The 63,480-nt window shown below is 33.5% G+C and overlaps 3 protein-coding genes across 3 annotated transcripts; 2 read left to right on the forward strand and 1 right to left on the reverse strand.

Annotated features, from left to right (window-relative positions):
- Nucleotides 1-5,337: 5,337 nt before the first annotated feature.
- Nucleotides 5,338-6,139, forward strand: LOC131657052 (uncharacterized). Its single transcript, XM_058926561.1, has 2 exons — nucleotides 5,338-5,937; nucleotides 6,023-6,139. The coding sequence occupies exons 1-2, from the start codon at nucleotides 5,338-5,340 to the stop codon at nucleotides 6,137-6,139; spliced, it is 717 nt and encodes a 238-aa protein (XP_058782544.1).
- Nucleotides 6,140-21,126: 14,987 nt separating this feature from the next.
- Nucleotides 21,127-22,033, forward strand: LOC131654773 (dehydration-responsive element-binding protein 3-like). Its single transcript, XM_058924704.1, has one exon. The coding sequence runs from the start codon at nucleotides 21,210-21,212 to the stop codon at nucleotides 21,807-21,809; it is 600 nt and encodes a 199-aa protein (XP_058780687.1). The 5' UTR covers nucleotides 21,127-21,209; the 3' UTR covers nucleotides 21,810-22,033.
- A 33,111-nt stretch (nucleotides 22,034-55,144) lies between these two features.
- LOC131660077 (uncharacterized) lies at nucleotides 55,145-59,441 on the reverse strand. Its single transcript, XM_058929208.1, has 5 exons — nucleotides 59,313-59,441; nucleotides 56,492-58,224; nucleotides 56,195-56,399; nucleotides 55,702-55,865; nucleotides 55,145-55,610 (listed from the first exon to the last, which is right to left on the reverse strand). The coding sequence occupies exons 2-5, from the start codon at nucleotides 58,218-58,220 to the stop codon at nucleotides 55,429-55,431; spliced, it is 2,280 nt and encodes a 759-aa protein (XP_058785191.1). The 5' UTR covers nucleotides 58,221-58,224; nucleotides 59,313-59,441; the 3' UTR covers nucleotides 55,145-55,428.
- Nucleotides 59,442-63,480: the final 4,039 nt, after the last annotated feature.

Genomic DNA, 63,480 nt, shown 5'->3' on the forward strand with positions numbered 1-63,480 from the left:
ATTTGCTATAGGGGTAACTTGTGTATAGTGAAAGTTTGATCGTTTCCCAGCCTAGTTCGACGTTTGGCGTTTTCTTGAGTTCGGTAACATCCGAGGTAAATTTCTTTCTCAAATTACTGGTATTATGATGAATTTGTCTGAAATTGTGTGATTATATATGTTACGTTTTATTGCTTCGGATTCATTCCGTTTATACTTTGCGTTTTGACAGAAACACATTAGTTTTATGTGTTTAGAGAGTTAATATAGGAGGTACTTACTAACTTTGTGAATTGAATTCGCCATAGGGGTTACTTGTGAAGAGTGGAAGTTTGACCGTTGTTGTTTAGCTTAATTAAGACATGGATAAGACATGGATGAATTCAAACCGATTGTCGAAAGAGTACGAGAAAGGGGTATGGGAATTTGTTGAGTTTGCGGTTGCGAACTCCAAAGACCCGCTTCGAATGCCGTGTCCTTGCTTGGGTTGCTGTTATGCCGGGGGTAAGGTTGACGGGAATCAGTTGGGATCTCATTTACTACGGTTTGGAATTGATAGAAGTTATACATGTTGGACAATGCATGGTGAGAAAAGTACCGGGAATGCTGGGTCGAGGTGTAATAGGAAGTATGCTTCAAACGACGATTGCACAGACACATACGATTGTGATCGAGTCGAAGAGATTGCAGAAGCGCTGGAAGAAGATCTAGCGGATTGTCCCAAAATGTTTGAGAGGTTGGTAAGCGATGCAGAGAAACCGTTGTATGATGGTTGTTCAAAATTCACAAGATTGTCTGCGGTGTTAAAGTTGTACAACTTAAAGGCGGACAATGGATGGTCGGATAAAAGTTTCACAGAGTTATTAGCCCTTATGAAAGATATGCTACCAGAGGATAATGTTCTTCCCAATCGAACGTATGAAGCCAAAAAGATGTTGTCTTCTATTGGAATGAGCTATGATAAGATACACGCATGTCCAAACGATTGCGTTTTGTTTCGAAACGAGTATGCAGCGTTGAATGAGTGTCCTAAATGTGGTGCCCCTCGATATAAGAAAAAGTTGTCTCCTTCTAAAGTCTTATGGTATTTTCCTATAATTCCGAGATTTAGACGCATGTATCGTAGTGAGACCGATTCAAGACACTTGACTTGGCATGCAGATGAAAGAATTATTGATGGAAAGTTGCGACATCCGGCAGACTCACCACAATGGAGTAAAGTTGATACTGAATATCCTGAATTTGGAAAAGAAGCAAGAAACCTTCGGTTGTCATTGTCTACTGATGGAATGAACCCGCATGGTATTCAAAGTATCTCGCATAGCACATGGCCTGTGATTCTTATGATTTATAACTTACCTCCGTGGCTATGTATGAAGCGTAAGTACATGATGTTATCTATGCTAATTTCTGGGCCTAAACAACCAGGGAATGACATAGACGTATACTTGGCACCCTTAATCGAAGATTTAAAGTTTTTGTGGGAGAGAGGTGTGGAGGTTTACGATGGGTATAGGAAAGAAAGTTTCAACTTGAGGGCGATGTTGTTTGGAACAATTAATGATTTTCCAGCATACGGAAATCTATCCGGGTACAGCAACAAGGGTCAAAAGGCGTGTCCTGTTTGTGAAGATGAAACCGATACGACACGATTGGCGCTTTGTCAGAAGAATGTCTTTCTCGGCCATCGTAGATTCTTAAATTCTAATCATCACTACCGTGGGTGGAGAAAAGCATTCAATGGAGAGGCCGAACATCGTACAGCCCCGCCTTTTTTGTCAGGTGATCAAATTTTTGAAAAGGTGAAAGATGTGAGCACTCAGTTTGGCAAGCCTTTTGCACATTCAATTGTCAAGGGTGGGTGGAAGAAGAAGTCAATTTTCTTTGAACTTCCATATTGGAAGTCGTTGTACGTAAGACATTTCCTGGATGTTATGCATATTGAAAAAAATGTATTTGACAGCGTTATAGGTACGCTACTCAATATACAAGGAAAGTCTAAGGATGGCGTTAACATAAGGAATGACATGGTAAACATGGGGATGAGAACTGAATTGGCGCCCGTGACGAAAGGAAGACGAACATATCTGCCACCTGCTGTTTACACTCTATCTAGAAAGGAGAAGAAAACATTGTGTAAGTTCCTCAGTGAAGTAAAAGTTCCAGAAGGCTACTCTTCAGATATTAGAAGACTTGTGTCCATGAAAGACCTCAAGTTAAAGAGTTTGAAGACGCATGATTGCCATGTTATAATGGAACATTTTTTACCAATAGGTATACGTTCTATTCTGCCAGAAAAAGTAAGAAGCGCAATAACTAAGCTGTGTTTCTTCTTCAGGTCTATTTGCAGTAAGGTGGTCGATCCCGCGATCTTACCAACATTGCAAAATGAGATAGTTGTTACTTTATGTGATCTTGAAATGTATTTTCCTCCCTCGTTTTTTGACATAATGGTTCATCTAGTCGTTCATCTTGTGAAAGAGACACAACTGTGCGGACCAGCTTATATGAGATGGATGTACCCTGCTGAACGTTATATGAAAATATTAAAAGGGTACGTGAAAAACAGAAGTCGACCGGAGGGTTGTATTGCCGAGCGATACGTTGCTGAAGAAGCGGTTGAGTTTTGTACTGAATATCTGTCAAATGTTCAATCAATTGGACTCCCCAAATCTCATATTGTCGAAAAAAAAGAAGGAAAAAGGCTAATTGGAAATAAAGTTGTGACAGTATCAATGGTCGAACGGGATCAAGTGCACTTGTATGTTCTGCACAATGAGATTGAGGTTGAGCCGTTTGTTGAAATGCACAAAGTTGTTCTCCGAGATTTAAATCCAAATAGAAATGAGAACTGGATAGTACGAGAGCACAATCGAAGTTTCATACCGTGGTTTAGAGATCATATTTATTTAAAGTATCGTTCAGATCCTGCTTCAGTAACAGAAAGGTTGAGATGTTTAGCCTATGGTCCATCTGTAATTGTACTTTCTTATAGCGCATACGCAATTAATGGATACACATTTTATACCAAAGAACAGGATGATAAAAGTACTATGCAAAATAGTGGTGTAACCTTGGTAGCTGAAGCTATGCACATATCAAGTGCGAATGACTTAAATCCGAAATTTGCAAATTTGTCATATTTTGGGGTTATCGAGCGCATTTTGGTGTTTGATTACGCGAAGTTTCAGATTCCTGTATTTGGTTGCAAGTGGGTTGAAAATAATAGTGGCGTACGAATGGATAAGTCAGGATTTTTGCAAGTGGATCTCAATAGGGTAGGGTACAAAGATGAGCCTTTCATTCTAGCCTCTCAAGCTAAACAAGTGTTCTATGTCAATGATCCGACAAGTACGAAATGGTCTATAGTGCTTTTATCTAACAAAATAGTTGATGAAAAAATTGAAGATCAAGGTGATATTGGTGTTGGCATTGAATCTTGTACAAGAAACGATCAAAATGAGAATGAATCTTGTATTAGAAATGATCATAATGAGGGTATTTGGATCAATCCAACCGTCCGCATTGTTAAGAGACGCGTAGTACACAAACCTACCAAGAAAAGAAAGAGACGTTAGTGATAAAGCGCTCTCATAGGGGGGCCTACCAGAGCGCTTTCCAAAAGCGCTTTTGTATGCTGCGTAATTTTTTAATTTTTTTTGCTTTTTTACTGGTCTTTGCCAGCGCTTTTACTAAGAAGCGCTCTTAAAGGGGGGTCTACCAGAGCGCTTTTTCCAGGAAAGCGCTCTAATAGGGGGTCCTACCAGAGCGCTTTTTCCAGGAAAGCGCTCTTAAAGGGGGGGTCTACCAGAGCGCTTTTAAAAGCGCTTTCGTAGCCTACGCCAGCGCTGGCTATGGCAGCGCTTTAAAGCGCTGTTAAAGGCCAAAAAAAGCGCTGTGAAAGCTGTTCCGTGTTGTAGTGATGTCTATAATAAAAAAAACACAATAGATCAAACCACAAATAGTGAAAACAGATTTTCAATAGCTGCTTTTTGTGCAACAATTTCTAACTCAATACATTACAGATTTGATTTAATTGAAATTGACTTGTTATTTTTTTTCTTAAATTTGCCTTAATAATTTTATTTTAGTGTATTTAATATATTAAATTAGAAAGTGTTGTCGAAGATCTACTTTCACAAATAATAATAAATAATATATTCATTATAAAAATTTGTTAATAAAAAAAACTGCCACGTTTTTTTACTCAATACGCCATGCTCTAGCCTAGAGCTGTTAATATGGGTTACCCGGCCCTAAATGGGCCGGCCCGAGCGAGCCCTGGGATTTTCAGGGCTGAGTCAAAAAGGCCCTGGATAATATGGGCTCGAGATTTACTATCCGAGCGCAGCCCTAGATGGGCTTCGGGCTACCCGGCCCTAAATCGTTTTTTTTATTTAAAAAAATTAAAATAAAAACTCCATAATATTTATCATAAATAAAATTAAAAATTATGTTAGTTTAAACATAATACATTTTTAAGTACTATATTATCTTTTATAAATACTATAATGTGTTTCTAAATACAATATATGTCTAAATTGTATAAAATAATACTTGAATACTTATTATAAGAGAAAAACTAATACAATATGATGAAAAATATTGATTATATTAATGTATAATATTTAAAAGAGAAAGATTGAATAAAATAGAGATAAAATTTAGTGAAGTGAGAAAAATCAATATGCTATTTTGGAGTAAGATAATATAAATATTAATATATTTTTTTTAAAATTTATAATTATGCGGGCCTGATGGGCTACCCACGACCCATATGGGCTAGCCCTAATGTGTAGCGGGCTTTTCAGGGTTGGGCTAAAAAGGCCCTGAAAAATATGGGCTCTTATTTTAAGGCCTAAGCCCTGTGATTTTTCGGGCCTGGCGGGCCGACCCATAAAGCTCCCTAAGATATAATAAATCACACAGCCACAATAACTTTTTTTTTTATATATTTTTGAATTTTGAAAAAAAAAGCCATAACTTATTATTAAAATCGTGTAATTCTATTTGAGCTTCAAAATAGTTTTAGCATTCGTCAGAACATATTGGTCGAAGCAGTTTGCAAAGATCTCAGGATTCGACTGAATTCAACTACTTCATAGGCTTAATGAATCTTATCGACTTACCAACGAGTCAAAGGAAATTCACTTGGTAAAAAGGCGGTGTAGGGGGCGCAATGAGTAAAATTGATAGGTTTCTCCTATCGGATGGTATGGTTGTATTATTGTCTGCTGAGTGTCAGGTGGTTAGCCCAAAGGATGTGTCGGATCATAGTCCGATTTGGTTGGATTGTAATTTGAAAACTGAGGACCAAAACCGTTTAGAACTTTGAATTCTTGGTTGAATCATCCAGGAATGTTTGAATTTGTCGATAAGGAGTGGAAGGCTTTGAAGATTAAAGGTTCTTGTGCTTTTGTTATCAAAGGGAAATTTAGGAGACTTAAGGATTGTTTGAGGCGCTGGAATGTGGATACTTTTGGATGGATTGATTCAAGGGTGGAAGATGTTGCGAAAGATATAAACGTATGTGACGATAACTTTGTAACCTTATTCGGGGTCAGTGATGCTCAAGGGGTGTTAAGTGTAGCGTTGGAGGTGGAGGAGTTGGAAAAGAAACGTATTGAAGCTTCGCGTTCTTTTTGGAACAACCTACAAAGACGTGAATGTATTTTGAAGCAAAAATCAAAGGTGGCTTGGTGTAAGGAAGGTGATCTAAACACTCGATTTTTCCACACCTCATTAAAGGCAAGGTGTAGGAGGAATTTCCTGGGTAGTATTGACACGGGTTTGGGCAGAGTAGAGCATGTCGCAGGTGTCAAGGAAGCAGTCAAATGTTTCTTTAAATCTAAATATAGGGAGTCGGGGATTCGGAGGCCATGTTTGGATGGCGTACAGTTTGATCAGCTTGATAATAGGGAGGATTTGGAGCTGGAAGACATTTTCACGATGGAGGAGGTGAGAGACGTTTTTTTGGGAATTTGATGGTAACAAATGCCCTGGTCCGGATGGTTACAACTTTAGCTTTATTCGCAAATGCTAGAATACTCTTTCAAGCGAGATATTTGCCTTCATATCAGAATTCTACACCAAAGCGAACCTTCCAAAAGCTATATCGGCTTCCTTTATAGCATTGATCCCAAAGGTGGATAATCCCTGATCATTGAGTGAGTATAGCCCCATTAGTCTTATCGAGAGTATGTATAAAATTATTGCTAAATTGCTTGAGAATAGGTTAAAGAAGGTTGTACGTAAGTTAACTTCCAAGTTCCAAACCACTTTCGTACCAGGAAGGCAGATTCAGGATGGTATTGTGGTGTTGAATGAATTGACAGATTTTGCAAAGAGGCATGGGAAGGCATTCGATAATGTTAACTGGGTTTTTTATGTACGTCCTTAGCCGGTTTGGCTTTGGCACAACGTGATTAAGATGGATGGATTTGTGTGTATGCCACGCTTCACTATCAATACTCGTCAATGGTAGTCCAACTTTAGATTTTCCCATGGTGTCTTTGTTAGGTTTAATTTGAATGAGAATTTGGGGTTCGAGCTTTTGCAATTTGCCAATGACACTGTCATAATATGTGAGCCATCTTGGAGTAATGTATGGTGTGTGAAGTGCATTCTTAGAGGGTTTGAATTAGTGTCGGGTCTAAATGCCAATCTCTTCAAAAGTAGTTTATTAGGTGTCAATGTGGATGGAGACTTCTTATTGGCAACCTCTACCTTCCTGTGTTGCAATGTGACTTAACTTCCTTGTATTTTTTAGGCATACCAAACTGCTGCAATCATAGAACTCAATCCTCTTGGAAGCCGGTGGTTCAAAAATTAAAGAACAAACTCTCAGTTTGGAAAGGGTGTTTTTTATCAACCGGTGTTGAATGCAGTATAGGGCAAGCAACAAAAAAGATTTGGAAATATTGATCCGGGAATTATCGTCCTCAGAGATGGAGAGATGCCATTCAACAGTTTCTACGGTTTCGAGCTTGGGTTTGAATGAGCAAAAAGTAAACAAAGATATAGACAAGAAAAGAATAAACACATTCTTAGAAGAGAAATAACTTATCAGGAATGTAAATATATTCACTCTTCACAAACATACACTTACCAACCTGTTATACTCAACCCACGATACTCATCTATGTCATCACGTATCTCTCACATAAGCTTCCATCTATGGAGCACAAACGAGATCATCTCACAACTAAGGTTATCTCTAATGCGAAGTCGCGAGAACATCCGTATTCTCGCGTCGGCGATCTCTCGCGCGCCGCTCAAACACGAAAGCATTAAGCACAAATACCCACAGTGAATGCTAGCTCTAAATCTATCTCTAGAGTTCAGAACCAACAGATTATCATCCTAGATAAGGATTCAAGAAGTTTATCTCTAAAGCAACCCAAATCCCCAGCATAGAGCAAAAATCCAGGATAATATCAACACAGATTTGTAAAGCAAGTTAAACATAACATTATAATCGGTAAATATACATAAGATTCAAGTAAATATACAAACAAAACCCAACCAAAGAGAAATACACAAAGAAGAAGAGAAATGAACCGAAAACCTCCCGGTTTTTCAGCTCCGTTCGACGCTCAATCCACCCCCAATCATCCAAATGCAACCTCCGAAGTTGTTTTCTAAGCTAATCTACCCTAAGAATAAAGGTTTGATGATTTGGGAACAATTACCCCAAAACATAACCTAAAAATGTGATTTTTACCCCTATTTAACGAGCTGATATCTGTCATGGTCGCTCAGCGGAGGTACTCCCGCTTAGCGGCTGACAGCAAAAGTGAAATCTTGTTTTCGCCATAAGTTGAGAACCGTAACTCCGAATTGCGCCCGGTTCGAAGCGTTGGAAATCTTATTAAATGCTCTATCCAATAATGAATGAATGGAAACCAAAATGGTTATTTTTTCATCCTTATTTTGAGCCTATGGAAGTCCGCTTGACGGTGGCTAAGCGGGCTTGCACCAAAACTGCAAAATCGAAGCCGTGCCTTTGACACTTTATTCCTCAAGGATTCAATAAGCATGAATACCTATAAAAACAAAGGAAAAACTATCAAATGGTATAAAAGTATATGAAAATACAACTATTCACGAAGTATACGTATTTATACACAAAACGGAGAATTATTCAAACGGTATTAACAAAAGTATCGATAAGTGCCACTATTTACATACACAAAATAAGTACATTTTGGCACTTATCAAACTCTCCCCAACTTGAAACTTTGTTTGTCCTCAAACAATGTTAAATAAATCAAAGAATCAAAAGTAATAAACCAAAGAATTGTGAATCAACAAGTTTTGAAAACCAAAAACAAATGTATGGCTCAATACAAAAACGTATAGACAAAGTAAATACTTACCACTATACTACAACGACAACATGTAAATGAAACTAATCCTAAGCACAAAAAACATATAAAACATTCTAACACAATACATACTCACATCATAAATCACACCTAGCAAAAATTCATCAATGGATGAAGAACACACAAAGGTGAAGGACTTTTAACACTCATCCAACAATCTTGCAAACAAAAGATTAAATTATGCATTCATCCAAAAATCACATTGAAGATACAAAAGCAATAATCACAAGGGCTTTTCAAGGTTGTAATGTGGCTTGGTTAACAAACAAGGGATAAGTCCTAAGGCTAATCGAAACAAAAACTTGCCTAAACCTAAGGGAGTGATCAATCCACCAAAGATTCAAACAACACAATTCCGATCAAACTTCTTCCTTAACCACAAGTTTCTCAAACCAATCACAATACTTATTAGCACAATTATTCGCTTCTCTTTTCTTTTTCTTTTTCAAAACTTTTTCACATTTTTTTCTTTTCTTTCTTTTCTTTTCACATTTTTTTCTTTTCTTTTCAACCTCCTAGCAACAACCAAATAAGTAGCAACCATTTCTCTCCCCAACTTGAATTCAACCACACCATCATATGAATACTCCCTACTTTCTAAGGCAAGGTAAAAATTCATACCAAAAATCATGGTTGAGGTTCAAGAAAACAAAGAATCAATCATCCATGCAAAAAATGAGAACTAAACACTCAAAGATAAGCATTTAGCAAAAACAACATGGACATTGACAAAAAGGCTCAAAAGGGTTAACAAATGATCACACACTCACAAGGTGAATTGACTATTTGGTTATGGTGGTTGTGCTCAAAATGAAACAAAATGCCTTGATCCTTTTCATGCTTTCATAAAATCAACATAAACAAAAGATTAAGCATAATAAAATCCAGTTAAAATAAAGATTGTGGCCTCCAGCATATGTGAATAATGGAAAGCTTCCTCACATTTATGGTTTGGGAACTAAAGTGATTCAATCAACAAGCAAGTAATGCAAAAGAATGAATGGCATGGTAATTGTACAAATGAAAAGTTTCCTAAACATGCTATGCTATAGAAAGCGATAAATGAGTACCTTGAATGATACAACTTCAAAAACAATATCCTACCATACATCCGCAAGTTGAAACACTCAAGCTCTGGAAAATCACCTCAAAAATATTCGAATTACCGACAAAATTCGAGTACAAACAACCAATAAAAGAATTAGAAAAACAAAACTATTATCTACTACTAATTAGCCTTGGTGAGAGTGGGAAAAAGGAGAGAACCAAGTGGAATGGAATCCCACTGGTACAAAGCAAGAAAACAAAATTTGACTGTCATCGCTTAGCGGAGCTAGGCTCGCTTAGCGGATGACAGAAAAACCTGAAAAATCAAAACAGAAACAGTTGTTCCAACTTTCCTCCACTTCACCTAAATACTTCTTAATCCTAATTATAAACAACATTTACAACCGTTGGGGTGCCTCCCAACAAGCGCTTGTTTTACGTCGTTAGCTCGACGCCTTTATTGTTTCGGTGTTTGGAAAATAGCTTCATTCCGTCATGCCATGGTGACGTCTCACCGCGCAAACCTAAAGAAAGTTTCCTAACCAAAACACTCAACAAACGTTACGGGTACAAATATATACAATGATTAAACGAACATAAAAACGAAAGTATACAACTATATACACAAACAAACACGTATATACAAGTATGGAACAAATACAATTATTATCATACAAAAAGAGAAAGTTGGTGAATGTTGGATTCACAAGTTGAAAAGTGAAGATTTTGAATAACGAACTGGTCTGATCGCAACGTGTTTCACCAACATTCACCAATAAAAATATACATATATGTAACATATACAAGTAAACTTATATGGTGAACATAAACAAGTAAACATGTACAAGTAAATATATACACGTGAAACTATACAATATATATGTTATATACAAAACTCAAAACCACGGAAACTATTGCGATGCAATTCACAACCATCCCCGGCAACGGCGCCATTTTGTTGAATGCAGTATAGGGCAAGCAACAAAAAAGATTTGGAAATATTGATCCGGGAATTATCGTCCTCAGAGATGGAGAGATGCCATTCAACAGTTTCTACGGTTTCGAGCTTGGGTTTGAATGAGCAAAAAGTAAACAAAGATATAGACAAGAAAAGAATAAACACATTCTTAGAAGAGAAATAACTTATCAGGAATGTAAATATATTCACTCTTCACAAACATACACTTACCAACCCGTTATACTCAACCCACGATACTCATCTATGTCATCACGTATCTCTCACATAAGCGTCCATCTATGGAGCACAAACGAGATCATCTCACAACTAAGGTTATCTCTAATGCGAAGTCGCGAGAACATCCGTATTCTCGCGTCGGCGATCTCTCGCGCGCCGCTCAAACACGAAAGCATTAAGCACAGATACCCACAGTGAATGCTAGCTCTAAATCTATCTCTAGAGTTCAGAACCAACATATTATCATCCTAGGTAAGGATTCAAGAAGTTTATCTCTAAAGCAACCCAAATCCCCAGCATAGAGCAAAAATCCAGGATAATATCAACACAGATTTGTAAAGCAAGTTAAACATAACATTATAATCGGTAAATATACATAAGATTCAAGTAAATATACAAACAAAACCCAACCAAAGAGAAATACACAAAGAAGAAGAGAAATGAACCGAAAATCTCCCGGTTTGTCAGCTCCGTTCGACGCTCAATCCACCCCCAATCATCCAAATGCAACCTCCGAAGTTGTTTTCTAAGCTAATCTACCCTAAGAATGAAGGTTTGATGATTTGGGAACAATTACCCCAAAACATAACCTAAAAATGTGATTTTTACCCCTATTTAACGAGCTGATATCTGTCATGGTCGCTCAGCGGAGGTACTCCCGCTTAGCGGCTGACAGCAAAAGTGAAATCTTGTTTTCGCCATAAGTTGAGAACCGTAACTCCGAATTGCGCCCGGTTCGAAGCGTTGGAAATCTTATTAAATGCTCTATCCAATAATGAATGAATGGAAACCAAAATGGTGATTTTTTTCATCCTTATTTTGAGCCTATGGAAGTCCGCTTGACGGTGGCTAAGCAGGCTTGCACCAAAACTGCAAAATCGAAGCCGTGCCTTTGACACTTTATTCCTCAAGGATTCAATAAGCATGAATACCTATAAAAACAAAGGAAAAACTATCAAATGGTATAAAAGTATATGAAAATACAACTATTCACGAAGTATACGTATTTATACACAAAACGGAGAATTATTCAAACGGTATTAACAAAAGTATCGATAAGTGCCACTATTTACATACACAAAATAAGTACATTTTGGCACTTATCAACCGGGGGCAGAGTTAAATTGATTAACTCTGTTCTGAACTCAATTCCAATCTATTACTTATCCTTCTATAAGATGCCTAAAATTGTGTTGAAACAACTAGTAAAGATCCAACGTGAATTCTTGTTGTGCGGCGGTTCGGATAGACGAAGAATCTCCTGGGTAAGCTGGTCCGATGTGTGGAGAAGCAAGGAGGCAGGTGGATTAGGTATAAAATGTTTAAATGCTTTCAACGAGTCGTTAATTTACAAATGAAAATGGCGGTTTCTTGTGGACAAAGATGCACTATGGCGTCCCTTTTGGAATTTAGATATGGTTTGCTGATTGATAGTGTTCTCAATGATTCCTCCCTGATGGCCATCTCAAAATCCTCTTTGTGGTGGAGCGATATAATCTCAAACATTTTGGTTGTTTCGGAGGCATATTTTTTCTTAAACGGTATTTGTTATGTTTTGGACGATGGTGGCAGAATTAAATTCTAGAAACCCAAATGGTTCGGGCCCTAACCACTGAGCAACTTATTTCCTCTAGCTTTCAATAATGCCTCCAATAAGGACGTCGTAGTGGCAGAAATGTGTGGTTTCGAGGATAATGAGTGGCATTAGATTTTGCAATCAGAACACGTTGTTGGAGAGGTTGGCACAAATTCAGAGAACTTATTGTTCTACCTAACTGGTACTGCCCCAAGGAGGGGTGGAGGATAACTTTAAATGGTTCAAGAATGTTGGTGGTTTGTACTCGGTGAGTTCTAGTTATGAATTGTTTTCTACTTCTGCTATTCACGATTCACTCGGTGTGGATACTCTGGCAGCTTTTGGCTTTATTTGGAAAATATTAGCTCCCTCTAAAGTTCAAGTTTTTGGTTGGACGTGTGTTTGAGATAGCTTGGCCACTAGGGAGCAGCTGGCTAGGAGAGGGATTATAACCGACAGTAGGGACAAAGTTTGTGTATTTTGCTTTTTGGAAATTGAATCCTTGGTCCATCTTCCTTTATATTGTCCATTCTCAAGAATTGTTTGATGTAAAATATCGAATTGGCTTGGGGTGACTCCAGTTGTTGCGGTTGGTGTTTTGGATCATTTATTGGGTTTTTGTCTTTCCCTCAATGGGAAACTCCCTCCAAGAAAGACGCCGCTTGTTTGGTTGGCTACCTGTTGGGCGTTATGGTGTATGCGTAATGAAATATTGTTTAACTCCAGTATTTTCAATGTGGGAGATGTCGTGTATAAGATTAAATTGCTCTTTTGGCTTTGGAACGTTATAGGATCCAACTTTAACGTCAATTATAATTTTTATTTACGGTGTCAAAGCCCTTTGGAATTATTGAATTCCCCAATATGTATTGTTCATGGTTGAGTACCCTTGTACTCCTTATAATTATTGAATTTCATTGCTTATAAAAATATTATAATTATATTTTTTCCATTAGGGATATGGTGTTGTGTTTTTAAATAATGCAATCAAATGTATTAAAAGTTTTGGAATAATATTAGATAAAATGTTTGAGTATGTTTCCTTCAAAATTCAATTAAGAATATTGCAATTGATCAATTATTCGTTGGTGAAGTGTTAAGGGAAGACATTCAAAAATAAAAAAATGACCCTACTTAAGATGATAAATTTGTAGTTATGTGTAATGTGTAGGTGAAATTCTTCTAAAATTTTTTATGATGACAACTGAACAAGAAAAAGTTAAATCACAAGTATCATATTAATGAAGCAAGCTAAAAGAAAAGTATCCAAATTCCTCTACGAAAATATAAACAGAGATAAATCAATCAAACAAAAGGAACTGAAGATGTGAGAGTTTACCTAATTTTTCACTTTGTGTTTTAATCTTGTATGTGATCTTTTGTATGTAATTTAAGAAAGATTAAATCTTGAGGTAAAAAGGAGATATAAACAGACTATGTAACACCCTTCTAAAACCCCGCGGAAAATTTAACAATAATCAGAGTAAAACATGAAATCAAGAGCGTTACAACTACTTCATATAAAACAAAACACCTGTCATGCTATTCCGAGGAACATAATTAACTTCAAACATGTTTCAAACACAGCGGAATACTTCATTCGGTTGAATAATCAAAACAACATCTGCCATACTCAAGGCACAAACAATATTATTCAACAATAAAACCAAAATGAGAGTTCATATCCAAATCTAAAACAAATGTTTCCCAGTGTTACAAGACCAGAGCATAACACGACTCTAAAACTATCGAAAACAGCCTACGAGCTATCCTCACCAAGCAAGTACGGCTACACTTCAATCTGAAAAATAACAACAATAAGGGTGAGTCTCATTCACAATTAAACAGTGTTATCAGTTCATAAACGATAAAACATCAACTGTATAATATTCACCCAATATCAAATACATTCAGATTATCCACACATTCACCAATCCCAATCATCAATCACACACAACATTATAACATTGGAACACTTCCATTCGTGTTATAATGATTCACACACCTAATGCAGTGCAACTATATGCATGTTGTACCAATCATGAGTTTCTACTCATCTCACCGATCCACCATCATCAAGGATACGGCTACTTCCTCTCACTAATTCCACACAATGGGAATTAGCGACCACTGATCCATCTACGTCGGGATTCAGCCACCATATGATTACAAAATGCATGCATCATCTATCACATGCTAACCACCACTTTAATCATATGAACACACCATCACAAAACAATCTATCACATAGTCCATATACGACAATAATGTCTATCACCATCATGTAACAAGTACATCAAACAACACAACAACAATACGGTATTTACATCATTTCATACCACACCCAACACATCCAACACGATTCATCATTTCCAAAGAAATATCGAGTTATAAAATAAAATTGAGCTACTGCTCTTTGAATTATTTAGATATATAGGAAATAAAATTATCGACTCAACACCCAAAATGGCACCCAAAACGGACTCATGGTTCAAAAGATACGAATTTTTGAAAGTAAATATTTTTCACAAAAGCTACAGCGTAACGGCTTACAGAAAAAGCGTAACGGGTTATGATCAGTGGTTTTCACATATATATTTACCATTTTTTTAAGTATCTTTAAGTTATATTATTTAGTGTTTGATGTTATTATTCGTCATTTTATGCTTTGGTTGTGTGTTTTAATATTTTCAGGCTCATATGGATAAATCGGATTAAATCAGTGCAAAACTCGGAGTTTCGAGGAAGTTCTGAAAGCATAATTCAGGAGGCCTGACACGGGTGGTCGTGTTACTCAACACGGGCCGTGTCAGGAAGAGCGCTGGAAAGAAGTTTGGAAAGAATGAAAAACAATGGTGCAACACGGGTGCCCGTGTTGTTGCTTAACACGGCCCGTGTTGCTAAGCCTGGGACTTAAAGCATGAAAAATAAATAACAGGGGCCAACACGGGTACCCGTGTTGCACAACATGGCCCGTGTTGGGTGATGACGCTGATTTCAGTGGTTGGCCTGCAAGGGTGTTTTTGGGATTTCCAACCAACTTAAGTGAGACTGCACTATTTAGGAGGGTTTTCAAGATGAATTAGGGATCTTTTTGCCACACGAAGAATTGGAGGATTGAGAGGAGAAGCTTATGCAATTGGAGAAGAACAGAGAACTCTCATGAGCGGAAGCCATTGAAGATCAAAGTTCATCATCTCTATTGTAATGTCTTTATTTGATATCTTTGTAATTTCTTTGGATAATATGAGTAGCTAAACCCCCTAATGCTAGGGGGTGTCCCTGATTAACATTTGTGATAATTTTGAATTCCGAATTTTAATAACATATTTCTCTTTCACGTTAATTTAATGGTATAAGGTTTTTAATGCTTTCCTCGTCGGACCAACTGGATTGATTTATGACTGACAATTAGGATTGACCTCCATTGTTAGGGTTTTTATACCATTATACTATAGTAGATATCACCTAGGACTAGGAATACCCTATAGTAACCGGAACATTCTTGATAATAATAATGCTTGAATTCATCACTAATATCAAAGGACTTTGGGATTATGATTGAATGTTCAAAGGTTTGCCCACTAAGGAATTAGGAGCAAACACCCTTAAGAACTGGTAATTGATAAGTTGAATTTTGTTATGAAACAAGGGTTCAGAATTGTTACATGTTAATGCACACACATACCCTGGCAGATTACTCATATTTGGCCAAATACATCTTTTACTTTTATTTTATTTGCAATTATAATTTCCAAACCAAAAACCCCAAGGCTTTTTGTTTAATTGAATTCCTACTAACTCTATAATATCACGCAGTCCTTGAGATCGATATTCGGGAAATTTTCCCTATATTACTACAGAGGCAAAATAGTACACTTGCTATTTTACCGATCAGGTTACGAAAACAAATTTTCAAAAAAAGCTTCAGCCGTAACCGGTTACAAGGAAACCGTAACCGGTTACGCTTGACGTAACTCTATTTTCTATTATTTTAGTTTCAGCCGTAGCCGGTTACGAACAACACCGTAACCGGTTACGAACTCGCAACCAGTCCAAAAACTTCATTTTTCACAACTGTAGCCGGTTACAAGCCCGACCGTAACCGGTTACATCACCTGTAACAGCAAAAAAAAAACACTTTTGACAGCAACTTATTTTCATCCACACAACCCAATCGAATCATTTCGACTATACATGGAAAACAGAGTCAATTCCCAATTATTACATGTTATTTCATAACTCCAACAACACCAATAACATCCACAAACATTGCAAACATGTATTATCACACAATTCTGTCAATTTGAACCTAATTGTCAAAACCCCAACTTAGAACCTACTTCTCTATTGAGTCAATACCATACAAATTTTAATCCTATCATCTACAACCCGATAATAAAGGTTAATCGGAAGAGCCCCCCTTACCTTAGAGTTTGGGATCTTCGAAGCTCTCTTCCTCTTCTTCTCCTCTGTCGCACTTTCACGTTCTCTGTGTTCTGCCAAATGCACTTGTTTTTCTCTTCTTCCAATAAAACTCTTGTTTTATGAAAACACAACACAACTTTAGTAAAGGCCTTATTTCGTGCACCCCTTTCTCACCAATTACAACAATGGCCCATTACCATATATTCCAATTTTATTATTTTAATCACCGCGTAATTACATAAATCCAGATTAATTAAATTAAATTCAATTAAATTAATTCGCGAAATTACGGGTGTTACAAACTAAAATCGTTTTAAACTCTTCATCTATTACTCATTTATTCTAAAAACTAATATTGGCAAATACTTAATAGATTAAGAAACAATTCTGATCAATTAGGTAAGTTATACTCATTGTCTAATTGATTTAAACTTTCATCCACTCGATTAAGATGCGAGTTTGGCTCCTAATTGATTAGGAAGCTCTTTAATCAATTAAGATACAAAGCATATGAGGTTTTCTTTTCTGGCTTAGTGATCAAATCGATTAGCTTGTCATTTATAATCGATTAGAAAACGTCAAAGCCATGTATTGCTACCTTTTTGAACTAAATTTTTCTAAAATAAAAAAGTGTTTTTTCACTTTTAAAGCACAAATTTTTTAAACTATATATTCTTATATCTCACTCATTCTCCTTCCCTTTTTTATTTTATTCAATAGAAATTGCCTTAGTGCTGAGAGATTAAAAAGCTTAATCTGAGAGTTGTATTTTTGTTAATATACTGAATTTTTTATTTAAGAGTTTACGCCAATTGTACTTCTGTAATAGACTTGAAAGTTGCAAGCTAAATCTATAAAAAAAAATTTTGGTGTAAGGTTGTTGGGTTGAACTTGTGTAAAAGTTGAAGTTATTTATAATGAAAATCTCAAGAAAAAACTCAGTGACGAAGTTGCTTTGACTACAGAACCATGTCTGTCTGTTGGAGTGAATTGGATGATCGGGCCTTAAGTTGTATGATTTAAGATCAAACCAAAATATTGTATTGGTGTTATATCTTTAATCTTTTTAACTTCTATATTTTATACTTTACGCTATTTAGTATATGCTTCTACCCTCTTTTTAATCCTAAAAAAAAAATCGTTTTCTTAAAAAATATAATTCTTACAAGTGATCACACATTAACATAATAGTACAATATCCCTACCCCTAAAGTTATGGTCATGAAAACCACAGGGAAACTTTTTTCTTTTTAACTTAAAAAGCCAATTAAACTGAGAATATAAAAAGTATAGTACATGTTCATGAATAAGATCCTAATGTGACTATTAGCGGGTCCTTACCACTCCATCAACAACCTTTATAAATCCCACTAACTAACCAAACTTATTAATACCATTATGTACCATTGTACCATAAAATACTCATCATATATATGTAGCAAAACTTAAAGTGACAAATTGGTGATAAACTAGAATTACATTGCATCCATTTGAACAAAGCAAGAGAATCCAAATCCTTTTGGTTCTGCTGAAATTGGTGAGATATAGTTATAGATATAAATATATAGGAACATGGTAATATGGGTGAAGAAACAGAGACAGTAGTTAAAAAAAATAACATGAAGCAAAACAACAACAGTACATATATAATTAAACAGCAAAATTACAGAGAGACCAGAATTTGTGTGGCACAACATGGGTGGTACGTGTACCACTTGTTGTAAGCTTGCCGGGTGTGGTGACCCATACATTAAAAGTTTACAAAACAAAATCAATTACAATCATAAATATAATATTAAATATTTATTGTAAATATTATTTAAATTCAAATTTTCATATGATTGCAAAATAAATAAATTATTATTATTAATATATAATATTTTTATTTAGTAATATTTTTTTATAATAATGATTTAATATTGTGATTATTGACAAACATCTTTGAGAAAGTTAATGGATGATTATTAGTGATTGTAGTGTTATAATTGTCAAGGGCCTCGTCTAGGGCGGCGACTTTAGACCGTTCAATAAGAGACAATTTTGGAATGTTGTTCAAAGGGAGTATCGCCTCGTTCCATGATTTTTCTATCGTCCGACAATGAAAAATATGAGATAAGGCGTTTTTGGGACAGAGAGTAATCAGGGTCAATAACTGACCCACGACTTTTTGGGAAATAAGGATTCAATAACTCATCATTGATTGAGTGGGTCGTGACCATTTCAAAGAGAATTCTAGCTCCTAGAAGCCTCTATAAGTACATATCCTATGCAGGAAAAAGATAAAAGACTATAAGTCATACACATTCTTACACCCTAAAGAGCACAACAGTAACCATGTGCTTGCACCCAAGTATCACCAATAATCAGCAGAGCCTCTCACCTCGCATGAGTTCTTTCCGTCGTGGCTAAGCCCTAATAACATTATTATTTTATAAACATACTAAGGCGCATAAGTCTCTCTGTCTCTGCAGTGGGAACATGCACACCTACACGTTTTGACCAGTACAGTGATTGTCAAAATGATGATCTGGTGATAATAGTTAATGGTCATGATAAGAACGACTTGATTGACTTACGGGGCCTATAACCAAGTTTATTTAAGTTTGGTTTGACATGTTTAAAAAATAATTAGGTTTAGACTTTTAAAATTAAAACTTATTTATTTAAATAGATCAAACTTAAGCTATTAAAAAAACCTATGAAATCTAATAAATAGACTCATATACGCATATCAATTAGAAAATAGGCTAAATAATATATAAAATGTCATGTAGTCTATTTAAAAAATATTAACTATTTAAAATATACTTTTAAACCGACTTTAAGTCACTCCATACTATTTGAAAGACTTAATTATAAATAGACTTTTAAACAGACTTTAAGTAATGCTTAGGTCAGATTCATTTTTTCACACCTCTAGTTAGTGATGATGATCGGTGGAGGTCAGAATAATGGTTATAGCAGTAGTGATTAAAGTGCAAGTTTATCGTGGGAAGTGATCATACTAATTAGAGTAGTGATATATTAGCGATTAGAGTGGAATTGATAGTGATTAGAGTGATAACAAAATTAGATTTGCGGTTGAAGTAGTGGTTGGCGATCATTGGTTGTATAAACCTATTTATTTGTTTTAAGATTTAGTCAAGTCGTCTATTATCATAAATTTAACCCTTTAAAAATGGATATGTGAGATGTCGTGGATTCAAATATATGCTTTTCAAATTGTAATTTTAAAAATTAATTTTGGGTGAATGGGGTATCTCAAGTCATTTATTTATATTTATGCATTATGGTAAAAAAAATGTTTATATTTAAAAATCAACAACTTTTTTTAAAAATAAATTGTGATCAATTTTTGAAATCCAAATATTAGTTTTGAAATTTAACGTGTGTTTGATCCTATGGTGGAAAAAATTATTTTGAATAAATTAATTATATAAAATTAATTTTGGTTGAAATTAAAATATTAATGTTTGAACCTATTTTATAAAAGTAAGTTGAAAAATATTTTTTATTGTAAAAATAACATTTAAACTAAAAGAAATTACAAATTCTAACTTGAAATAAAATCGATTTTAAAAGTCACAAACAATTATATTATCAACAAATGAAACAAGTTAAAATCAATTCTTCCAATCAAAATTACTTTTGCCTCTTTGATACCTTTTTGAATTTATCATCTAAATCAAATAATGGTATTGAGTACCGCATCCCTTATTTTAAAATAAACTAAAATATTTAAATCAAACCATAAATACAAATGTCTAATCAAAACACGAGGATGCCAAACAATTTCTCTTTCTTACCGGAATGAAATGTGATTGTTTGCATGTGGGTATGAGTCTAGACTCCCCAAAGCTTAAATCAACGAGCACAATTAGAGGTGACAAAAAATATTCCATCTACCGAACATCCACCATTTTACTTTTTTTATGAAACAAACCAAAATTTTAGTCATAATTTAAAATGCTTAAATCAAACTACAAATACAAATGTCTAATCAAAATACGAGAATACCAAAGAATTTTCCTTTAATACACGAATAAAATGTGATCGTTTACATGTGGTTTTGAGTCTAAACTCCCCAAAACTTAAATCAATAACCACAATTAGAGGTGACAAAATATATTCCATCTACCAAACATCCACCATTCTGTTTTTTTATGGAACAGACCAAAATTTTAGTCATGCATCCTTTCATAGATATTGATAAAAAAAATTGCAATTATATTGCAAAGAGTAGCATGTCCCCCGCTCCACTCTCAATACTATTTCCCTAACCATCATATTGAATTTTCTACATCATACTATACAATACGTAAACCAATAGATTAATAGAAAGATATGATTTCTCTCTCAATTACTTTTTTCTTAATCTAAAGTTCTACAGTCCATTCCATACAATACACAGTAATACTGGTTGCATGGGATCTGGTTTCATGACCCATTTTCCTTACGTGTGGGTCCGTTTAGTCCTTTACACTCAACTCAACCTTTATAAGTCTCATTGCCAAGTGACACAAAAAAGGGTCACGCCCCATTAACTTCCCTTTATTTCTTCTCTTCTTTTTCTTCTCTTCTCTTCCCAAACCAAACTATGAGTACTACTATTCAACAACAACCTCATAACTCAGAAACCACAACCATCTCAAACAATTCACCACAACCATCATCACCATCACAATCACAATCTCAAAAAATCAAACGCATTAGAGACACAAACACAAACACAAACACAAATAAGCATCCACTCTACCGCGGCGTCCGTATGCGAAACTGGGGCAAATGGGTGTCCGAAATCCGCGAGCCGAAGAAGAAATCCCGAATATGGCTCGGCACATTTCCAACTCCTGAAATGGCAGCCCGGGCTCACGACGTAGCTGCTCTCAGCATCAAAGGAAATGCTGCCATTCTCAACTTCCCCGAGCTAGCAAACTCGCTCCCCCGGCCGGCTTCTGTCTCTCCCCGCGATGTCCAGGCCGCTGCTACAAAAGCCGCTCACATGGAGTTTCCTTCTTCGGCTGCCCCGTACGAATTGAGCGAGATTATCGAACTTCCTAGTCTCGGAAACAGCGGTGAGTTCGAGAAGGAGTTTGTGTTTATTGATTCTATCGACGCGTCGTGGATGTTTCAGCCTCCCTGCTTGCACACCATGGAAGATTTTCTTTGGAGTGAAGTTTATAGTAACTATGGCTAGTACTCTTCAGATGAGTTTGGTGATTTTACTATAAAGTCCTTCACCGTTCTCTATTCTTGTTCTGTATAAATCTCTTCTTTTTGTTTTCTTAGTTTTGGTCTGTGTCTCTGCAGCCACTTGTGGTTTTTCTGTTATGAGTATGCTGCTGTGTCTTCTGTTTCTGTGTGTTTTTTTTTCTCTCTCAATTGAATTGTAATTATTGCTATAAATTAATAAATAAATAAATAAGAGGGAAAAAAGTCGTTTTGTTAGTATTTTTTTTCTTTTGTGAGAGGACCGAAGAATCACGTTCTTTTCACTTCTTTATTTTTGTCTCTGCACAACTATCAACTGAATTAACATTAATATATTAGTAGTTATGTTATCGTTTTTTCCTACACAATTATCAACTAAACTATTAGTGATATGGAATAAGTTAGTTGTTATTTTATTATTTTCTTCTTCGTCACGTATCAAATCCAGGTCATTTAACTCTTTCACTCCCGGTGACTTTGCACATCTATCAACCGAGCTGGCATTTGTGACGCAAAAAGTTGTAATTTAATTATGAGTTTCACTTTTCCTGTTTTGGCAACGAATGTTTTAATGACATGCAGGTGGTTAATTGCCTCGTTTGTATGATGAAAAAGTCCTTGTTTTAGTTGTTGGTTAAATGAAAAAGAAAAAAGAAGGAAAAGTATAGAAAGGGAAATATTGAAAATAATGATATGATGTTAATAATTTGACGATAAGCTATCTAACCAGTTCCAATTAATAATGTTGTTGGTGAAGTGATTAATGGAGAAGTTAATTATGTGTAACCCCACTATACCACTCCTCTCACTCTCAATTCATATTGGTATCTTGTTGATCACAGAAATTTGGCAAATGGTGGGTGATGATTGGTTCTCTATGGTGTGATGTGTATATGTATATTAAGATGAAGGTTTTAAAAATCAGTCGCAATCGCCTAAAGATTTTTGTGAATTCAGTCCGTACATGTGTTATAAAATTAATTGCTGTCTTTACTGAATGAATTTACCACAAATTGTTCTCTAATATAAAAACAATAATACCGTAGTAATATTGGTACCTACCAAAACTATTTTGTCACGGCGATTTTCACGATAACAGACAATTTTTTTAAATCCTGATTATGACATGTCAAATTTGACATTAAAAAAAAAAAGGAAAACACACGTAATTCACATGTAATGGAGTGAGTGAGAGTGGTTTTGAGGAATGTAATGTAATGAAAATTCTGTTCCTTGGATGGATAGTAGAATGAGAATAGATGGTTTTGGAGGTTCATGAATAATGAGTTACAGTTCACATATGTACTAACTGTCGTTTTGTCAGTTGCGATTTGACTCCAAGGACTGATATTTTGTGCTAAATAATGTAGATTCCAAATCTAAATTATTGGTTGTTTTATATGTTCTTGAGTTGGACGGTGGGTGCATCATGCAAGCAATGTGCCTTGATCAAGACCCAAAGTTTTTTTATGCTTCAACCTCTCATCTGTATATAGCCAAGATCAACACTTACTTGCCCATCAAATAACTACTTTTACATAGTTTCAAAATAGAAAATTAATTAACTAAGTTAGTAATGAATAACTAACTAGCTAAACACCTCAAAGCTTGGCTTAAATTTATCATTCCTTCTTAAATCAACTTGTCAAAAGCTATAACTCTAAGTTCACTGCTCAATTTCATGAATTGTATTCTTTTGATTACTTTGATGAACATATTATCCATTTGTTCTTTTGTTAGATGATACACAACATTAAGCTTCCCCTTTGTGAGTTGATCTCTTACAAAATGAAATATATGTGCAATGGAATTTTGGACTAGATTGGTGGTTTATTTGTTGTCTATCAACAGTTTGATTTGTTGTTCCAGTGTAATCATCAAATCATTGGACAAGGATTGAAGACAATTTGGTTGACAAGCTACAACAACACCTTGCAACATATTCAACCTTAACAGCTAGACACCACTTATTGTTTCTTTGAGCACCACGGCACATGTGCTCATAGGAACTTAAACAAGTTTCCAGTTATGCTTTTCCTATTAACCTAGTCATCTCACTAATCAACAACATAGAAATCAATGAGCTTTAGCATTTTATGCCCCTTGCCTACACGAAATAGGAGACCAAAGTGTAGTGTGCCACTGATGAATCTCATTATTCTCTATGCATCATTGAAATCAGCAACACATAATCTTAACAAACATATATTTATATATTTGTCACAAATATTTCCGTCGCTAAATACACTATCTTGTTTAAAGGGTTAAGTATGTTTTTATTCCTATAAATATTTTAAAATTTATTTTTAGTCCCTGTTAAAAAAAATGACATATTTTAGTTTCTATAAAATTATTATGCACGTAGTTTTAATCCCTACTATTAAATCGATATGTCTTTTTGAATGATTATTTTACAGACATATTTAGAACATTATAAAAAGTTCCTCGAAAAAAAAAGAAACTCAAAATTTAATTTCTAAGTTGAGATTTGCATTACTTTTAACATTATCTTTTCAAATTTAGAAAAGTCATATTTAATTCTTCTCATTATAAAAAATTCTATAATTCGGTAAAAAAAAAATTTATAATATTTTAAACACGTATGAAAAAAATTATTCAAAAATTTAAAATTTTAAGAGTAATTAAACAGTTTTCAAAATTTTAAAAAATAGCAGGGACTAAAACTAAATGTATAAAAATTTTATAGGGACTAAAATATGTCATTTTTTTAATAGGGCTAAAAATAAAATTTGAGATATTTATAGGGACCAAAAACATACTTAACCCTTCTTTAAATATATTAGTCACCGATATTTCAGTCGCTAAATTAATTAAAGAAATAGAGGGAAAATAAAAATTATTACCAACATTCAATAAATTAAAGTTTATCTTTTGAGACTGAGTATACGGTCACAAATTCAGTGGCTAATTTATTTTGTGACCAATTTAGCGACATCTAAAATTGTGAGTACATGATATTAAATTTCGGTGGCTAGAGTGACTGAATTTTTTCGGTCACTAAACGCGAATTTTCTAGTAGTGCCAAGTGAGAAGCTTATGTATGGCCTGATTTGATACAAATACCTTAGTGATCCTGATTGTCTCAACATCGTAGCATCAACCTTGTCTTTCTCATCTACAGAGTTGCATTATAGCATATTGAATCTTGTCAATATTTATTTTGCATATGTTACTTGATGCATAATAATTTCCACTGAGTTGTCTAAGAATGCTTTCCTAGGTTAGTCATTTCAAAGAATAGTTTCATCTTAGCTTTGAACTAGTCAATCTCTTTCTCACAACTTTCTTTTACTAGAAGATCATCCACATAAAGGAAAATGATGAGTAAATGTTTATCTTCTTTGGCCTTAACATAAACACCGTGTTCATATTTTCACCTTTTGAATCTAGCCTCCATGAAGAATTTTTAATTCATTTGTTACAGGCCCTTGCTGGTTGTTTCATGTCATACAAGACTTTATGCAACTTGTATATCTTATTTGCCTTATCCTTTATTGCATAACCAGGATGTTAGGTTATAAACACCTCTTGTTCTAGAGGGCCATTTAGGAAAGTTGATTTAACATCTACATGAAATAGAGACTATCCTCTATCGCGGGCCAAAGCCACTGCTAGCCAGATGGCCACATGTCTTGCCACAGGCGAGAAGACTTCATCGCATTCAACTCCTTATCTTTGCAATAAACCTTTTGCAACAGTTATAGATTTGTTCTTTACAATCTTTCCCTCAAGGTTTACATTGGGTCTTAACACCCATCTCATATAATTGGCCTTGTTACTAATTTGCAACTTAGCTAGTTCCCATGTTTTATTCTTCTCTATAGAGGTTAATTCTAACCATAACAACATTCTAAATTTTTGCCTTAAGTGCTTCTAGGTAGTCAACTGGCTCAACAACTGCAAACATTACACGATACATCATTTCTCCATCAATACCTACTTCATTATCAATATTTACTTCACAATTAACTAGTCTCCTTGGAAGTTTCCTTGCCATTTGGGGAATGGCTTGGAAATTGGTATCTATGGAAAGATCAATCTTGGGGAATCAAATGATTGCAAGGAAACAAGTTAGGAAGCCTTTCCTAAAGATGGGAGTGTAATAGAAAGAAAAGCATACAAATAAGAGAATAATTGTGTCATTTATTTTTATTCACTTGTTAACCTTGTGTTTTGAGTTGCGAGAAGATTATATTTGATGCAACCCAATTCAAACCTCACTTTTTCTTGTGTTTCTCGCTCCTTCACTTTCAATAATGGACAGTAACCTAGTGTGTTTAACCGGGCTCATCACCTCTTAGAAGTCTAGTAAATTAGCTATAAACACTACTACAAAATATACATTCATAACAATTTCTTACTACAGACATTTATCCAACCGAAGTAAGATCTATTCCTCGAGCGCCTTTCTTTTTTAATCACTTTTCTCGAAGGTAAAAATTAACAATCGTGGTGAAATTTAAAGGAGTAACTCACTTCAATCCCAACAGTAAAAAATTTATTTTTTTCATTACAAAAAGGGCGTGTTCCCTTAATTTATATTTTTTAAATAAAAATAAACTACTTTTAACAATGATCCATATTAATAACTGTGGTTAAATGTTAAAGACATTTCTCCAGGGTTTCTTAATCGACCGTTGTGAAATGTTTTACCTATATAAGCTAACTTATTTCACTCCATAATAGATTGCGCTCCAAAAGTGAAACCCAAATTTCACGCCTTATCTTAATCTCACAAAACTCTAACATAACTTCTTCAACTAGTATGGATCAAGTAATGGTGTCACGAATCTTTGCAAGGCAAAAACACAAAACTTATTTCTTTGTCTTTCTCCTCACATTTCTATTCAAGACGAAAACATGAAATTTTTCTATCATTCTTTAACTTATCATTTTTATTAAAATTATTTGTCTTTTAGAGTTTTTTTTTTTTGCTTTTTTGGTTATTGAGACACTAAATCATATATGTTGAATGTTTTTTTGTTGAGTAATTTTCTAATTTTTTTAATTAATAAAATCATTACAGTTATAGTTGTTAAGATGAGATTAAAGCTTGTATGTTGTTGTTTTTGTTGAGATAAAATAAAAGTTTATGTTATTGTTGTGGCTCTTGATAATTATGTTGTCGCTTTTTGTTGAATTATATTGTTGTTTTGGTTTATACAAGTAAAAGATTTTTGTTGATGTTGATGTTTTTGTTGAGTTATATATGTTATTTTTGTTGAGTTATATATAATATTTTTGTGGTTTTTGTTAGTTATGTCGTTGTTTTTGTTGAATGATGTTTTTTTAGTTATGTTGTTGTTTTTGTTGATACAATTAAAAAAAAATTGTTATTGTTGATGTTTTTTGAGTTATATGTGTTGTTTTTATTGAGTAATATATGTTATGGTTGTGTTTTTTGCTAGTTATGTTGTCGTTTTTTTGTTGATATAGGTAAAATATTGTTGTTATTTTTGGTGTCCTATATTGTTGTTGAGAATGTTATTTTTTGAGCAACTTTCATTTCGTTCAGCTCAACATATCTAAAGAGCACAGTAAAGTGATAGAAGATGTAATTGAATTTATTATATCGTATATGGTCGAGTTTTTACCCATCCTTCATTGAACATATAACCTATCAAATTGAATCATAAAATATTAATCTAGAAATTAAGTTATATTTTAAAACAAAGTACACTAATAAAAAATTTTCGACTTTTCTTCAACTCATTATCCATATCTCGTTCTTAAACAATTATTATTTGGTTTGATACATCTAGTTCTTCAATCAACACTTTCTTCTCTACCAGTTCATTAAGCAAAGCATCAAATTTGTTAAGAAATTCCTATTCATCGTCATCGTGATGATGATGATGATGAATCCTAATTTTCCAACAAATTTGTTATTTTGCCATATGAATTAGTAGAAAAGGAAGTGTTGATTGAAGAATTAGAAGTATTGGACCAAATTCTAACTGTTAAAGAGTGAGATACGGATAATGAGTTGTAGAAATCTAGAAAAAATATTGATTTGTGTAAGTTGTTCTTCAAATATAACTTAACTTTTCATATTATTTTCTAAATCAAATTGAAAGATTATATGCTTAGTGAGCGGGTGGTGAAACAAATATTTCACATAAATTATAATAAACTCAAATGTATATATCACCATAGGTGGAATCTACAACTGTGTTTAAATGTTGTGTGCTAATTGTTTCACTACGGTTGGAATTTATAATCGTGGTCAAATGTATTAGTTGATAAGTGCAAAATAGTAGTTATATTTAGGTATAGTTTTATCGGTTTATCTCTTTTCCTCTTTATGTAAATTCTAATTTGTTGGGGTTTTATGCAAGTCTACTCGAATCTTATGTATATTTATTGCTCATGGCATTGTATAAAATCTAGTTTACAAATCAATATTGATGTTTATCCTTGTTTTTGCATTGTGCTTGGATTTGAGTTGCTTTAGACATAAATTTCTCAAATCTTATTCTTGAATGAATATTTGCTATGTTCTAGACTCTAGATATAGATTTAGGTTTAGGATTCGCTTTGGATATCAAATCATAATGCCTTCGTGTTGATTGCGTTGCGCGAGACATCCCCGACGAGATCAAAACGGTGGATATCTCACTTTCGGTAGACAAACCTCTGTGTGAGCGATACGTGATAATGTTAACGAGTAATTTAGGTTGCGTATGATTGAGTAATAGGTTTAAGTATTTGACGGGTAGATGAAATTAAATCCCAACGAGCTCTCTCATCTCCTAAGAATGTATTCTTTTTATGTTCATATTTTATTTTCCTAACTTTAAGCTTTAAACCATTCAACCCAAGCTAAGAAACACAAAAACTTTTGAACGAGATTGTTTCCCTCGCACCAATCCCTGTGGATACAATAAACTTGAAATACTTCAAAACTTTTGCTTGTCGCTTTACCGTAGCAACAAAATGTCGTTGTTGTCGGGGAAAGGTGTTTTGATATTGAATTGTATCGCAATAGTTTCTATGTTTTTGACCTTTGGACATAATGTCTATAATGTATATATTGATACTTTTTTATATTTATACTTGTATATGTTTACATACTTGAATATTTTAGTTTGTTTTTCACACTTGTTTATGTATTTGTTTTGTTGTGTTCAAGTGTGTATGTGTGTGTATATGTGTCATCAATGTGTTCAAGTGTTGCTGTAAATTTTCTTGTTTTGGTAATGTTTATTCAAGTGTTTGGTTAGGACACTTGTTTTAGGGTTGCTCGTTGAAGAAAAGCATTGGGTGACAAGAGAAAATTACCAGTTAAGCACAATAAAGTCGTCGAGCTAACGACGTAAAACAAGCGCTTGTTAGGAGGTACTCCGTTGATTGTAAATCTGGTACATTTTGTAGTTAAGTTAGTGTAGGTGTTAATGGAGGTTTAGCATGAAAACTTAGTCTTTTTTTATTTTTCTGTGTTTTTCTGAGCCCGCTAAGCGCGCTCTGCCGCACTTGACCAGTAAAATTTTGTTTCACTCGACCTCCTTTTTTCCACATTCACCATGGTTGTTTAGATTAGTAAATAGTATTATTTTATTATTCTTGTGTTTGTTGTCTGGACTCCAACATTGGTCTTTTAATTTGAAGATGCATGAGGTAATTTTTCAAGTTTGGTCGTTTCAACTTGCGGATGTATGGTAATGATTGAATCACTTTAGTTCACAAGCCCCAAATGTGAGAAAGCTTTCCATTGTGCATATATGCAGGTAAGGATGTCAACAGGCCAGGGAATGCTCGGAGGATGTTTTCCTACTCCCTGCCTCACCCACTATTTATTCCCCATCCCCAATCTTCGCCGCAGGGGGATGTTTCCCCCATCCCCATCCCCATCCCCATAGAGATCCACGGAGATCGAATCTTAAGAAAATTTATATACTTTTTGATCAAAACTATGACACTAGTATTTCGTTATAACCATATATTTGAAGAGTAATTACCATAAGCACAATGAACAAAGAGAGTGGTTGTTGTGGTGATGATGAAGAGAACAGAGAAGATGATGAATACAGGAGACAAAGATAATTGAGAAAAGAAAATGAGGAGACGGTGTGTATATTTTATGTATTTGGTGCACTTTATAGAGTCATGTACTTGTGTAGTGAAATAATACATTATACAATAACTCATAAAAATAAAATGTTACACTAATCACTCTTCATTTTCTAATACATTAATATTTTTTATGTAAACTTTTATAATTATATATTATATAATATACAAAATATAAAAGTTAAATAATATGGTCAGAGTTAGAAAATCCACGGGGCGGGGGATACTTTCCCAATCCCCGCTCCAAAGTGTCATCGGAGAAAATTTTCCCTCCATCTTCATCTCTGCAGGAAAAAAATCTTCAACTTCGGTGCTCAAAACAGATAATACCCACATGGATCTCTATTAACATATGCAAATTGACATCCCTATATGCAGGAGACCAATAATTTTTGTTTTAACTAGATTTTATTATACTTAATCTTTTATTTGTGTTGAAATTATGAAAGCATAAAAATGATCAAGGGATTTTGTTTCATTTTGAGCACAACCACCTAACCAAATAATCAATTTATCTTTTGAGTGAGCGAGAATTTGTTATCCCTTTGAGCCTTTTGTCAATATCCATGTTTTAGTTAAACTTGATGCTTGTCCATGAGTATTTAGTTCAATTATTTTTGAATGGATATTGATTGTTTTTTCTTGAACCCTCAACCATGATTTGTGGTTAGAATTTTTACCTTACCTTAGAAAGTAGGAAGTATTCACATTATGATGTTGGTTGAATTCAAGTTGGGGAGAGAAATGATTGCTTGCATATTTGTTGGTTGCTATGAGGTTGAGAAAAAAATTATGAAAAAGAAAATAAAATTAAAAGAAAGAAAAAAATGAAAAAGCTATGAAAAATAAAAAGAATGTAGCAAATAACTGTGCTAAATAAGTTTTGTGTTTGGTGTGATAGTTTGGTGTGATTGAAGTTTCATGCTTGAAACTTTGTGGATTGATCACTTCCTTAGGTTTAGGCAAGTTTTTATTTCAATTAGGTTTAGAAATTTCCCCATCTTTGTTAACCAAGCCACATTACAACCTTGAAAAGCGCTTGTGATTCTTGCTTTTATGTTTTCAATATGAATTTTTGGATGAATGAATAATTTAGTCTTTTGTTTGTAATATTGTTGGAAGAGTGTTAAGCCCCTCATTTTTGTGTGTTTTTCATCCCTCAATGAATTTTTACGAGGTGTGATTCATGATTGAGCTTGTATTATTTTATATTGTTTTGCATGATTTTTATACTTAAGATTCGTTTTGTTTTCATGTTGTCATTGTAGGATTGTGGTAAGCATTCTTTTTCTTGTACATTTTTGTTCTGAACCATACATTTGTTTTTCGTTTTACAAAACTTGTTGATTTATGATTCTTTGGTTAATTACTTTTTTTTCTTTAAGTTGATTGATTTTTGTTTGAGGACAAACAAGTCTAAGTTGGGGAGAGTTTGATAAGTGAAGAATAGTAGTTATATTTGTGTATTGTTTTGTGGCATTTATATACTTATTCTATTGTAATACCGTAAATAAACTCTAACTTGTATGTAAAATTATACATATTGTGTTTAGTCGCATTTTCTTGTAAATATCATTGAGTTTGATTGTTTTTATCTCAATTTTTGTAGGTATTAAAGAAATGATATTTAGTCAGTTTGATAGAGCATCAAATAAGCTTTCCAACGCTTCTGAACGCATGTAAATCAGAGTTACGGTTCTTAAATTATTGTGAAAGCAAGAAAATTATTTTTGTGTTTGCTGTCAAATTCGTCCGGCGAGCTGAGGGCGAATTTGGCAGTAATGGGCTGCATTTTGGGTAAGTAGTGCGTCGTCGGGAGAAATATTTGCTCATCAGGCAAAATTTCTTAGGCAGAAACTTATATTTAGAAGTTTATTATAACATATATTTAGGGTATGATTTAGGTATTTTTTTTCTCCCAACTCCATCAATAACATTCTTTTGATGAGAGGCTTTGATAACAACATATGAAGCTTGCATCTTGTTGGATTGGAGCCAGATTCTCACCAATCGTCCTGACAACTCGAGAAGTGTCAGTTTATCTCTTTTCCTCTTTTTGTAAACTCTATTTTGGCGGGGTTTTTATGTAAGTTAACTCGAATCTTATGTACATTTATTACTCATGGCATTGTATAAAATCTGGTTTTTAAATCAGTATCGATGTTTATCCTTGCTTTTGCTTTGTACTTGGATTTAAGTTGCTTTAGGCATAAACTTCTCAAATCTTGTTCTTAGATGAATATTTGCTAGGTTCTAGACTTTATAGATAGACTTAGGCTTAGGATTCATTTTGGATATCGAATCTTAATGCCTCCGCGTTGATTGTGTTACGCGAGACATCGCCAACGAGATCAAAACGGTTGATACCTCACTTTGCGTTAGACATAACCTCTACGTGAGCGATACGTGATAATATTGATGAGTAGTTTAGGTTGTGTATGGTTGAGTAATAGGTTTATGTATTTGACGGGTATATGAAATTCAATCCCGACGAGGTCTCTAATCTCCTAAGAATGTATTCTTTTTATGTTTATATTTTACTTTCTGCACTTTAAGCTTTAAACCATTCAACCCAAACTCAGAAATGCTGAAACTTTTGAACAATCATCTTTCACTCGCACTGATCTCTGTGAATACTATAAAACCCGAAATACTTAGAATCTTTTGCTTGCCGCTTTACTACATCAAAATTAGTCACCCAAAATGATGGCGCTGAGTATCGAGCTCATGACCATTACACCTTTTTCTACAATTGGTTTTTTAATTGTGGTGAAATGTTGAGCGTAATTCTGTTTTTACCACGACTACTAACCCGTGATAGAAAATATGACATTTACTATCACACGCTTCGTTACCACAGGCCTCCAACTATGATAAAATTCTTCTCCCAAACATGGTGAAAAGTTATTTTTGTAGTTGTGAGAGTTCTACACTATGGGTAAGGCATTCAAACTATATTAATATTTTATTTTATTATTGCAAATTGATTGTATGGCTTATAGATTCTTCATAAAAATATTTAATTCTTTCAACACCACCTATTAATTCAGAACTGATATAAAGAACAAGAAGAAATTATCTGCAAAGGGAGATGAAAACCAATCGAAACATTCTTGCAAATTATTAAAGGCATGGATGCTACCTCTATTTTTCAACTAGGGGTGAGAATAGGCCAAGTTTGACCTGCAGAGGCCACTAGCCTGGTCTATTTAAGTCTTACTTTGCCTATCCTATTTAATAAAAAATGTTAGGCTTAGGCTTTTTTAAAAGCCTATGTGATTTGATAGGTGAAACTTTGACAATTAAAAAAGGTTGAGAAGTCTTATATGTTAGTCTATATATGCATATCTATTAGAAAATAAGCTAAATAGTATACAGAAGGTCAAGTTGCCTATTAAAAAAATGAACAATCTAAAAATATTCATATAAAACAAACTTTTAAATAGATTTCCAAACTCGGTCAAACTTTTATAAAGGTTAGACCAGGTCATAAAAACCTATAATAGGCCATAGGCTCCACGCATGCCTTAAAAATTTGTCGTAGAAAAGACTTAGACATTATAAAATTTGGTCTAGTATAAACTATTTCCACCTCTATTTTCAACTTGTCTAATTAAAACTATGATACATTTAGAATAGATGATGAACATATATGATGACATTAGTACCCTCGGCCTAGAATAGTATAACCCACCATATTTTCTTTAGTTATCAGTATAAATCTCCGTTTTTGGTTGAACCTCATCGATTTCAAAACATCCTTAAGCTTCCTCATCCAATTATGTCATAGGTTATGATGACATCGAGCTAGGGGTGTTCGTGGTTCATGAACTGCATTGAACTGAACCAAATTAATGGTTCAGTTCAGTTTTTGAAAACCATTTTAATAAAAAATTAGTTAATTGGTAAAACAATTTTAATTCAGTTTTAACTTAGTTCAGAACCAGTTTGTATTTATAAACTGATTTATAATCAGTTTTTAGTTATAAACAAGTTTAAAATCAATTTATAGTTAAAACTAGATTTATTTTATAAAGTGTTTTAAAATTGCTTATATATATATATATATATATATATATATATATATATATATATATATATATATATATATATATATATATATATATATATATATATATATATATATATATATATATATATATATATATATATATATATATATATATATATATATATATATATATATATATATATATAAAGTAATTGAAATATTATAGTATTATTTTATTTTTCAGAAAGAAAAAAAAACAATTAATTTTATTATTTAGAAAAAAAATTTACTATTTAACTATTTTTTAGAAAAAAGTTTACAATCTTTTTAAATAAAAATATCTTTTTAAACTTAATTTAAAAAAAATATTCAAAATTTTTTTTGATTAAAAAGTATTTTTGATGTTTTTACAAACAGTTAGTTAAACGGTTTAAACTAGTTTTTAACTTAAATTTGGTTAACTAAATTGTTTATGATATATGGTTCAGTTCATTAACCATTTAAATTGATCAAATTTTTTGTGGTTCAATGTAATTCAGATTAGAAATATGGTTCAATTAACCATATTTTTACATATCCCTACATCGAGCAGCGAATAGAGAATGAATTCAGTATAACTTTGTAATTTTAAACTATTCAATATTATGTATCTTTCCATTAGAAAAACTTGAAAATTACACTCTTCCTCCTCTTATGATTAGTATTTAGTATAAATAAACTCAAATCTGTTACTATCTATACCAACTCATCATGAATAAGATAGTTTAATTGTCCTAATCACAGGCATTTCTACGTGTAGAACTGTACATAATACTGCATGATGTATATAGTGAGCGAACAAAAGCACTATACAAAATCTGTTTTATTACCACAAATAGAACCAATGAGAATGTTTTCAAATGTTCTCTCTCCTATTAAAGGTGTCCACAACACGATTTGATTATGTGAAGAAAATAAAAAAGAAAAGAAAAAGATCCTCGATAGTGCATGGTATCCTTTTTTTAATCCGAAAAAGTCTGATCGGCTACATCAGCTGTTTTGTGAAAATAAAGGTAATGACAAAGATGGTTTTGGCTTCATCACCTATTTATTTTTTATATTTTCTTTAAATATAGTTACAATTCAAACTACTATATTTTTTCTAATATTTTCTCAACTTATTGAAATATTAATTTATCCTTTAAAATAAGAAAACAGAATTGAATATATTCCGTACACAAAAAATAATTTATTACTATCAACACGATCTCATACCTATCAAGTTTGCTTCTTTGGACATGTCTCATTTATCCCTATATTTTTGTGAAATGGATCTTGATTTAAGGTTTACACGCTTTAATATATTCGCCGCCCAACATTGTTTTGAATTTTTGGGTTTTTGCGATAATAAAATTTGCATTTTTATGCTTTAGAGGTATAGATCGTGCAAAACCTTTTCACCTGGTTCTTAATTTTTCAAAACGGACAAAAAATTTAAGTTCACATTTTTAATTATCTCCGCTCTATTTAACGTTTTTGAGTGTTTGAGTGATAAATTTAAACGAAAGACATGTATGTTTGTCACCCCAACTCGTATATAGGGTGTTCTCTTTTTTTAAGTTAATTATTTTTTAAATAGAAAATTATTAGTAGTTATTTGGTAGTCTATATTCACATCTTTGTTATAAATTAAATTAACTATTTCAAGACACTTAAATTACTTTTTCATTTTTTTTGGAAAATCCTTTTTTTCTATAAATACTAGTTTAAATAATTTGAAAAAACAATTATTTTTTAAATTGAAATACACATTTTCATGTGTTTTACCATTTTTTTATTAATTATTAAATTTATGTTCAAACATACAATAATTTCATATATTTAAATATAAATGATATTTAAGAATTATGATTTGTACTCAACTATTTATTTAAAATTATAATTGATAATATTTAACATCATCATTAACGGGCTGAATACCCCTTATGTTCTATTTATGTTATTAATTCCATTGTTTATAAGAAGAAAAAAAACTATATGTATTTAATTAAATCTCTAGAAGTTGAGTTGTTGATGAAAATTTGTAAGTCTTCTGGCTTCAATAAGTAGTTGGACATAAGATCATATATCGAATTTTCAAAGATAAAATATTTATCAATTATTTATCAAACAAACTTATCATATATATAAACGGCATTATTCATCTAATTTATTGTTTGATTTCTGTCAATTTTTTGTTTCTTAAAATATAATTTCTCATGGTACAAAGTAAAGACAAGATTGTGTAAGCAAAAATAGTAAAGACAAGAAGGATTTGCGTGTGTGTGGGGTGTTCGATTTCTATATATATGAAAGTTATCATATATTAGGGTTCCTTTTTTTTTCCCAAACTATTCCAAGGCTTTTTGTATGTTTCTCTTGTCATTCTTACTTTGTTTTATTTAGAAAATAAATAATAATAATAATAATAATTTTAAATATTAATAATATTAATAATAATAATAAATAATAAATAATAATAATAATAATAATAATAATAATAATAATTATAATAATAATAATAATAATAATAATAATAATAATAATAATAATAATAATACCCTTAAGGATAGTATTTTTTTTACTCACCTAAAGGATATAGTTTATATATGTGTACACAATATAATACACAAGAAAATCAAAGAAACTATAAACCCTTTGAAGCAAGGGCCACAAACATTCACATACGACAGCTATTCATGCCGTCATAGGAAAATAAAAATCCATTTTATAATTTGTCTTTTGTTTAATTAAAAGAAAAATGCATACACGCTTTGTAGCCTCTAGTCTTTAGAGCACTCTATCGTCAAATAATTGAGAAAGAAAATATTATCAGAAAGTTAAACTCTAATGGGGAATCTTATTGCTTTGAAATCTTGTGAGTTTCTACAGATATTGTCTACCTAGTTGTGCCCCATTAAATCTATAAATAGGGTTTCGTCTTTAATTTTGGCATGATGACCCATACGACTGCAAAGAAGCCGACAACATATTTTAATGAAAATGTCTTAATAGCGTAAGTTGAATTTAAAAATTTATATAGATCTCCCAACAACCACCTACAAGAGGAAAGAGATTAAGCCAAGGCTAAAAAAAGCAACAATCACCTTAAAGGGGAAAGAGTCAAGAAGAGCCCTCGCCTATACAATAAGTTAAGAGAAGGCAAGAGAAGAAGCACGAATAGAAATAGAGTGGGCATTTTGCCATCCAACATCCCCTAAACCGTTAAGCACAAGAGTGGGTCAAGCTCTTAATTTAGAAGAGAGATTTCAAAGCTCGAAGAATGTAAATAAATCCACTTCTAATTAGTCCTTGCTATTTTTTAAATTCCGCAGATAATATGTGTATTTTTAGCGGTATAAGACAAGTAAATAATGAAAGTTATACAATGATTCACCGGCAACCGTTTCTGACATATGATAACCTTATTACACATGTTTCATATTGTCCATACCACTACATGTAAGATTGAAACTAAATTAAACCTCGGGCTTGTTGGAATAATTTCTCTCCTCACTAAAAGTGCTTCACGCACTAACAAATTGGTATCATGAGCCTTTGGTTCGAAAAAAGAACCGGCTAACTTGTATCGAAATTTTCAAGAAGAGGTAACGGCGGTACAAGTGTGAGGGGGAGCATTGTAGACTCGCATTTGATGGGGAGTGTTGGAATAATATAGCAAGTGTGAGTTAGTGGGGAAATAGTCTCACGTTGAATAGGAATGTGGAGACTTAATCATATATAAGTGGGAGAACCCATTCACCTTAAAGTTTTAGGTGGACAAGTAGTGTGTCTCCTTGTTCCTCAACTTTGTATCAATGCTCCCTACTAAAAATAAACTCTCCAGGTGACACAGTTGGAGTTAACAGCGTAAAAATTGTATTCGGTAACTAAATTAAAATCAAGGATTAAATATGTCAGGAGTCCTTATAATAAATATGTGACCCTACAATTTTAGTCCCTATAAAATTTTTCTTCAATGAATGATTCTTCTAAAATTTTTATGCATTCAGTTTTAGTCTGCTATTTTTTAAACTTTTGAAAACGGTTTAATTACCCTTTAATTTTTAAATTTTTGAATAATTTTTTTTATGAGTGTTTAAGATACTGTAAAATATTTATTTAATAAATTTTAGAATATTTTAAATTGGGAAAAATTAAATATGAATTTTTCAAATTTCAAAAAATAATGATAAAATTAATGAAAATCTCGACTTAAAAATCAAATTTTGAATTCTTTTTTTTTAAGGAACTTTTTAAAAAATACACATTGGTTTTTAAAAAATAACTTGAGGAACTTTTTTTAAAATATCAAACGCAAAATAATCATTCAAAAATACACATTAGTTTAACAGTAGTGACTAAAACTACGTGCATAATATATTTTGTAGTGACCAAAACATGTCATTTGCTTTTATAGGGACCAAAAATAAAATTAGCTATTTTATAGGGACCAAAAACATATTTAACACTAAAATCAAATGCAAACTAAACTCTAATACAAATGAAACTAAAGTTATACTGAATTTGGATTACATTTCAACACCATCCCTTAATCCATATTCAGGTTTTAAAATCAACAACGTCAATTTCATTCCTCAAATTAATGGAGTGTTTAGCTTCGATCGCCTTGGTAAGCATATCTGCAAGTTGCTTCTGAGTGCTACAGTTAGAGCTCACAATGAACCGAACCAACTCGAAAATAGTTCAAGATTCGATTCGACAATTAAATCATTGAACTAGGTTCATGAACCAAATGAGCTGAATATGAGCTAAGAATCAAGTTCGTTAACTAAATGAGCTGAATTTGAACTATACATAGTTCAACTCGTTAGATTTATGAGTCAACTCAATTATATATGATATGGATTATATTATTTTTAAGATTAGGTTTAAAGATTTGCTCCAAATCTTAGCCATATATTTTCTTTCAATCTAACGGTTTTAATTGATAATTTATATTCTCAACAGAGTAAAATATTTCTAAAAAAATTATACAATATCAAATAACTTTTATAACTTTTATGTTAATTTTTTATTTTAAAAAAATATAAATTTAAAATATCAAATATATAAAAAGAATAAACTTCAAAAAATTACTTTTAAGTCCATGAAGAAAACAAGTTAAACCTAATGAGATGAACCTAACAAGCTGAACCGAGTTGTTCGTGAAATTCTAACGAATCGAACTTGAACTGGAAAAAAATTCAGTGACGAACTCGAACCGATATTTGAGTTGAACCCATTCTTTACGAGACGAGCTGAGATGAGCTCGACTCAACTCATTTCCAGTCCAGGCTACAGTGAACAACTTCAAGTACTCCATTATGAACTTGATTTCACAAAAAATGATACTTATTATATTTATGCTTGCTTCTCCCATGCAAAACTAGGTTCTTGGCAAGGTTAATTGCAGACTTGTTATCAATTATCAACTTGAGTGATTTGCTCACATTGAACTTCAGTTCCTGCAGCATATTTATCAGCCAAGCAGCTTGACAAGCTGACAAAGCTCTAACAATGTATTCAGCTTCATAGGTTGACAATGCAACCATTGGGTGCTTCTTGGATTACCAAAAAATGGGACACATAGATACATAAACACGTAACATGTAGTGCTTCTTCTGTCAACTTTGTCTCCACACTAGTCCGTATTTGAATAGCATATCAGCTCAACAACATTTGACTCTCTAGATGGAAACATAATTCCTTGCTTCAGAGTCCCCTTTACATACATGAGGATTCTGATTGCAGCTTGGTAATGTGATACGAATTAACATCAAATAAAATCATCAACCAAGGTGTCACATCGTCATAAAAACATCACAAACAATAGTCCTGCTCCGTAACACGGGTTGCATCAACAATTCATTTCAAAACTATATCTCATTTATCATCATAAATCAACGCATATTATCTCGCAGCGGAATCCACAAATTTAAACATCTTTAAAATAGTTCTCATAAAACATCAATTTAAACTTCACGGTTCATGAGTCATAAGTGAAAACATCAACATCAAAATCATTTGAAAGGTAATTCATCGAAATGCAATTCAAATTCAAAATAATCAAAGTGATCATGAAATTTCTGGAATATAACGACTCATCCCGATGTTACCTATCAGAGCAAGACTCCCCTCAATCTAAACAACAGTAAAAGGACGTCATGAAGCTATCCTGAAACTTCAATGGACTATTTCTGATTACCTGCGCGTTACCTACGTTGAGGTAACATTTAAACAGAAAGGGTGAGTATTTCATAATCTTTATGTAAGACATAAGGAACAAATATAGTAGTCGGATACAAACGATCAATCACACGTATATATATATACAACATATTCATCATGTATTCATACTTACCCACACCTGCACACCATCACATAATCATCAATCACATCAAGGTAATCAAACATCATCAAATCGCACAACATCACAATAATGCAATGCAACAATAAAAGACTCATGCATATGGTACCAATTCATCACTGATGACTCCGTCATCGTTCTCTAAAGATTTCCACCATAAGATCGATTCCCGCTTGGAACCGGAGTTCATCAACAAGCTGCACTCAGTCTACACAATGGGATTAAAGGCCATCACTGGACCAAGGTCCTACAATATCACTGGACTTTCGTCCTACAATTATGCTATGAATGCATGATGCTTAACTTTACAAAATCAACGACCACGGCTAATCAAATGGCATCATCATTCATGTATTCAACAAAGTCATGTCATTATTCAAACATACAACTTTACAACGCCTTGATTAACTCAACACACAATCATCAGTACATCACGTAATCAATTATCACAATATCCATCATAGTTAAATATAGAAACATAACAACATTCATCAAAGTCAAATATAGAAACGCAAAAATCCACAAAGCCAAATTGCATAAAAAAATGCCCCTTAAATCCACCCAAAAGTGCACAGTAAATTCCAGAAAATTCCCAAAAATTCTAACAAAATATAAGTTACCATATTCTGGAATTAATTTTCAAAATTATAAATTTCCATTTTTCAGGGACCGCACTAAGCACGTCCCTACCGCGCTAAGCAGGCTCCTCTTTGCCACGACCATCTTTTCTATTTTTCAGAGCGTGCTAAGCGGACTCCGCCACACTATGCGGCCCTGAAATATCCTGCGATTCTAACATGGATTAATTATCTTAAACACAAAGCTACAAACATTCATCATATCTCCATCATTCTCTATTAAATCCTAGACCTTCAAATCCATAAACATGGTGTATTTGACTCTAGATCATGTTATCATTCATCGATACAATAATAAACAATATCATACAACATAGTAGTCATACAATCTCAACAAATTCATCATGATCATTCATCAATTTCATCAAACATAATAATCATGATAACTCCCCTTACCTTAGATTATTAGTTAGTTTGACCTTCTCTTTGAATTCTACGGTTGATTCTCCTTCTCCTCTTCTTGACCTAGCTTTCACTACTTTTCACGTTTCTCCAATTTCTACGTCGAATGAATAATCTCTCCTATTTTTTCTTTTTACCTAGTTAGCCTTAAGATCCCTATTATGAACTTCCAATTATGCCATCACTAACTTCTCCTCATATTATCTCTTATTTTATTTAATTAAATAATAACCATGTTCATTAGACTATTTTATTTTATTATTCTGATTACCACCTCAATTCTACTACCCCACACACATCAACATAATCATCACACGTCATATAATCACATCAAAACATTAAATAATCGATTAAATAATTAAATCTAATTTTAGGGGTGTTACAGTAACACATAAATTTCTTCTTGTAATGGACCATTTAGAAAAGTAGATTTTAGATCTAAATGTATCAGAGCCCAATTCCTACTTACAGCTATAGTAATCATCAGTCTGACTATTTCTTGTATATTTACCGATACAAACACTTCAAAGTAGTCTAAACTAGATTTTTTGTAGAAATCCTTTAGCTAATAACCTTTCTTTATGTTTGACAATTAACCCATATGGCTTCAACTTTATCTTGAAAATCCATCTCACATTGATGGCTTTCTTGTTCTTTGGTAGAAGAGTCACGTCCCATGTCTTGTTTCTTTCAATGACTTAAAATTCTTCCTTCATGACTTTCACCCATAATTTCTTCTAGAGAACCTCATCAATGCTAAATGGTTCATTATCCACCATCATGCCACACCATGTGAATTCACCTACAGATTCAATCTCAGTGTCTTGTAGCAACTCAAAATCTATACGTCTCTGTAATACAGTGAACTGACTTTTTATAATCGAAATGTCGCGGTTAAGCATGAATCGCCACCGACTTTTATTTTATCCAAACAAATTCAGAAAGGCTAAAAGAAATAGAAAAAAACCTTTTAAAGAAATCTAAGTTCGGGGGGTAATTTATGCAAAGGGAAGGTGTAAGGCACCCTTTGCATCCATGGTTTTCCATGGGCTCTTAATTGCTTTGCTTGCTCGTTTTCAGAAAATGTAGATGAAAGAGGAAAAAAAATGGACTTTAGCTCGTAAATGAGCGTAGCCAGTTTTTGAAGAATTTTGAGAAAGAATATAGAAAATAGAGCATGGCAAGGCAATTAGGGGCAATTACCTTAAACTCAGATGATAGGTCTCTTTTTAGCCTTTCAGAATGAAAGGGTCAGTCCTTGCCATAAGAGGGCAGGAAGCCTTTCGTTTGGAGGTAAACGGGTCATCGAAATATCCTTCGCCATAAGACTGACCCATACCATAGGGAGGCAGGTAGTCAAAGGGAAAGACCAGAACAGCCTTATTCGTAGGCAACCAGAGGATACCTCAGCCTTTTCCGTAGGCAACTTCCGAGGGTCGAGATCATGCATATCGAAGGCAGCATCATTAGGGACCATGATCTTAATCGAGGCAACTGGCTAAGGTATCCTCGTATTCGAGGGACTGGCTATTCTGCAAAATAACACAAGGCAACAGGCAACAGGCAACAGGCAACAGGCAACAGGCAACAGAGAGGTTACCCCAAGAGTGTGCGTGGGTGCAACAATCACGTGGTTCAATTCAGTTATTTATCTTGTAATTAGTGACTCTAATCCAGTTTAAATTTGCACTCCCTAAATTACTAACCACGCAGTATATAAAGCAATAAAAGGCAATATAGGAAAGGGGGAAAGTGAAACCAGCGGATTCCAACAGGGTTGGCACAAGTAATAATAAAAGACATAAAATAAAATAGGGTTTAGGGTTACCAACGACGTAGCTTTGGCATTTGACAAACCCTGAAAAGGAAAAAGAAGAGACATAAAACAGAGAGTGAGTGCATTATCGGTTCGAAGGCGAACTTTATTAACCATAAAGGTAAAAAGAATAATGAAATTAATAAATAAAATAATAATAAAAGGCACTTAGCTTCGAATTTGATCTGATATGGTTGGCGGAAAACCTCGGGGGTAACCCTGAAAAGGGCAAAAGCAGAAATAGTGAAGGCAAGACAAACCCCTGATTTTAAAAGAAAATAAAATAGGCTTTAAAGGTAAGATACTTAGCTCTGGTTTTTTTGATCAGGCGCGTCGTTGTCGGAGTGAACCATGTCGATAACCCTGAAAAGCATAAATAAAACATTCAGTGTAGGGCATGATCTTCGTAAACCCTGATTACGAATTTAAATAAGAAAATGTGAATGATTTAATTAATTATTGGTCTCGCGACCTAATTAATTAAATCGGGATGAGAAAATTAAGTCAAGTGTAACAAATAATTTTTAGGAATTTTTGGAATTAAAATACAATAAAGATGGTTTTTTAAAGATTTTAATAAATAAATATTACATTAAGAAAATAATAATATGAAGAAAATAAATTATATATATTATAAATAACTAGATAAGTAAAAAAAGATAATAAATATTGTATTTCAAAAGGTTTTTTGAAAATAAGTTTTATATAATAAATAAACAAATATGTGTACTAAAATAAAAGGAAATATAAGTCATGTAATAATAATAAAAAAAATTCAGAAATTCTTAACTTTTTGATCTGGTGTAGCATGCACTGAGGGTGTATGGTAGGGAGGCGCATCCGGGACCTTTGGATTCTGGCCGCTGTAGATCTACTGGTTGGTGTGTGAAGGCACATCATACGTGTGAGTAACCTCACCACACCAGATCTGCTAGTGGACTAATGTTTCAAGTTTTACAAAAAAACAAACATCGCCCGTGGGTATCGAACCCAGGTGACTTAACTCAACAACACACATCCTTTACCACCTGCGCTATCTGTGTTAGTTGTCTATAATATTTCGCCAGTTCATTATAACATGAAACATGTTTAGAAAAATTTCAAAAGCAAGTAAACCGCGGCCAGACTTCTTCTTCCACCTTTGGAACTCTGCAAAAGAAAACACTTTTGGCCACGGTTTATTTGTGTTGCTATAGACCCTGCATATTTGAAAACTCAACAAATCGAAGTATACATCAGAGGTAAAGACATAGATTAACCAGAAATTAACCCACGAATCTAATGGTGCTCTTAGTTTCGCCCAATTTCAACTGTTTCGCAAAGCCCCAACCTGAAAGCTATGAACCCTAGCCATGGTGAAATCGTTAAACCGCAAGAAATATCAAATTAAATCATTCAGAAAGTTTCATAACAACATTCTAAACACGATTATGCAACCAAATTTCATTCATGATGCGTAAATCAAAGAAACCGAATTCAAGAAAACCTTGTTCTTTCGTGAGCGTGTGTTTGCGTTTTGAGTGGTCTGAATCGATGATAATGATTGGGAATTGATCAGGAGTAATCCGGGAACGCGTCTGAACCTTCAAAGATCTCTGAATCTTCTCTAATCTCTCAAACCGAATTCCAATTTTTATTGAAATTTTGTGAGCTTTTGAACCGCCTCCCTTGCCTGCGAATCCTCGTTCATTGTCAATTTTATGCAGCTTTTATAAGGCCAAATTAGGTCTTGAAGAATAATTTTTTGATCAAATCTCATTGAATGTTGATTGAGTGAGATTGAGGATAATTGAAGATTTTATTGGAATTGGAATTGAACATTTTTTGCAGCGTAACAGTGTATCTGCACGCTTGAGAATGAAAAGATTTGATGAGTATTTTTCTTATAACAACTATATTTTATAAAAATCTTAAAACTTTACTACTTAAAAGAAATCTTATATTTTTTTTATTTTTGTACTTTTTTATAATAATAATAGAATCTAAAATTTTTAGAGAAAATAATTAAAACTAAAAATACTAAAAAACCAAATTTAAAACAAAATGAAGTGACTAAAATTAACTTAAAAATCTAAAATACTAAAACTATAGAAATTTAGAAAAAATAGTAATAACAACGAGAAAAAAATAAAAAGACAAAAATGCCAAAACAAAAGAGGTGGTGGGATTCGAACTCAAGCCTCTTCACACATAGGCTTATACCCAACTCATTATCCGCTAGGCCATTGCGCTTGTTTGAAATAACATGACATTGGTAGATATATACAGGCAAATTTTGGGGTATGACAGTCTCCTTGGTATCTGTGTGATTCTATGTGGCCTCTGAAACTGTGCAAGTTCACCTTCAGAGTCAGGTACATCTTTAGAAGTTGGAATACCGCCATAGGCTGGACTACATTCAGAGGCTGGACTACCACTAGAGGTTGGACTACCATCAGAAGTTGGACTGCTATCAGAGGTTCAACTACCATCAGAGCCTGAATTACCTTCAGAGTCTGAATCACCTTCAGAATCTGAGTCACATTCAAAGTTAAAATCTCCTTCAAAGACAAATTCTCCTTCAGAGACATCTTCAGAAATGCCTTTAACTCCAAAAGCAGGATCAGACTTATTCCAATCTCATGTTTTTGATTCTTTAACTATCAGATCTCTGTTTATAGCAAATTTATTAATGACTGGACAATATTTATAGGAACCTGTAGAGTGGTAACCTATAAGCAATATAACATTGCTTCATTCATCCAATTTCATTATAGTAGCATCTATAACATGTTTGTAACAAACACAACCAAACACTTCCAGATGGCTCCCACTTTGCTTTCTTCTACTCCATTTCTTCAAAGGAACAATTTCCTTTAGCTTCTTAGTTGAACATATATTTAGCACATAAGCTGCAGTAGCAATAACTTTTCCCCAGATATGTGAGGTAGCTTCTTTTCTTTCAACATGCTTCTGATCATGTCAAGCATAATTGTGTTTCTTCTTTCAGCAAGACCATTATTCTGTGGAGTGTATGGAGTAGTCACCTCATGCTCTATACCATTATCCTCATAAATTTTTTTTAACTCTCCATAGTTGAACTCACCTCCACTATTTGTTATGAATATCTTCAACCTTTGTCCAATCTAATTTTCTGCCTTCACTTTGAACTTCTTGAACTCAGAAAACACCTCATGTTTGAACTTTATAAGTGCTTCCCATGTCCTTATTGTGAACCCATCCATAAATAACACAAATTAATTGTTTCCTCCAAGTTAAGGTACTTCAAAAGGACCGCATACATCAAAATGAAAAACACCCAAAGCATGAGTTGCTCTTAGAGGCAATTCTGATGAGAAACGCAACCCTGGTTGCTTTCCTTTCATGGATATATCACATGATTTCTCTGGTGCCAAAGTCGTTGGAATTTCAAGTACCATATTCTTTATATTCTTGAACTCACATGCTCTAAGATTCTGAAGTTCAAATGCCTCAATCTCTTGTGCCATAGATCACTTTCCCTTGCAACACTTGTTGCATTAAGGCATTGAGTGTCTATTGTTTCAACATTTACCTTGAATGTTTTATTTTTTCCTAGTTCAGACTTCATAATAATCTTTTGATTATAATCATAAAACTTCAAGAGATTTTCCTCCATAGTTACTAAAAAAACTTTTTCAATTAGCTGACCTAAACTTATCAGATTTTTCTTCATACTAGGAACATACCATGCATCCTTGATCAGAGCAGTTTTTGCAATGCTGCAACTTCACTTTGATATTTCTAATTCCTTCAGCATTCAAATACTTATAATCAGCACATATCAATTTGATCTTTCAACCAGAGGCAAAACAAAAAAGCCATTGTTTGTTTCTAGTTTGGTGATTTGAGCAGCCAGTGACTATATACCACCAGTATATCATGTTTTCACATTCATTTTCAGATGCCATAAATAGAACAAGTTCATCCTCTGAATCTCCTATGGCTATATTGACTTCTTCACACTTGTTTTCTTTATTTAACCAGCAATAAGAGGCATAATGGCCAAATCTGTTACAATTGAAGAACTAAATTTTTCTCTTATCAAACTTCTCATCTCCCTTATGAACATTCTTCTGTTTCTTCTCTTCTGAAGAATAAGGTTTTAACTTTTGATCATTCTTTTTCTTTTTCTCTAGCCATGTTTTCTTCTTGTTCTTATTAAAAAAAAAACTTCATATCATGCTTAGACTCCCTTTCTGAGTTTCTTTCATTCAAACATAACTCGGGTGCCTCTAAATTACTCGGGAGTTCTCTGATTCTCATGGTGCTAGTATCTTTAGAATGTTCTATCGTTACAACTATGTAATCAAACTGAGGAGTAAAGGATCTGAGTACCTTTTTGAATGATTACTTGTTCATAGAGAGTTTCTCCATAAGCCTTCCTCTCATTCGTGATCAGAGTCACTCTGAAGATGTCAACTGGTACCTTCTTATTGTTTTTCATGTTGAGATTGTCGTATTTCTTGTGTAGACACTACAACTTCACCTTCTTCACTGATTCATATTAATGTTGTCTTTGAAAATAACAGAAAAGGGTCCTTTAAGAAAATATATGGAAAAAGAGCTCGGTACTCCTTGATCTTCCATATTAGTCTAAGCTCAATGTAAAACATAGTCTTGATGTAATGCATGTAGAGATAAATATGTGTGATAGTTTGACTGTAATACTGCTAAACATTTAAGGCAAGGCAGAATATGGTAAGGGTTTTCGTCAAGATATGGTGGTGATGGGTATACAACAAGGTTTGGCTCAAGAAGAATTAGAAAAAAGAATATATTTTTCTCCGACATGTCACATTGTATCTAGAAAAAAAATATTGCGAGTGTTTGCATGGTATCAAAGTTTTTCAATGGTAATCATTAAATATCAAGAAATTTGTATCATTGGAAGACCTCATATTAATTGACTTAAAATCTCAAGATTTTCATGTCCTTATGATACAACATATACATGTGGCTATTTGTGACATCTTACCAAAAAATATAAGGGTAACTGTTTTTAGATTGGGCTTATTCTTTAATGTTATATGTAATAAAGTATCTGACCCCAAAAAATAGATGAGCTCTAAGATAAGGTTGCGATAACATTGTTTCAATTGTATATATATTTTTCCTCTGTCATTTTTTGACATTATAGTTCACTTAATTATTCATTTAATTGGGAAAATTCGATTTTGTGGTCTAATTTATTTAAGGAGGATGTATCCAAGAGGGCATACCTGAAGATCTTAAAATGGTATACAAAGAATCATCACCGTCCATAAGTTTTGATCGTTGAAAGGTACATTAGAGAAGAAGATATTGAGTTCGGTTCAAACTATTTGTCAAAAGGAGACTCTATATGAATTCTAAAGTCTTGTCATGATGGAAGATATGAAGGCAAAGGTACTCGAGGTTTAAATGTTAAGTCAATAGCTCGGGATGTAGTTCTTCAAGCACATTTGTATATATTGAATAATGTTGATGAAGTTCAACCTTACTTATTTGCTCACAAAAAGACTTATAAAAGAAAATTTTCCCCTAATGAGTGGCAAGTGATTGTTGAAAGGGCATAACAAGAATTTCATAAATTGGTTTAATGAAAGGGTTTCTAATGAGGAGGTGCATTCGAGACAATTAAATGGATTTCATGCATGCTTAATTTAATGTAATAACTTGGAACGCATACGACATTAGTGGGGTTATGGTTGAATCTGAATCCATGTACTTCTCTACTTCCAAATATAAGAATCCTAGAATGACATCTAAACTGTACTTTGGGATCATTGAGGAGATTTAGGATATTTTTTATGTTTTATTCAAAGTGTCTTTATTTAAATTCAAGTAAATTAAAGTAACACTGGTGTACAAATCGATGAGTTATATGAACGAACCATTCATTATGGCATCTCAAGTAAAATAAATGTTTTATGTCGCTGACCAATCTGACAATAGATTGTCAATTGTTCTCCAAGTAAAACGCATTCCTCATAGTGATGAAAATCAAGATTTAAATCTTGATATTCCTAAGAACCATTATTTTACCACACATGTGCCTACTTCATATGAAGAAGTTGATACATGTGATGTGCATGTTATTTTTTATGATCAAGAAGAAGGCATATGAGAAAACTAACAAATAAATATTTTTATTGTTTGTTAAAATTTGTAAGAGAGTTTACATGTGTGCCAGCAAGTATTAATATTTTAAATTTCAGGTGTATGGAGACAAAATAGTAAAAAATGTCTGATCACGTTGTATATCTTGTTTCCTTCAGGATAATGAATCAAGTGCACACTAAACAATAAAGTGATCAATAGATACATTGTTTTCTATCCATGTAGCTCTATTGTTTACGTCTTGTTAGGGTTTCCATCTCAAGATTTTGGAGGTCCTGTGTAGGTTAGATACGGTTACCTATGATAAAACAAATACAGACCTTATTTAATTAAGATTTAACCTGACATATAATTTATGAGGTCTTATTTACCTATAATTTAACCCTGAAAAAATTTAAAGTCCTGTGCGGTCATCCGTCTTGCATGCCCTCAAAGACGACACTTAGTTTATTATTGATTCAAGACCAATGAAAATAACTCATGAGTTCTCAAAGTCATATTTATGTGTTTTATTTATAAACTACTAAGTTATACAGATGTGGAGTAGGTGATTCATTTGGTGCATACTATATGATATTGTTGGTATTGATGTCTCACTTTTTCAAAACTTTCAAACTTAGTTGATCATATCGAAATTCCAGTTGCACATTGCATGTGGTTTGGGTTGACATTGCCTAGTATTCAATTTTCTCTTACCATTATGGTTATATTTTTTCATGAATAAGCTCTGAAGTTTATGATGGTTAACTGCAAAAATGAGATGTTATTGCATTGATGAGATTTTGATAAAACAAGACGTGTGGAGAGACTATTGAGAACTTATTTTATCATCAATGCCACCACTTAGAGTATTTGAAGTTGTTTCAAAAATTAGTTATTTCGATTGTTGTCAACAATATCTTGTTACCTTGTGGTACTTCTCCCAATTTTTCTGTTAGATTTTTGCTTACAATTTCTTCTAATTTTATTTCTTAAAATTCTTGTTATTATTTTTAGGTGACTGCTATAATCATTGTTGGAAGTAACTATTTAATATTATGAGGTATTCTAAGACTATGGAAGATATGTTGAAGCTTCATGATGAAGACTTTCCCTTTTGGAAACATGTTCAACTATTTTTTTATATGGTGGGGGAAGTAATTAGACATGTGAGACCATATAATTGACTAATTATTCATTTATTTGTATTAATTTGTAATTAACAAGTTATTTACAAGCTTCGTATTACTATTTGCATGATTCTTTGATCATGATGACCAAAACATGACATGTGCAAATATAAAATATAAAATCATTTTATACAAATCATTTTATACAAAACATAACATGTCATCTGATAAAATATAAAATCATTTTATACAAATCATATATTTTGTAACTTGGCATTAGAGGACATTTTTTGAAGAACTCCATGTTTCCAAAAATAACAGCATAATTGTTGCATCAAGAAAACTCGAAACAATATTTGGAGAGGCTCAAGTTTAGCTCGTGCACATACATGGTGTCAAGTAACCTACTTAAAATATGGATTTCATAACATTAGAAAAGGAATCCAATCTCTACCACAAATCTAATCATTCAAACCTTAAATAATCAAATCTCTATCACAAATCTAATCATTCAAACCTTAAATGGTTTTGACTATAAATATAACTCTAGTGATTAAATTGTCTTATCAAACCTCTCTTAGTTGGATTGACCTACAATCTCAAATATTGAGCTTTGAATTCAGAATTAAATAAATCAATTGTTTCAATACCCTCACTCGCAATGCTTTAGTAAATGTAGTTAATAAAAAAAGATGTTCATACTATTTGTTAAGATCGTCAAAAATGGATATGAGAAACAAACAAATAAATATTTTATTATTATTTATCTGTAACTCATTTTTATTTTTTATTTTTAATATTTATAGTTAATATTGTTATAAATGTATGTCATTGATTTTATTTTTTTTTGTTTAAAAATGTAAATTTGTATTATTCTAATTTTACATTTTGTAAACACCAACCATTCAAACCTGAAGACTTATATGACGTACATCCATTTACGTTGGACAACTAGTTTTCTTGAATTTTATGAGTTCAATCGAACCATTGATATGTTTGAGTAACGTTGTAAGATATTAATATGTATAGTTTTGAGTCACTATTGACATATTTGATTAGCATATTCAATTTTGGTATATAATGTGTCTTTTCTTTTTTTAGTTTTCACCACCAGTATCTGCTGGCCCACTGGACCGCCTAATCTGGTTCGGATATCAGTTCTGACAAACCGTAGTTCTCTCTATCAAGTTCAGCGCCAATCACCACTGATATATAATTTGTCATTTTTGTTTTGATATAAATATATGTGTAATTTTTTTTTATCTTATAGCTGTTAAATATGTTTGGATCTCAACCTCAAAAGCTAGCTCAAGAGGTGAGGTTGCCCTCACATATTTATACACCCAACAGTCCGGGAACCTTAGCAATGTTGAACTTCAAAAAAATTTTAACAAACACAAATATCAACGTCAACACCCACCCGCACGCCTAGCGTATAAGCTTGGGTCAAATGTCCACATTACAGTCCTTAACCCGACTCTGATACCATGATAAATATGCTTGAATCTCAACCCCAAAAGCTAGCTCTAGAAGTGAGGTTGCCCTCACATATTTATACACCCAACAGTCCGAGAACCTTAGCAATGTGGGACTTCAAACAAACACAAATACCAACTTCAACACTCACCCTCACGCCTAGCCTGTAGGCCTGGGTTAAATGTCCACATTGCAGTCCTTAACCCGGCTCTGATACCATGTTAAATATGCTTGGATCTCAACCCTAAAAGCTAGCTCAAGAGGTGAGGTTGCCCTCACATATTTATACACCCAACAGTCTGGGAACCTTAGCAATGTGGGACTTCAAACAAACTCTAACAAACACAAATACCAAATTCAACAGTAGCCATTAAATATATGGTACAAAATGTGTTATTTAAGTTCTATATATAAAAATACAAATTATAATAAAAAATATGTAAAATTTAAAAAATATGTAAAATACAAAAAATTTTATATCAGTTCGTAGCTGCGGAAGATCGAACCATAATTCTCTCTATCAAATTCAGCATCAATCACCATTGATAATGTGTGTCATTTTATTTTTTGATATAAGTATATGTGTAAATTTTGTTTTGACCTTGTAGCTATTAAATATATGAGAAAAGTTATTCTTACACTGCTTTTCACACCTACACCGTAAAAGTATAGCTACACTCTACTAATTTTAGTTTTTTTAATAATTTAATCTCCATTGATTTCTGTGCATGAATGTTTTGCAATGTAATCATATACGGTGTATATACTGGTGTATTGAAAAATGGTGTAGGAATAGCAAGCCTGTAAATATATATAGTACGAAATATGTTATTTAAGGTCTATATATAAAAATATAAGTTATAACAAAAAAAATTTTAATTTAAATAATATTTAAAATACAAAAAAATTTACATTAGTTAAAAGTCTCGATTGATATATGTAACACCCTAACCCTTATCTTTTCGGCTAACAGTCCCAACAGATGTGAAATGTGACCTCCTAATCCCTATTTCCATAGTTAACAGCCCCAAACAATAGTAAAAGGGAGAAATTTCAACTTGATTTAGGGTCCAATCGATGAAAAAAAGTAAAGAAGTTTCACTTCAGTTAGTTTTTCTACTGAAAGAAAAAATGACACGCCTTGTAATTTTTTGCCATGACTAATAAATTAAGAAGAAAAAAAAAATTCTTTACTCACTTTCCTATGGGGTCACCCCAACGAAAATCTCACTTTATCCCTGTTTCGGAAATGCATTTCCAGAATATATTTTTTTTAATTTTCTCAGACTTCGGAAATGCATCTCCGAAAACACCAAATGGGGGGTGTTTTCGGAGATGCACTTCCAAAAACACCCTTTTTCAGATTTTGGGGGGGTTCAGAAATGCACTTCCGAATTATGCAGAAGCTGTGTTTTTTTTTTTTAATGTTTTTCGAAACAGTCTCGTATTTTTAATTAAAGGAAAACGCCAAATAAAATAAGCGACATATAAACAGAAAATACTAATATGATAAATCAAATCCAGATAATATATACAAGCCGATCCAAATAGTAATAGTGTGCGAAAGATACAATCCGAAAACAAAAAAAAATAAACCCGGACTCCTACTGGGTATGCCTAACCCTCTCTCCCTGGGACCTCCTCTGCCGCCTGTATGCCGCCACACAGCCCGCATCAGTGACGATCATCTCCATCACGGCGACTGCCTCTGGACCGCCCTGATGAACGACACCTCGATACAACGCGTCCCGCCTAAGCATCTCTATCCGCTGGCAGATCGGCAGGATATCAATGGCGTGGTCATCCTCGGCCTGCTGGTTCTCCAGGATCTCCTCCTGTGCTGGCCTAGGAGCGCCGAGAGCGTCAGGTCTCAGCAGAGGATGTGACATCCGGTAGAACCATGTGACGTACCCCTCCACACTGTGTCAGTCCTGGGTGACCTGAATGCGACGATACTACTCCGGTACCACATGACGCTCTCAATCCTCAAATATGCCAGTGAGCTGCACTCGGGTCACTGTGTCGGGAGCAGCCTCAAAAGGTGACCTGGGTATCATCTGCACATACCCAAACTGTCGCCTGCACCGCTTAGGGAGATACCGGACCATGGTGCTGGTCCCGCATGCCAACCAGCCAAAATATAAAGATATGCCGTCAAAAGGGACAACGTGAGTGTAGTCGCTGAATGGCCTCCAAGTGACGTCATCGTGCATCGTGCGGTCGAGGTACCCACGGTATGGTCCCACTGCATTGTTCCCCCTCTAGAGAACGTATCTGGCGGCCTTGGGCATGGCGTCATCGTACTCAGGATCAATGTGGAAGCCGTGGATGCGGGAGAAGTAAGAGATGATCCAGCTCTGAAACACAAACACGATAATGTATTAAAAATAAATACGAAACATAAATAAATACGAAACAATTAAAATGAAACGTACCTTAAGTAGTGTGCAGGATCCGGTCAACTGCCTCGTCCTCCAGTTGGAGGCCTCATTCAGCTTCTGGTATAGGTATGCCAGAGTAGCTGCCCCCCAGTTCCACTGGTGAACGGTAGTCAAGTCCATGAAGTAGCGGAAGTAGGTCACGTCGACGTACCAAAAACTCTTGTCCACAAAGACTGCAGCGCCTACCACAAACATGTACCAGCACCGGAGAGCGCAGCCACGGTGATAATGTGTAAATAGGTCGTCACCCGCATCCTCGGCTTCGGCCGCCGCCACCAGATGGTGCTCAAAATAAATGCTCAGTGTGGTGAACCGGATATGAGGCCCAGATGTCGTGATGCACTCATAGTCAGCAACTTCGGGCTCCATACCCAAATAGAGCGTCATCCACTCACTGGCTTCGATCCTCTGGATCCGGGAGTGGTGCAACAGCGTCCCCCTGATCGGCCGGTGGAGAAGACACTGCACATCATGCAAGGTGATCGTCATCTCCCTAACCGGTAAGTGGAAAGAAGACGTCTCCCTGTGTCACCGCTCCACAAAGGCCCCCTGCATGCCGTGGCTGATGGTGGTATACCCCCGTCATGCAGAGCCCACTAAGCCCTGAAGCCAATGTTTTAAAAACCGGACCGGTCATCAAACCGGTAAAGGTACTGGGTCACTGGTTCATCGGTCGAACCACTGGGTCACTGGTCGAACCGCATGACCAAACCGGATTAAACCGGATTAAACCGGATTAAACCTGTCATTATAATAAAACTATATAATCCATTAAACCGGTATAAAACCGGTTGAACCGGATCATTCAATATCTAAAAAAATTATAACTAGCACTTAAAAGCTGGTCCATTAACAGCATAATCTATAAACAAGGCTCTTAAAAATCACAAATTCAGAAGTTGTACATTAGATGCGGAAAATACTAATAATCCATATAGTTTACCGCTCTTAAAAAGCACAAATATAGTTTGCTTGACACTTAAAAATTACAAATTTAGTGCAAATTTAAACATAAGTATTACACATAACAAAGTAGTACAAATTACAAAGTCTAATTGCAATATAAACTAATAGAATACTTTAGAACCAAAACACTCAAATATCTATTAAATTTAGTTCCAAGGAGGTAAAATTATCTCAATGTTGGGATCTCCTTCAACATCAAAACCATCTTCGACAAAATCAATCGCATTTGTAACATCTTCCCCATCAACGATATCATTACTTTGGTTGTTTTCTCCGGAGTTAAGTGGTGCATCTCCCTCAACATCAACATCATCCAAATTTAATTCATCTATAACAACATCAATTTAAAGAGTTTAGAAATTGACATATTTTAAGAAATTAAAACAACATAATTGTAATCACAAAAATGAATACCATACCAATATCATTTGAAATAGGTTGGATTGTCATACTAGCAAGATCTTTGCGTAGTGCTTCCACCTCCTCAACGGTCAAGAATGGTGGTGAATCCTCCAACACCCAATTAGAATGATCACCGAGTGTTTCAAAATTAATAGGATCATAATTTTGTTTCTTCTTGGTTCTACAAATCATTAACGGCAGTGTCAAACATAGAACCAAATAAATTTAACAAATCTAACATTCTTAATAAACTAAACAAAATATTCTTAAATATAGAATCATTAAATATTCTTAATAAACTAAACAAAATCATATATTCTTAACTATAGAACCAATATTCTTATGTCATCAAGAGAAGAACAAAATAGTCTTGTTTATAAATCAAACAAACTAAACAATAGCATATTTCTTAACTATAAAATGGTATCATATATTCTTTACCATAGAACCAATATTATCATGTCATCAAGTATTGAAACAATAGCATATAAAGCATAATAAGTGCTATACCTATTTTGTAGCCTTAAATTGTAACGAACATAAACGAGATCGTTAAGCTTTTGATGCTCCAACCGATTTCTCTTTTTTGAATGAATGTGTTCAAACACACTCCAATTTCGTTCACAACCAGATGCACTACAAGTTTGACTCAAAATCCGAATAGCCAGCTTTTGCAAATTCGGCGCTTCGGTTCCATAAGTGTCCCACCATTGATCTAGAATAATGCATGTGAAAAAAATTAGAAAACATTTTAAAATTCATATTGACATTGTACCAAAATGCTTAAAGTTTATCATATAATTTTACCTGGCAAAACATCATCTCGGTTTTCTACTGCTGTTGTCCTTCCAAAACTACCTTCACAATTTTTGAATGAAGTTATCTCAGCAGTTAATTTAGATCGCAAGTCCTTACTATCATAAGCATACTTTTCAATGACATCCAAAAGGCCTTGGGTGGTGGACTTGTTTTTTTCATATTCCGGACCAAATCTACAAGATGGATTTAACCAATAACCAGCAGCATGGAGATTTTTCCGAAGTTGTGCATCCCAACGGTTATCCAAGATCTTCAAATAAGGCTCTACTTTCAACTTATTTCTTCTAAACCTCTTCTCAATCTCCTCTCTTGCTTTATACATAGCTCGATAGAGATATCCCATAGCCGGCTTATCTTCACTATCAACAATACGCAACACACGTACAAGAGGTTCTGTAATTTTCACTATGTCAGCACATTTAGACCAAAAGCTTGAGTCTAAGACTTGTTCCACAAATTGCTTTGCCTTGACATCTTTGGAATAAGTTGTGGTTGTCCACTCTTTGGATGTTACCATGGCTCTTAGTGCATCTTTATGAGACAAAATACTTTGCAATGCAATGAAATTAGTAGCAAAGCGGGTTGGAGCAGGACGGAGTATTTCTCTTCCACCTGTATGTTGTCTCATCAAATACAATGCAAAACAATGATTATATATGTATTTGGTAATTTTTGAAGCTTGTGACACTGTCTCACTTACTTCCTCTAATTTCCCCATGTCTTGCAACATCAAATTAATACAATGTGCCGCACAAGGAGACCAAAACAACTTAGGAAACTCCCTTTCCAACAACTTTCCAGCAGCAACATAATTCGCAGCATTATCTGTAACGACTTGAACAACATTTTCCTGGCCAACATATAACACTACTTCCTTGAAAAGCTTAAACAATGTTTCTGCAGTTTTAGAAGCACCAGAGGCATCAACAGACTTTATGAAAATAGTTCCTTTGGGGCAATAAACTAAAAAGTTTATAAGAGTTCTTCTACAACGATCTGTCCATCCATCTGCCATAAGAGTACAACCTGTATCCTTCCAAGTAGAACGATATTGCTCTATCTGTATCTTCACGTCATCAACCCACTTATTTAACAAATTACCACGAAGAGCATGCATGGTAGGATCTTTATATCCAGCACCCATACAACAAAGAGCATCAACTGCAGGTTGAAAATATGGTGAATTTGCAGCATTGAAAGGAATAGATGCATCAATAAACCACTTGGCAATAGCAAGATCACACTTTTCTACCACTTCTTTACTTTGCATCACACTTTTTAAAGTAGGCTGAGCTCCCGGAGTTGTTCTTGGTAAAAAATAAGTACCAATGCGAGCGTCATTCTTTTTAGATGCACCAATTTGCAATTCACCTCCCTCCGTAGTAAATGACTCACTTTCAGCCACATCCGAAGCTTTTCTTTTCTTGCTCCGCTCGTTGAAATGTTGTTTCATCTGAAAACGAATTTCAGCAGACACTTTCTTACAAATTTCAACATTTCCTACTATTCCAGCCAAGTGTTGCTTTACCCTATGAATTCCACCTCCACCAAAAGATTTGTGACAGTACATACAAACAAGAGATTTTCCATCAGGACTTCTAGTACAATGTGCCCAAGCTATATCAGTCTTTCCTCTAACATTATTTTGAACTAAACTTTGAGCTGAAGATGCTTCTTGTGATGGTGGTTGTGATGATGGTGTTTCAGTAGATGCCATATTCCTGTAAAATTGTTTAAAATTGCCATATAAAAAATAAACTATAAAGCATAGACAAAAGAATAAAAAAAAAATTGCCATAAAAAAATTGCCATAATAAACTATAAAAAAAATACTATACGTAGACAACTTAACTTAACTTATAAAAATTAAACAAATATATATTTTAGAAATAAACAATGTGAGAATAGAGTTTCTTGCTTTTTACTACAATTAGAATGTTTTCATGCATGTTATATATAGTTGTGATTCATTATTAATTCAAGACCATACACTTAATTGCTTCATAAAATAAAATAGATTCATGCATGGTAGTTGTTGATCAACCTTCATATACTAAATTTCTATCATTTCTATTTTTGTTATGAGACTACAAAAAAGAAAATGAAATTATTTAAACCTATTTAGGATAAGCACTAAGCCCCATTTTGAACAGAGAAATAAAGATATAAAACTGAGCAATGGATAATGTAGGGGATAATGTAGCACCATAGAAATTAAGCCAGTAGCAATGGATATAAAACTGATAATGTAGTATGAAGTTTTTTTAAGTTCTGTGGCTTGGCATGGCTAGGATTTTTGTTTAACATGAAAATAACAAATTCTAAGTTATTGTAGATATAGAAAAAGTCTGCATTAGTTTTTTAGACACCGAACATACTGTTACTTAATTAGTGTGTATTCATCTATGTCACAGTTCATCAAAACCCCTTTTCAGTCACTGCCAAATTGCGACTTAAACCTTGTGGCAATCCCATCCCCGTTCATGCTTAGATAATGCTATCTGATATTCGAACTCACATCTAGGTGACCCTTGTAGTTGTTGGACATTAGGACAAGAAAGGACACACAATAGAGTGCTTGCATGACAGTATGCTTTTGGTGTCTTAAGTTACAGAAAATGTTTAAATTGCTTTCAGACAACAACAACAAAACCAGCAGTAAGAACAACAACAACATTCACAGAACAACAACAATATTCACAGAACAACAACAAAATCAATAAATGATTGGATTGAAGATAACAACAACTCTCAAACAAAGTAACCCTAATTTTTAATACATGTCAGAATAAAAATTAAAAAAACTTACGGTGCAGTGGGATTGATGATGGAGGCGCGGTGGCGGAAAAGGAAACGACGGCGTTGATGTGCAAAGGAAACGGCGGCGTTGATGTGCAAAGGAAACGGCGGCCAGTTTCTTCTACTTCTCTTCTTTTGTTTCTGAAAAGTGAAAGAAAACTATACGATGGCTGAAACAAGTTTACAAAATAATTTTCATTTTTTTTAATTTAAAACTCAAAACGACGTCGTTTTGAATAAATTTTTTTTTAAAAAAAAATAAGCAATTGAACCGGCGGTTTACGAGAACCACCGGTTTTCCCGGTTCGCACCGGTTCACGCCGGTTCTATCCGGTTCTCAGACATGGGCGATCGAACAAGTGAACCTGGCCGGTTACCTGGCCGGTTCCCGGTTCAACCGGTCCGACCGGCCGGTCCGGTCCGGTTTTTAAAACATTGCCTGAAGCTCTCACCGCGTCGTTAAACCACTCAGCAGTTGGTTTAAACAGACTGAAAAACCTTCCGGGAGTGGTTCACCATTTTCAAAGGCTCTCTCTCCTGTTACAAAAAAAACAAATAAAAAAGTATGTTAAATAGACCGTTAAAAAAATATTGAATAAACGGCTAAATTATAAACGGTTAAATAATAGTCGGACAAATTATAAAAAATACCTCTCCCTCCCAGATACGCCGAGCGACGTGCTCGTGGTAGGTAAGCAGCACGGAAGTGTCACTGGGCCCTCCCGGGTAGCCCTCCTCCTGCTCATCCTCCTCCCCGTGTGGAGGGTCAACATCCGGTACCTCCTCCGCCTCGTGGTATGGCACTGCCTCCTCCTCCTCCTCCTCTCGCTGGCGGGAAGAAGATACCCGAGCCAGACGACTCCTCGATCCAGATGTAGAGGTACCCTCGTCCATCTGCACGGGAACTCGCACACGTCCCCGACCCTGCCCCCGTCCCTGCGTCGACGCCAGCTGCGTCGCCCGCTCTCGTCTAGCCGACGCAGTCTGGGTCTCTCTACCCTGTTTGATGCGTGCTTGGTTGCCTGACATGTTCCTGAAAACAATTGAAATCGATTAATATGCAAGACAACAGAAAAAACAAAAAATTGCATTTCTGATACACTTCGGAAGTTCATTTCTGAAACTGGGAATGGAGGTGTTTTCGGAAATGAACTTCCGAAACACCCCTGCGAAGAAGTTTTCTGCAACTTCCATGGCAGACCCCAAAATCCTAAATCAAAACTACTTTTACTCATTCTAAACAACCTAAATATCAGTACCAACCTATCTTAATGTGATTTTTGCAATTTCTAAACACCCTAATAGAGATATCAATAATGGATCTAAAAATTGAAAAAACTTGATAAACTTACCAATTAGTGTTTGAGATGATTTAGGTTGAGATTGGAAGAAGATTTTGGCAATCTCTGATACTTCACACTTGCTTTTTGTAGAAATTTTGAAGAGAGGCTGAGTTTGGAAGAAAATTAGGGTAAAATGAATGGGGGAGTGGGCTGTTTTGCTTAATCTGCAATACACGCAGTATTTCGGAAATGAACTTCTGAAATGATGTTTTCGGAAATGCATTTCCGAAATAAGACAAATTTTGAAAAAAAAAAAAGCGCTTTCGGAGATGCATCTCCGAAAACACATTTTTTTTGTATTTCGGAAATGCATTTCCGAAGTCAGGGATATATGTGGTTGTTCACCAGAAATGACCTAGAAGGTTGGGAGGTGGGCAAAGAATTTTCAAAAAAAATTGCTTACTTTGCATAACACCATGCTTTACTTGAACCCCTATCAATATAATGAAACTCATTCTTCATAGTCGTGTTATGATCCTTATAATGATGTTGATAATCATGCATTTTGTTGAATTTATTGATTTTGACTTCAACTCTTTATTAATGTCTTATTCGAATTTTTATTTAAAAATTGTTTTCTTTTGATTAGTTAAACAATATCATAATGACAATTGTTAGGATTCTCGTTAATTTTAAAATATGTGATTATGACACAAATAACTATACCAACAACGAATATAAATGTTTTTTATATAATATATTTTATAGTGTGTTTGCCATAAGTGGTCACACACCTATCCTATGAAGTAGTAGTTTCTTAACCTCAAATGATAAAATAATATTATAAATACACTATTAACATTAATAGTATTGTAATTATTATATTTTCATTCAAGTGATCTTCCATCTCACACCTATCCTAACACAATAACCAATCTTTATCTCAATAATTAAAAGTGAAGTTATTTCTTTTTGACCAAATTAAAAGTGAAACTACTTTACAGCAAAAGCCATTTCATTTTTGTTTGCTTCTTTCTTTTGAGATACAGTTGATATATTTGCTACTTGCATAATCCATCTCAACAGCAAAACATAAATGGACAGCTTTCTGCTTTTTCTGTTTCTTAGGATTTCTACCATATTCTAGAATAGATATTCTACCAAACAAGATTAGCTTTTGTTTATAATTAAAACCAAAGAGTGTAACAAACATTCGTCATGCACACATATTTGTGGTGATTGAAAGGAGATACACATTCCCTTTGTTTCTACGTGACATTTAACATGGATCCATATAGTTTTAATCCACCATAATTTTGATCTACAATTAAAGAGTTTTAAATCATTTTAAAATTATACAATATAAATATTATTTATTAATTATAATATATTATATATTTCTTAAAATCAAGAGGATATTACACCCACTTCTCATGAGATCTATTAAAATGACACTGAGATCCTCTCCAATTTTAAAGCATTCAGTGATCTCTATCGAAATTTATGAAAATGATATCACAATCCCTTAAATTTTTAATGACAACTAAAAATCGTGAATATATTTGTTTATATATATATATATATATATATATATATATATATATATATATATATATATATATATATATATATATATATATATATATGAGATTAATGCATATTTTAAAATTTCAGGGGATGTCGTTGTCATTTTAACGAATATCAAGCGGGATGAGTATAATTTTCTCTAAAATCAATGTTACTAAATATAATACAATCTTTTTCTTTTAAATAAATCTAATCAATTAATAACAAGAGATTAACTTCTTTATTATTAATTAATTAATACTAGTAAAAAAAAAACAAACTCATTAACATTTTTCTTTTTATCATTTTTCAAGAATATATATTCTTAAAATTCTTCTTCTTCTGTTTCAAAAAATAATGAAGTGTTCTCTCTCTAATCAATAATACCAAAGTAATTTATTCATCATCAATTTGGTAAGAAACCAAAAACAAGTCAATAAAAAGTGAGCATTATTAATCCATGTCAGAAAAGAAATAAAAATCAAACTCAATTAGTTTTCTTCATTTCAAGAACAATCCAGATAAATTTTTTTTGTCTCTTTTATCAAAGAATACTAAACTCGCAGCAGTTGAAATCTTCCACTCATTAAAGAATACAAAAATCTTAAAACAAGATGTTTTGGTTAAAAAAAATCATTTAAACTTATATATTTATTTTCTTTCCTTTATCCAATTTCTTCAACCTCATATAAAAATTATTTTACTTTTGAGAAAGATCCAAATCTAAAAAATTTCTATTTGAAATCTAAAATTATAGATTTATTGTTTTCTTTTTCTCGTTTCATTTCTCTGATTTTTATTCTCTTTTGATATCGGATTAAGAATCAAATGGTAGTTATAATATACTATTTCTCCACCAATTATACAAGGTTTCTATTAATTTTAGGTTTTTTTTAAGTAAAATTAATATTGGATCTGATATATGTTTGGAGGATTAACAAATTTATTGGGTTTGTTATTTATGGATATATATAGAAAAATAAAGACCAACAATGTAAGTAAAAGGTATTACTTATATTTCTTACTAGCTCAATTTGATGGGTTTGAAGAGAAAAAAAATAGATGGGAAGTTTTTATTAGAAGTGAGAACAATTACTTATATTTCTTACTAGCTCAATTTTGTTTGTCCAATTTTTTGAATTGTAATTTTTGTAATTTTTGGTTTAAAGATAATGAATTCTTAAAGATAAAATAAAGATAAAAAGATGAATGTGTGGATTTTATCGTATTTAAAAATTTTATTTATAAATATATTTATTTAGATTAAATAAGCATAAAGTTACACCGAAATAAAAATATTAATGAGATAGAATAATTAAAATTAAAGTT

The sequence above is a fragment of the Vicia villosa genome, linkage group LG3 (genome assembly GCF_029867415.1).
Source record: "Vicia villosa cultivar HV-30 ecotype Madison, WI linkage group LG3, Vvil1.0, whole genome shotgun sequence".
NCBI classification, from domain to species: domain Eukaryota; kingdom Viridiplantae; phylum Streptophyta; class Magnoliopsida; order Fabales; family Fabaceae; genus Vicia; species Vicia villosa.

Bases quoted from the DNA above. Each gene is read 5' to 3' on its own strand.
- LOC131657052 (XM_058926561.1), top strand. From the start codon at position 5,338: ATGTTTGAATTTGTCGATAAGGAGTGGAAGGCTTTGAAGATTAAAGGT. The intron at 5,938-6,022 runs GTGAGAGACGTT...CGCAAATGCTAG, and splicing joins ACATTTTCACGATGGAGGAG to AATACTCTTTCAAGCGAGAT.
- LOC131654773 (XM_058924704.1), top strand. From the start codon at position 21,210: ATGAGTACTACTATTCAACAACAACCTCATAACTCAGAAACCACAACC.
- LOC131660077 (XM_058929208.1), bottom strand. From the start codon at position 58,220: ATGGCATCTACTGAAACACCATCATCACAACCACCATCACAAGAAGCA. The intron at 56,400-56,491 runs GTAAAATTATAT...GCATTATTCTAG, and splicing joins CCGAGATGATGTTTTGCCAG to ATCAATGGTGGGACACTTAT. The intron at 55,866-56,194 runs GTATAGCACTTA...AATGATTTGTAG, and splicing joins AATTTAAGGCTACAAAATAG to AACCAAGAAGAAACAAAATT.